The following is a 51693-nucleotide window of genomic DNA, read 5'->3' on the forward strand; positions in this document are numbered from 1 at the left end:
CAGTGATGCTAAATGTGGGGCAAACACACTAAAATGGGTGGTTGTCAAGGGTGGCATGATGTCAAGGGATTATAATCTTTTAACAGAGATCACTGTGGTCACACAGCTGATCGGATCTGCCGGGGTTTTTTCCTGTCTGGAGTTTTCTCTTACAAACACATAAAATAAATGAAACAAAATAACCCAAACAAGTTGATTTATGGTTCTCTGGAGTTTCTGTGTGACTGAAGTTCATCTGAGCTACCTCCAAAATATATTTCTTAAATTACATTTTGAAGGGAGAGTGTAATTTTGGATTTTCATAAGGTAAATCAGTCCTTCTGAAGTATGATCTCCCAGCCTCCAAAGTTATAGTCAAGGATTTGCTCAGAGTAGTTGAAGCCAAGCCAGAACATTTTGTCTTCTAGAGCTATTGCAGATAGAGTTTCTCTCTTTACTTTGTACAGTAGCTATTTTTCCCTTTTGATTTTAATGCAAAATCTAAATAAATGCTCATTAGTACAATGTATACAAACAAGTCTGTTGTTCACTGAAAGATGATAATGTTATTCATCATTTCTCTGTGATGCAAATGTGTAAAGAACATTGTAGTACAAAGTGATTTGGTACAGAAGAATTACCTATCTAAACTAAATTGAGAGAAGAGGAAGATGAGGAGGAAAAAAGAATATTTTACAGACTCACATGGAAATTTAATCCTGGTGCTGGATAGCACTGAAGATTTTTCCTGTTTAAAAGGAGAGATTATTTATAGCCTGTGGTGACAGTATGACTATTTAAGCTCTTAGTTTTATAAAATTACATCTCTAGCATGTCTATCTATAAAATTACCCACAAATCTCTGTTGGACTACCTAACTGGATCTTGTTGAAGACAGCTTGTGTTTTTCTTCAGAAAAGCTAACTGAAATAAGAAAAAAGCTACTGAGTAACAAACTCAACATTTGAACCTCACAAAGCACAGAAGCAGTGTAAGATTTTCATGCCACTTTCTGAATGAAACTTGCGTTACAAAGGAAGATTGTGCAAGATGAATTAGCAACTTAGTTCAGTACCTAATGCTGACAGTTTAATGCCCAGGTCCCAGATGGCATCCAAAACAGTGCTAAACTTCTCCTGAGGGTTACACATACTAGATTTACTTCTTGTTTAGCCTGTCCCCACAAATATTCTCACCTTGATTTCTAATACATGACTGTTCTGCAGCCATACCTCTGAGAAGGCTCTCGCCCACTCGCTATACTCATACTGAAAGTGGAGCCACGTGAATCCTTACCCCATGCCAGACTAATTGTGGAATCCTTTATATTGGTTGCTCTTTCAAAAAATTGTTTTGCCTAACTTGAACTTGTCTGAGTACACTCCTAGAGCTGAACACAAGGTATGAGTGAATAGCCATGACAAAATTTTTGGAGCAAATTCAAATAATGGATATTGTGATAGGTAATATTAAAATATGTATATCATTGTAATGGCTATCCTATGAAAACCATATACATGTTTGAAACTACAGCTCAAGTCAGAACTCAGCAATAAAAAGGGCATCCTGGGGTATGTTTAAAAGTACGCCTGCCATATGTTACAGTTAGGAAAAACCATGCTAATTATTTAGCAAAGATATAGAATTGTTTCAGACCTCTGGCTACATGAAATATCCTCTTTTTACAATAAAACAAGCTTTGCCAGATTTAGAAACTAAAATAGTTTCAGGTGTTCAATCTCACAGACTTGAAGTCAGAACAATACAACAAATAAGAGTTGAACCACCAAGTAATACAAACAAGATCAGTGCATGCCTCTGAATTTTAGAACTCAGTATTTAGGCCAAAGAACAACACATAAACCTTGGCAGCTGGAAAACGAAAAAGATGACACTGAAACAATTTGAAGTACCACCTGCCTAATCCTGTATTCACTGCTTTTTGGCAGTGAATATTTCAGAATTAATTTAATGTACACCTATGTAAAAATTACAGATTTACAGCCCTACTTTGTTAGCATGATTACTACTTCAGGACTTTCTTCTGACAGTGCACTAGAAGTCTCAGACTTTATGAGTTCACGTGCTATACAAATACACTGAAAACAATAATGGATGTCCTGACAATCTTAATTCAATTTGAAAAAACCTGTGAAGATAAGAGAAGAAGAAAGCAAGGGCTGTTTATTCCTACAGACAGAGGGGAAGTAGCAGTGTATATAGAAGCATCGGTATGTGGCTTCTGTTTTCACATGACCACAGTTTCCATGAAGAATGTACTTCTGCTTCTTGTAGTTAATTTCTTATGAGGAATGTATTTTTGACAGGTTTTGCTGAGGGTATTTGGTTGGTGGTTTTTGCAGGTTTTTTTTAAGCTGTGATGATTCTTTGAGTTCTTACTGATGTAATGTAATTGGTGTTAACGAGGTAAGTTACCTCCCTGCTTTCTCTGTCATACAAATGTACATTTCTAAATTTTTGTACACAAGGATAGCCTCCATTTTTGAGGGAAAGATAATGCAGCTTATTACAGTGGAGAGATATGCAGCCATTTTATGAATTCTTTTGTTTTCTTTTTAGGTCTTTTTTCTCTTAATTTAAAGGAAAATTAATTCAGACAGAATGTCTGTAGTTGATCTTTGGGTAAGGGAAAACATGATTATTATTCATGCAGCAGTGTTTATTTCCATCTGTCACCATAGCAGTTCTTTTAATAACTTATTATACAATTAGTTCAATAGCCTTTCTGCTCCTTTTCTGCCACTGCAACATGGAACTCTCTTAATACTAGTTTTTTTCACTCTCCCTGTTTTGATATCCATAAGTAAATGTATTTAAAATGTTTCAGTGGTATGCTGATTATATTCCCTGGGTAGTTTCTAAGTTGACTATCTTAAACACTTTTAGAAGCTACGCATATGAAACAGATACAAGGTGAATTCCAAGAGAAGAAATCAAGGACCATTTCTAGAATGTAATGGTTCTTACATCTCAAATAAAAAATAAATTTTACACCTACAAAACTTTTATGCATTTCTTCATGAGGATATGAAGGCTCCCATTTCATCTTAAAGGAGGTGATTGAGCTCCTTCAGATCAGCAGCTTTTGAAGGATTCACCAAGGAACAATCAAATGCATGGACTTTGTACTCATTCACAACCCCATGGGTTTAATAGGAAGTTTTATAGCAGAGAGAGAACATATATGATAATTTTATATTTATGAAACCAGCAGACAGTCCCTTACCAATAAATAAATAAATAAACCTGACTGAGATATTATGGGGAATGGAAGGGAGAAGTTCAGAGTGGAGTAGAGAAAAACAGGACATCAGCTAGCTACATAACATCTAAGCAAAACAGGACCTGAGAACATGGTGAGCAAGTTGAGCATGAGTCAGTAGTTGTGTATTTGTGGTAATGATGACTGTATTAGCAAGAGCATAGCTAGGAGGTTGAGAGAAGTGATGTAGTACTGGAACAGGCTGCTCAGAGAAGTTGTGGAGCTGTCCTGTTTTTTGAGACTGTTGAAATTCAGCTGAATGAGTTCCTCAGGAACTGGATCTAACTGCAAAGATGATCCAGCTTTGAGCATAAGGCTGGGCTAAGCGATCTTCAGAGGCCTCTTCCAACCTAAATTGCTCTGTGATTCCATGTATAATACTACAGAGGTGCACCCTTATCCTTCATCACATCTCATCTTTTTAGCTTCATTTGCTTGGTTAATATTCCTACCCCTAGAGGAGCAAATACAAACCTGAGAGTTGATTTGATCAGTTCTGTTCTTAATTTCCAGCCCATGTATCTCTAAAAATTTATTATCCAGAGGATACTTTTCTGGAAATCTATCCCACAGAATCACAGAGAAAAATGTATAAGAATGTATTAGTTAAGGAAATATGCTTTGTTTCTACTCATTTAAAATATTTATGGTTTTGATATAAATGTTTTTAATGATAACAGTAGGCCATGGGATCCATTAAAAAATCTGTATGAAATGTACAAATACAGAACAAGTGGATGAAAAAGCAGTTATGAATGCCATCTGGTAAAAAAAAAATAAAGAGGCCAAGGACATATATGGCCTGTGGAGATGCAGATGAACAAATTCAATGAATAGACAGTGATATTTCAATAGTTGTTATTTCAGTAAAAATATACAGAAACCTGTTAGTTACTGCTGTACTGCTGCTTATAATTTCTCATTGTAAGGCTAAAAAAGCACCCATCTGCCATTCTGTAACAGAGAACTGTCTAAACAATCTCTGAACAGGAAATTTAACTAAAAATTTTGTGTCAAATAGCATAAATGATAGCATCACAGCAACAAAGAAGACAAAGATTTACTGTTTTATGTCTCTAGTATGTTGTACATAGATGTCTGTGGTCCTGGAAGAATGAAGATGTATTACTATTATTCATTTTGTTAGATCCATTCTAGAAAAGTGAACAGGCTTCTAAGTGACTCTATGGATGCTCATGACTGAAAGTTCAGATAAGACCAACATTAGCAAGAAACAGCAAAAAACTTGCTAGATTTTTAAAGCTCTCATGGCTGCTTGAGACATGAAGTCTCATGACTTCGAAGTATTGTGCATATTCTAGTAGTATCCAGTATTCTCATCTCATGCCAATATTTCTGGTCACCCAGCTTTTCCTGGTCTTGCCCTGTTCTCAGACAGTGTTTGAGAAACATCCCTTAGCTGTCTCAGAAAAATGCTGTGGTATATGTATGACATTCTCCTCCTCTGTCAAATACATCAGAACAAAACATCTTAAGTTTCAGCATATTGCTGAAAAGATATTTATGTTTGCTTAGTTCAAAACAATTCAAAAATCATGACCTAAAATCTAAATATGTTAAGAAGTAAGAGAAAAACTCAAATAAAAACAGGCATGCTGATAGAATATATATATATATATATATATTTATAAATAATGCTTAACTAAAAAGGCTTTCTTCCTGATGTAAAATGAAGGCAACCAGTGTTTTATAGGCAGCTGGCAGCCCATATGCCAGATCTACCAGATATAAGTAGAGGAGCTTAGACTAATCTAGTAAGTGTTCTACGGGAGAAAAGTGAAAGATGCTGCAGCATTTATTGTGTCAAGTGAAATGCCAAGAAATGTAGCTCGTTTGACCTGAACACATCACTGAGAAATAAAGCACCCTGACCATAAGATACTTGGCTATCTCCAAACCACATATTTTTTTCTCTTCACTCCTTTTGTTGGACATAGAACATTTCTTTTTTCTTGTATCTTACAGGATCTTGGTTCTTTTTGCTCTGTTTGTTCTTTGGGTTTATTGGGTTTTTTTTATTCAGGATATTAGGGGATTTTCCATTTAAAGTAGAGAAACAAAGGTACTTTGAGATACACCGTTTCAGAATAAATAGCACAGCTTCCTATAAAAACCTATGGTTTATAACAGAACTTTTCTATATTAATTATTGCCTTTTGAAAATACATTTGCATTATAGGTTTTCTTTCTATCTCACCTCTTCCTGCAGAAGTTTCTTTCAGCGTATACCCACACATGTGACTTCCCATGGTAGTCACCCACCCTCTGCATTACTTGTCCTGTAAAAAGGCACTTCTGCAATGCTAGTAACATTCTTTCAAATACTGACTGCCCCTAAACCACACAGTGGTAGATTGAGAGGAAAAAATGAAACAAGAAGTGTTAAAAGTTAGTTTAGGTCTGTATTGTATCAATTAGCAATTTTGACACCTAAACTTTACTAGCCACTACAATCAAATCTGAAAGCTATCCTTAACCTTCCCAGAAAAATTTCAGATTTGGGACAAATTCAATAAATTACCTATCAACTGTTTCATTGAGGGTTAATCACAATGTAGTGTACAGTGAATGGTTCTTCTTATTTCCAGTTACAAAATAATACAGAAAGGCAACTTGAATCTCAAAAGTAATTGTCTAATAATACTTCTTCACTTAAAAAAAAAATGGAAATTGCTATGGCAAAGTAAGAGTCATGGAAGCAGCATCACTTCAAACAAGACAGGAGAAGTTCATTTTCTGAAATACTGATATGTCGGAGTTCCCTGAGTTAGAACATACAAATGTAAAACGTCCTTTGCAACTCTTCTAATAAAGAGGGTCCTAAAAACCCTTCAGTTCACTGAAGCTGAAGAAAATTTGGTACATAAAGTTTTAACACTACAAATACAATCCAATGAATGACAGATGAGGAAAGAATAGCGTATGTTTTGTGATCCATGTAGTTTTCTCTTTTAAAAGAAATATATGTGTACATTGCTCACAGCTTTATAAATATTGTATCCTTTCTTTACATTCAGATTAACCATATAAATAAGAATGACTCATCTGGGAAAATCACAGGATCAAGCATTTCAATAGAACTAGACTGTTTAATATTTTAATTAATGACACAATCCCTCTGGCTTCTAAAGAGTAGGTAGTGAAAATAACAGAGGTATCCAAGAGTGTGTCATGAATAATCAGTAAGAGCCCATTATAATGTGCACAGAAGTGTATTTGCAAGGAACAGCAAAGTTCTTAAATGTCAAAATATAAAAAGATATTATGAATTGCTGTATTGAGGAGAAATTTTAAATTGACATGTAGAATTTTCCATACCGTATAATTCATATTTAACAGGTGAATCCGAGGCTTGATGAGTGGAAAAATTTTAAAAACACTGTAATAAGTCAGCAAGAGATTGCACATAGCAAGCAAACTAATCTTAGAATCAATTTATAATACTATTATCACTTACCTTGTGAAGTCAATAATTCCATCTTGGACACTTATTTACAGCACTATTTTAAAGAGGATTCTTTTGAGAAGGCTTCACTTGTACAGGAGAAAAACACCTCAGCAAATCAGAAAGCCATTTACCTGAAGATGTCCCTGCTAGTATCAAAGGTGCAGGTCAGATGACAGTGATGATGGGGAAACTTGGTAAAAACTATCTGGTTTTGAGTGGGTCAAAAGGTCAAAGACCAATAGATAACAATACAATGTTCAAAATTCTTTATTGTCTTTTCTTTCATAGTGAGAAGCCAGAAATCGTCATCGAAGAACTGTTTGTTGGTTTTATTCATAAAATATTCAGTGAAAAGGACTTTGTATCACTTTACCAGAAAACCAAAGAACACCAAAATATTTGCAGTTCTTAATTAACTCATTCATAATAATGACCAATCATACAAGGACTCAAATCTGGCTCACTGCTTGGGCCAGGACTGCACCAGTTAAACCTTTTGGTAAGAACTACCTAGTTTTGAGAAGTCTAGAAAGAAACTATTATTTTAAGATGACATCAAGCTCAATAGCATGAAGTTTAATGAAGTTTACCATAAAGCACCTTAGCAAGCCCATGATTGTCTTAGCTCTGAAGAAAAAGCAGACAGACTGTTGCCAAAAGAAAGGGAAGCCAAGCTCAGATTGCAGATGCTGCTCTACCCATCCATGCTTTGTGTAAAAGAGGAATGCAAAAAAGGAGACAAAATAAACCAGGATCTATCCCTTCTAAAGTAGAATCTAAAATGTGACTCTTTTCAAACCAAAATAGAACCTGCTTTCTGTCCTTACTAGGTCTGCTCTGTAAATACTAAGACAAATTAAAAATAAAATTGCATAACTTAAAATTAGACAAGGCAAATGAGTTTCTGAACAATGCCAGGAGTTGAATCCATGAGCAAGTTACATGCAAGCTGATGCCCACATAGTCCTCAGTTTGTAGTCCCTGTCAATCAATATATGTGGAAAAGACTCAATGTGGAAGTCAGCTGTTGTGTAGAGACATTTTCAAATGAATTTTTGAAGGAAAAAGAATGAGAGAAAGCAAATCAAGAGCCCAAACCTATTTACTCAAATGCAATATAAAAATTGCTTAGTGCTTATAAGAATTGCAAATGTTTATAAAAATCTATGATTTATAACAAATCATCCTATCTCTTTAGAATTTATTTATATAAACATATCATTCCTATATTTTAGATAGGAATAAGGGCCTGTAGTTCACCAGATCCTCCTCCATGACTTTTCAGAAGACAGGCATAATGTTAATTTTTTTTAAGTCATCAGGAACTTTCCTAGCCATCACAACTTTTCCAAAGATTTCTAGAGAGGCCTTATACCAACAGCAACCAACCCCTTTAGCACCACCACAGAAATCCTATCTGTCCCATGGAGTTACATAGGTCCAGTTTACTCAAGCTGGTTCTGATTCAGTGGTCTACTGTGGACAGCAAATTTCACCACAGAACTTGGCTGCTAACAGGGAGAGACCTGCAAGGCCTGGGAACAACCTTGCCAATAAAGACAGAAACAAAGACAACACTGATGTCAGCCTTCATTCACATTGTGAGATTGCTTGTCCCATTCATCAGCATTTCCCCAGGTCTTCCTTCTGCTGACAGTCTACTCACACAAGTTCCTTTTTTTTTTTTTTTTTTGTTATTCACATCCCTCTCCATTTCATCTGTAGCTCGGCTCTGGTCTTCTTAATTCCACCCATCGAAGTCCAAGAAATGCTTCAATATTTCTCCTTGATAGTATGTCCATTCTCATACTTCCTATAAACTTTCTTTTTGGGCTTGAGTTGCCAAAAGGAAATTGTAGCGGGAGGAGCCATTCTTGCTCCTGAAGCTCGACGAGCTGCTGGTCTCTTCCAGGACTCCAGCCACCACACAGCGCTTCCAGGGTAGAAGTGTAGCGGGAAGAGCCTTTCTTGCTCCAGAGGCTCGACGAGCTGCTGGCCTCTCCATGCCTCACACCAGAGTGAGCTGAGCTTATTTTCTGTGGGTGTGTGTCCCACCTTTATTGGCCCCCTGGCCTTGCTCATGCCCAATAGGGGCCTGTCCTAATCAGGCACAGGTGGACTCACACCCACTCACTGGCAATTCGAGGCACCTGGTTGACAATGTCTCTCTACAGGAAATTATAGGATTGTGAATGGGGAGGGATGATATGTGAAACTGTGAATGGACAAGAGTTACAAGTTACAAGAATGTATTTATGCAAAATATAATTAGTTTGAGAATGCCTTCCACAAATAACAGTTACAGGGCTCCCTGTTATTTCTTATCATTAAATAACTCTGGGTCTCTTCTGGAAGTTCACCATTGCCTCAATTACCTGACATACAGCCTTGAAATCCATTAGGTAACTTAAGAGTGTTATTTGGAAAGCTACAAACCTGGAATTTTGTGTACAATCAAGGAGCACTTGTAATGTCTTGTTCAAAGTACATTATAAGAAAAATCTGTTGACATGAAATCTCTATTGTTTTGATATTCATAAACATATGGTGAACCCAAATGCCAAACTATGTATTTAATGACTCATGCTGTCTTATTATATGCATGTATAAAAAATATGAAAATGCAGGTCATAAGAGGATAGCATTTTTAGTAATTTCCCAATACACCTTTTGCATTTGACAGCATTTCATATCTTTTAGTGCTTTTTTCATTTTCCAGTAGCCTATTTTTATTCTTTGTATTAATTATATAGCTTCTAGATTAGACATCCTTACTAGCAATGTATGCATGCTCATCTTCAAGCACTAGCAACAGAAAAGTTAAAAATAATAGAGAAATGGTACCTATAGCACAGATGGAAAAATCCTGAAAGAGCTGGATAAACTTTAGGTAAATGCCATATTTTTAATTAGAAAAAAAAAAAAAAAAACAAACAAATTCAAGTTAGGTCTTGTTTTCTCAGAAGCAGTTCAATAGATCTTAGCCAAGCTGTTAGTTGATGGGTTTTTTTATCGTTCCCCTAATGCCAAACACAGTCAGATGTCAAAACGAAATTAGGGTGGGGATAAGGAAGACAAAGAAATCTTATAAAATAAATAAATCTGGTAATATAAACATTGTATATACATTATCCTTGCTGCCAGGCCGACATTTGTAGGGCCTTCAGACATCCAAAGACTTTAGATAGATGTTCACAAAGACTTTAGATAGATGTTTCAAACCCAATTTGGTTTGAAAACTTAGAGGTTTAAACAGTGAGAACAACAATTTTGTTAAAAACCTAGTCTAATATACTCTGAATACTGAGTGTATTCAATGATTCAGTGCGAACTTTGCCCTGAAGGTTGTGGAGTGTATGAGATCAGACAGTGAAAATTTTGCCTGACAGGGGAAAGCTAAGGAAAGCTGTATTTATAATGTAAGAGAACACTAGTACTATAGATTAAATAATTGGTGTCTGATATCTCAACCTTCTTCGCTATACTGCATACACATCTTACCCTCTAGTCAACTACTGCTTTTATCCTGTGGTGTGAGACATTATATTCCCATTTCTTTCAATATAAAAGAGGCAAAAGATTCATTATTGCTGTTTATTATCATTATTCCCAAGGAAATAATGAGGTATTACCCACGGCATTTTACTGTATGTCTTCTCAAGTAGATCGGGATTTGCAGCAAGATCCCGTTTCGACATTGAATGAACCCAAGTCATGTTTAGTAAGTCTTATGTTCTGTCAGAAAAAGCAGCACATTACTAATGATATGTATTATGTTATTCAATACCCAAATAAAACTGTATTTCTCACGTATGCATGCCTGGGGCACAAATCTGACAAACACTTAAGAAAGCAAAATGCTGTCCGAAGAGACAGTGATTAAGAAAGACCAGTTGGGAGGAGGTTGTTTCTGTATTCTTAAATATTGGCTTTGCTATACTTATTTCTTGGAGTTAATCCAGTCTGAGAGAACAGTGTAAGTATGCTAGGGAGAGCTTCAGGGAACCGAGAAATATTCACAGTGTCTCTGCCTACTGGCTTAAGTGCCAACACTATGTGGCTGTTTTTCTGGAAGGAAGATTTGCTCAGTTACTAACGCGATGCCTGGGCATCTTCAGTTTCTTTAGCTGGGGTTGGAGCATTAAAAAAAATAAAGATGAATGAGCACTACATTTTGCATTACATTTGCATAACATTTTAGCCTGGTTGCACACTATGGTCATGGCCTCTGCTTGAAAAGAATTGGTATCATTCAGTTAGCACAAAACACTTTTCACAAGCTATAATATGGAAGAGGAAACATAGTTGCTTTCATACTCTGTTGGGCTACTACTCATAACACCCAGTCTAAACAAGGAGCTCAGGCAGCTTTCTCACACTGTGGAGGTCACATCTGCAGAACAAATGTTTCTCAGTGCTAAGCCACAGTCACCTATTCTTGCCTTGCTTAATTTCACAGAGGTTCCTACATAAGAATGCCCTTATTGATTCAAAGGCTCCAACAGCAATCAGAAGTGGATGCCCAGGGATGAACGTTCTAGAACATTCTATGTGCAGAAGATTCTTTGAGTAGTTTACTTCAGCCTTCCTATTTCTGCTCCATTTTATTTAAAGTTCACCACAACACATCTTTCAGGTGGCCAGAAAACACAGAAAAGCCCACACCATAGAGGAGTACAGAATACAGCAGAAATATTTTGGGAGAAACAGTCACCTGCTGAAATCATAGGTAATATTTATTGTGAAATCACTTTAATGTAAAAGCAAAAATTCCCACAGAATTTTAGAGAAATGCATTTTTGTTATATATTCTATAGCAGTTACCAGAAAATTAACGAAGGTAGAAAAATACGACAATATCTATTACAGTATATGAATGAACAGAATATACTCCTATTGATTTTCTCTTCAGCAAATTCTATACAAATTGTCCATGAAGGTTTGTAACTCTGTATTTTTTCACTGTGTTTCCTAATTGCTTACAAACTATTCAAATATGTTTACATGTTCCAAATAGAGACATAGTTTAGCTTTCTACTTAAGACTGTCCTTGTTATTTATAATCAATATGATGGTATTGATTGATTAAAATATTTGCATTGATATTACAAGAATTGAAAGAATAAATTAATGAAACCACATAGCAATATTAAAATGGCTGGCATTCCACTTGGTACAATGGAAAAGAACCACAGTAATTATGTTGTTGCGACACAATTGATACATTCAGTAAATGGTTTATGATTAAATATATAATACATTGCCATTAAATGGCTTTATATTGGAAGAAGAGGTTTAAGGCTCAAGAAAGGGAATACAGGAATACTTGATCCAGTCTGATATTGCCCAGATATAAGAAGGAGCTGGCCTTTGGAATACTGAGCAGGGAAGCAGTCTGAGGAGAGGACAGATGACTGGGGAAAGATTAAGGAACAGGTTGTGTCTATTCGTGGTTTTTATTGTTCCCAAATAAATGAATGTTAATTGAGAAGTGCTGTTACATATTTTACGACACTCTGGATACATACTCTGAAATCCCATGGAATTGGATTTAAACCCAAGTTAAACCTAAAATACACTTAATTAGCATTGATGTAGTTGATTTTGCTTTTTCTGTTGTAAGGAAGAACATGATAGTTTGCAGTTTTGCTGTTTTCAAATGTTAAAATATATGATGGAGGTGAAGAGTGATTTGGTAGATGAATGACTTCCTGGCAGGAGAGAATCTGACAGGATGGCATTTTACTAATTAAGAGTGCTGGACTAACCAGATGGGAAAAATACATACTGGAACTTTTTTCTTTCATTCTTATTTTTTTTCCCAAGACAATGTAGAAATAAACAAGGACAATGAAGGGCATGCAAAGGACTAGTAGGTAAGGCAATCTCCGAGAATAAAATAAACAAATCACATCATAACCGAATAATCCTGCTTTAATCAGTACAAAAATTAGGCAGGAATCAGAACTGATACAAGCAAGACTCATTTCTAACATAAATGTACAGTGTGATTTCTGGCAAACACTGAGGATGGGATCTATACAGACATTTTAAGTGCCTAAATCCAGTAGGAAGACATCATTATGATCCTTGAAAAAACATATATCAAGGAGCTTAAGAGGTTTCCCATCTCCTTTAGATAGAAAACAGAGAAGATAACATAAACCACACCAATAGTAAGAACAAGAAATGTGCTTTAAAAAATCTTCACACACTAAATGACAGTGAGATTTTTTTAACTACCCTAAGATCACTCAAGTTTCTAACTTCCGTGCTCTGAGGTAACTGCTGAGGAGTGTAAAAGAGTAAAATAATAATAATAATAGAAAAAGATGTATTCTGGTAATACATTAGTAGCAAGATAAAATCAAAGAAAGATGTGCTAATCTGTGGAGAGAAGGGATGATTAGAAATGGTATTGAAATAGCTGATACTTTTTTTTCTTTTCTTCTCTAGAAGAAAAAACCTCAGTCAGCTGGCTAAAATAATTAGTTTCAGTGATAAGGTGAGAGAGTACAGACTAGAACAATGACTTTGATATAATATTTTTGGACCAGCTGGGCTTGAAGAAATTCTTCTCAGAATACTTAGAGAACAGATAAAAACATTTTGGAGCCATTAGCAGTTATCTTTGAGAACTTGTGGAGAACAGATGAGCTTCTAAAAGAATGAAAAAGACAGATGTCATGTTTATCTTTAAGCGGAAAGAACAGAAGAAACCAGAGAATTACATACTGTTCTGCTTTACTTTCATTCTGAGAAAAATACTCGATCAAATACTTGAGCAAATTTGTTGAGAAGTTTAAGGTTTTGTCCTGTCTTAAGGATATAAAACAGTCAGCATATGTTTGTTGAAAACTATAGTTAAAAGTCTCAGCTGAAGCATATTGTCCGGTTTGTTCATTGTACCTTGTGGAAAGTGTGGTTCAACTGAAGAATAATTAGAGATTTAGAAAAAAAATCTGTAAGAAAGAACAGAAGGTCCCTTGGGAGGCTGTGAAATCTTTACCACCAATATAGATCTTCAAAACAGGCAAACATATGTTAGAAAGGGTTTAGGTAAAGCTGATGCTGCCTTTGGCAAGGATGGGATCTTCAGAGGGCTGGTTCTAGGCACCAGTAAAATAGAAAGTCAGTCGGTAAAGCTGATGATTGTCAAGAGCAGCTAAGTGGGAATGACCTACTGCTTACTACTCTATAAAACATGCAAACATTGTTAGAATGGAGGCTGGACAAACATCTTTTTAGGTATGAGACTGAAGAATTATAATCTTTGTGATATGCCCTAAATAATCCATATAAAACTGAATTTTCATCTCCAGGAGACATGACTATTCAGGACTACAGAGTGTTACCCAGAGACAGCATCCCTACTTAAAACATTGGTTTTCAGCAAGCCCAATACTCTTTGTAGGAAAGAAGTTACATGCCAGAGACTGCAGCAGCCTTCATGAGGCTGCTGGTACCATAACCTTAAATTCCTTCTGTGATTCTTGTCTTTAGCTACCCTAGTACCTGTTAATAAAGTAGGACCAAATAGGTTGGAAGATACAAATGGACCAGGGTTGGACTGACAGAACACTCATTGACTCTGAAAAATTTGGAGAAGAAATTTAAGATCAGTTCTACAAGGTCCAAGCCATAGTATATATCAAATCATCTGAAAGAGGGCTTCAGAGACAGCTATCAATTTGCTTCACCTCAGAGTATGGATAGAAAGGTAAAGCTGAGCTCCAGGGAAGGAGGGCCTCTGCTAATTAAATTTCTTATTTCCAACTAAGCTTACATCTATCACTGTAATATTCTTGGGTTTCTTCCCATATTAGAAGTTCCCTTTCTTTAATGTCCTTTTTGCCTGATCTCTCTTTTGCTATCTAAAATGCAGTTATTACTCTCTGTTTCAGGGAAGGATTACTCAGTTCTTTGTTGAATTCTCCCATTTGATGTAATACATGACAAACTGATAGTGCAATGTAAGAGTGCTGGCAGGTATATTATAACACTATAGCAATGATCAAAATCTAGTCAAAGAAATGTATTTCCAAATGCCAGAGACAGAAAATAATGTGAGCAAAATGCCACTTAGAACATTTAATTCTAAGCCCTTGATGTCTATCTACTGAAAGGAATTGGTAATGAATACAGACAAATTAACATACAGTAGTTTTATGAGTGTGTCAGCTTTGAATTATCTCATGCTTATTCAAATCTCTGATACAAGCCAAAACTCTCTTACATCTTTTCCTTCCAGGAAGCCAACAATAAATGGACACAATGCTAGGAGAGCAGGTGTGTTCTCACGGAGAGGAAGCAGCTACAGATATGAAAATGACTTAGCAGCTGGTGAATAAGAAGACTGAAGCTGTGCCAGATGAAGTGAGTGTATGTGTGTGTGTGTGTGCCTTTGCCACTAATTATGCAAAAAGGCCCAAACCCATTGATCATGTGTTTCTCTCCCTACTTCACCAGAAAGAAATCTTAAAAGTGTGACAACTCTTTCAGTGATGTATTTTCTCTGTTAATACTGAAAATAGACAATGAATTGTCCTTTTTTTTTTCCCCTTCCCTCTTTTTGTACACATATTCCTGTTTGCAGCATGGTAAGAACAAACATCATCTGCAAGAAGCTAGCCTGCATTTTTGTTTATCATCCGGTCACCTTCACAGACAATGAGCCTTTATTCAACCAGTCACAGTGCCAACATGCTGTGAAGCCACAAAACCAGGACAAGCACATAGCTTCAAGCTTTCTCTGCTTCGACTTTGGAAAGGCACAGGTGCTCATTTATCATTGGTGCATTTTAGACCAAGAAATCTTAGTTAAAAGTGGAGCAGCCTGACTGCTCAATGACTGCTCAGATCTTCTTGGCTTACTTGGTATAGAATTTCACTGCAATGTAAATTGTAAGATTTACAGAACCAGTCATCTGAGCATCTTATTTTGTCTTACACACCCTAATTAGTCAAGCTTCGACCCACCAAACTCTATAGGATGACTATGAGTAAGAACCAAGAAAACACTCTGTTGAAGTCACAAAGCCATATTTCCATTTATAAAACAATTTTTAAATTAACATGAGGAGATGAAACAACTATATCAACAAGAAAAATACTGCAGAGATGAATCACTTCAAAATATTGTTTTCCCTGTGAAGAGAAACAGAACTCTTTATTTTCAAATTCCACTATAACATACAATCAAATGCTGTTGAAAGTATACCAACTCTGTGTGTCAGGGAAGTTAGATATATATTCAATTGCTCTATCATCTTGAGAAAATAATTAATGGGGATTTCTGTTTTCCTTAAAAAATAAAGCAGAAAAGAAGATTTTACTAGCAGTCCCTATAAATCTGACTTCAGGAGAAAACCTGAAAATTTTATTCCATTGTACGGTTTTTAACTAGGACAACACTAAGTGGCACATATGGGGATCCAATTCAAAACTTCTGCATTAAATAGTTAGATGCTGTCACTAGCTAAAGAATGGAAAAAATCTCTAACCGCTTCTTTTTTGAGGCCTTTTTCTCAAGATCTGTTTACAATCCACCAATCAGGAAGGTTGGCTAGCTGTATATTTACATAGACATACCTTTTGTTGAGCTTCATGTGCAGTTAGAATTACTACTAACAACAAAAGCTATCATATTATGTAGCTGATACATTGGTCATCACAATTTAACTTTAAACATAATCAAATTATATACAGTATCTTTTCAGAAGACATATAAAAATCACTTATTGTCTTTAATAAACCTGCTCAAAGGCTTTATCTTTCAAATGGATATTCTAAAATAATAAAAAATCATTCCGAATGGATGTTCCAAGATCTTTTGAACTTCATGCATTAGTTATGTTCCCTACTCTTCCACTGTATCCTGTCTTTTACAGAAGATTGTTTAAAGTGGAGAAATTCCTACACATTTTTATCAGCATGAAGTCATTAACATATGAACATATGCCACATTGGTTCAGACCCATCTTCTCTTCAGCAGTGGCTAGAAATCAATGCCCTAGGAAGAATAAGAACAGGGCAAGCATATGCAATACTTCCTCAGAGTCTTCTCCCAGCTGCCAGCTATTTTCAGGTCAGAGAACTTCCTGAGATTGATGCTGCCTGTCTCTTTGGTTTTCCTCAGTGAATCTCTCAAGTATTTACTTGTCCAATCTCCCCTTTAATGCATCCAAAATTTTCACATCCCGATCAGTTTTGACAAGAAGTTCCATAGGTAGAGTAACATAGGTCTATTAATGCAATGACTTTGCACCAACACCTCTCTCTTTCTCTTACCGAAATTTTGGAATTTTATGAGACTACAGAGACAAAAATAATCCCACAGAATTTGTGATCTTGCCGCACTACATGTGTCCCCTTGTTGCAGAAGAGGAAAAGAGCTCATAAGATCCCAGAAATCATGTTTTATTTCAAATGCATCTCTTCTTTGACTTCTTCTCCTCTTATTCCACAATGACAGCCTGAATAAAGGCTTGAGATCAAACAACATTCAACAAGTAGTGCAAACACTCCTTATATCTATCATGTTTTCTCAAATTAGATACTGAATGTAATATAAGTCTAGCTAAAACAGCAACCAAGATTACTGAATTTTAACAAAAAACAGAGGGAGAATACCTACGTAATATAGTTGTTATCAAAGTACCTTACTTCTTCACGGTGGCAGGTCTAAGGAATTAATGCTTATGTGCAAAATCTCCTGAATACTTGTCTCTGTGGCAAAAGGCACTGATGCTAGAGAAAAGAAATTTTCCAAGCTAAGATGTTTACCCTACATTGCTCTGCAAAAATGCAGTTTCCCTGTATACTAGTTTGGAGGGACAGGGGGTAAGACAAAATAAGTATAAGACTTAAACAGAGTTTGAAGTTCTGCATAATTAAGTTCCTTTGGAGATTAACTAAGAATCAATGGATTGGCTACTCTTCTGTAAGTATTTTGCCCTCCATCTTGTAGTTTCTCTATGTAACACAGGTCATGTTCTGTATGGATGAATTGCATTAGTTTTACAAAGCTGCTTCTACTTTCTATTGGTGTCATTATCATTGCTGCCTTTTTATTCATGACATGTTAAAAAGCATGTATTATATTTGGTGTAAGAGTTGCTATGTATGTTAACTGTTCCCAAGCACGTGGGGCTGCTTGTTCATGCGTTACTCCTTTTTCATGCAAGGTAACCTATTCCCAAGATAGGGAGGCTCCAGAAATCTTTGACAGCAGTTACAGAAATAAGGAACGTTGCACTGGCTCCAAAGCAGTTTGAGGGCTCTTTCTGCTGAAGTCTGATTCAGAGAATGCTTGCAGTGGCATTGAAGGAAGTTCTTCAGCTGGGTAATTCTCAGTGGAAGTTCCCAGCTAATATTAGTCATAAGCAGTACTCAAGTACTGAAATACAGTACAGAACTGCATTTCATAATCCTGTTGACACTCCTCCCAGGCAACATAAAAGTGAGACTGTTACTAAAGAGATGAGAAAAAGAAATCAAACCAAACCTTTGGTTTCTACCCTTTGTAAAGAAATGAGTAAATTACCACTTATTAACTTCAGCATTCAAATATGTCAATAAACTACAAAATGAGCTACAGACATTTTGTAATGGTACTAACACTGGTACGCTTGTAGCGTACCAGATCTGTATGTCTGTGCTTCGATTCTGTATTATTTTATTAGCTCCCGGAATCCAGGTTTTGTCTCTTACAACCTATAGGCAAAATATAAACCCTATTGGCATTGCATATTCTAAGGTTTCCACAACCTTACCAACTTCCTCTTGCTGTTGGGAAAAAAGTTAAAAAGATTCAGCCCCATCTTTCTTCTTACTAAGGAATGATTATATGTGGTCTAAATTAATACAAAATTCTAATTTTCTGACCATTTCAAGAGCAAAATACGCTTTTCACTTTGTTAAAGCAACAAGCTACTGACAGAACGGAGAAACCCTATAGAAGAGCACAGACCTACTCAGCACTGCACCAGCCAAACATTCTGTTGGGACCTCAGATCAAGAATTCCGGCAAAGGTTTAACCATTTGACGTGAGCCACCTAGTGTCTGAACGAACGGCTACATGAAGAAGTTGCAAGAAACATTTTAACCTCTTTGTGACAGCTGGTAGGAGCCAATTTGTATTTATAAGTGTAAAACTGTATAAAGGAATCAGATTTAAACCTTTATTAAAATACAGCATTCTGGCAACTGCTGCACCACAAGCCTACCTTAAGAGCAATCAATTCCTCTCAAGATTTCAGCACAGTTTAACCAACACTGTTAACACATTTTACTTTGTAAAGACTAAGTAAAATTCCTGTTAAAATACCATTTTGGAAGTAATGTCTAATAGTAAGCTACATACACATGATGTGACACATTTAAATGGACAGCTCAAGCCACTCAGGGCAAATTTTTGAATTTGTACTCTCAAAAGAATCAACTTGCTAATTCCCTTCCTCCACATTAAAAAAGTTTTTAACTGGTTTTAGTATTAGGAGATTCCTAAAATATAAAAAAATTACATAATTTTAACTATATTGATATACACTTGTTGTTCCCAGTTGAGACCTTCACAGCAAATTTACATTGAGTACATTTGTAGAATTTAATAAACTACTGTTTCCTAAAACAAGTAACATGCAATGTTAGTGTTTCAGAGACAGTATATATGCCATGCTTCTATTTAAATTCAGGTAGTCACAATCTTAGTCACTATTTTTATCATCAGGTAACAACTATTTGCACTTTTCTGCATATTATTCCTTTTTACATACAGCGTAAGTTAAACTATATTTACATATATTGATATGAATTTAACAACTGAAGGTTTTATTTCAGTTACTGAGATATACATCTAAGTGCAGAATGTTTTGGCAAGACTTAATAAAAATTTAAAATGTAGAAATTTTTTAAGACCAGGTTGAATGAAACCTTAACTTGGCTATCTCAAACACTCTATCTCTGAAAGATGAAACTGAATCCCCCTTTCTTGGAAACATGCTAACAGAGCAAAGCTTCTCTGAACCTTAATAGTTTGTTAGAATCTCACCTAACATTTTCAAAAGTGGCCAACCAGGAAGTATATTTATTGGCTCATTAAACTATCTGCCTGCCTTCTTAGTCTTAGTACAGGCCAAGACAGATCAAAAGGAGGGACAGGGAAAACCTCCATTCTATACTGGACATGGGTGGGAATATAGTTATCAAAGATTAAGAAAAGGCTGAGGTATTTAACAACTTCTTTGCCTCAGTTTTCAACAGTAAGACAGGTTGTCCTGAGGACAGCTGGCTTCTGGAGCGTGTAGAAAGAGACATGAATCTGAAGAGCCCCTCTGTAATCCAGAAGGAAACAGTGACCTACTGAGCTGCTTGGATCCCCACAAGTCTATGGGACCAGATGGGATCCACCCAAGGGTGATGAGGGAGCTGGCAGAAGAGCTCGCCAAGCCTCTCTCTATCATCTACCAACAGTCCTGGCTCACTGGGGACATCCCAGATGATTGGAAGCTGGCGAATGTCACGCTAATCCACAAAAAGGGACAGAAGGAGGACCCAGGAAACTACAGGCCCGTCAGCCTTACCTCAGTGCCTGGCAAGGTTATGGAGCAGATCATCCTCAGTGCAATCACACAGCACCTGCAGGATGGACAAGGGATTAGACACAGCCAGCACAGGGTTAGGAAGGGCAGGTCATGCCTGACCAACCTGATCTCCTTTTATGATCAGGTGACTCGACTGGTGGATGAGGGGAAGGCTGTGGATGTGGTCTACCTGGACTTCAGCAAGGCCTTTGACACTGTCTCCCACAGCATCCTCCTGACAAAGCTGTCAGCCCACAGCTTGGACAGGGGCACTCTGTGCTGGGTTAGGAACTGGCTGGAAGGCCGGGCCCAGAGTGTGATGCTGAACAGTTCTGCATCCAGTTGGTGGCCGGTCACTAGTGGTGTCCCCCAGGGATCAGTGCTGGGCCCATTTCTGTTTAATACCTTTATTGATGATTTAGATGAGGGGATTGAGTCCATCAGCAGCAGATTTCCAGATGACACTAAGCTGGAGGGGAGTGTTGATCAGATGGAAGGTAGGAGGGCTCTGCAGAGGGACCTGGACAGGTTGGAGAGTTGGGCTGATTTCAACGGGATGAGGTCCAACAAGGCCAAGTGCCGGGTCCTGCACTTTGGCCACAACAACCCCATGCAGCGCTACAGGCTGGGGACAGAATGGCTGGAGAGCAGCCAGGCAGAAAGGGACCTGGGAGTCTGGATTGACAGGAAACTGAGCATGAGCCAGCAGTATGCCCAGGTGGCCAAGAAGGCCAGTGGCATCCTGGCCTGTATCAGGAACAGCGTGGCCAGCAGGTCCAAGGAAGTGATTCTGCCCCTGTACTCAGCACTGGTGAGGCCACACCTTGAGTACTGTGTCCAGTTCTGAGCTCCTCAGTTCAGGAAGGAGATTGAGGTCCTGGAGCAGGTCCAAAGGAGGGCAACTAGGCTGGTGAAGGGCCTCCAGCACAAGTCCTGTGAGGTGAGGCTGAGGGAGCTGGGGCTGTTCAGCCTGGAGAAGAGGAGGCTCAGGGGAGACCTCATCGCTCTCTACAACTACCTGAAAGGAGGCTGTAGCCAGGGGGGGGTTGGTCTCTTTTCCCAGGCAACTCTCAGCAAGACAAGAGGGCATGGTCTAAAGTTGTGCCAGGAGAAGTTTAGGTTAGATATTAGAAAGAATTTCTTTACGGAGAGGGTGATCAGACATTGGAATGGGCTGCCCAGGGAAGTAGTGGATTCTCCATCCCTGGAGATACTTAAAAAGAGACTGGATGTGGCACTTAGTGCCATGGTCTAGTAACCACAGCGGTAGTGGATCAAGGGTTGGACTTGATGATTTCAGAGGACCCTTCCAACTCAGACGATTCTATGGTTCTATGAAAAGAGTTGTTAAAGACTTAGATGAAAAGGTAAGCTGTAGTAGAAATAACCTTCAAAAGAGTACAGAGAACACAAGGCAACAATTCCTGTGGTAATGTTTAAGATCAAGTCCTCAAGCTTCCAAGTGCACACACAAGAAGTTGTCAAAGTCCAAATGCTGGTTCTGATCTGTGTGTGAGCAGGCAAAAGGTGAAGTTCTGCTCTAACAAAAGAAACACCAGCTGTGAGCCCAGCTGCGTGGATATATTCACTAGGGTTCAAAGACAGTAGACGCCAAGTCAAAACACGTAATGCTTCTCTGCTGCCAGCTTTGTGACTGCACACTATGCAAGGATGTAAGAAACCCCCCGTTTCCTCCCAACAACTCCCACCCTGCTACACACCTTCAGGAAAAGGCTGTACTCATCCATGTGACCCAAAGAGAAGGGCATGCAGCAGCAGCAAAACTAGAACTGTGTTTCCATTACATTATTACCTATAATCCACTGCCTGCAGGAATTAAAAGGGGGGAGGGGAGGAGGAATGTCACCTTAGCAACCTAGCAAAGTAAGAGACCCTTTAGACAACAAGCACTCAGGGTACGAAAAGTATAATTATGTTACAAATATATGTACTGTTATTTGCAAAACACGATGAAACACGGAAAGACTGAAATAGGAACGGGCCTGTGGAAGTCAGGAGCAGCACAGGTCCTGCTTGAGGGGGGCGCCGGGCTGCAGCGGGGTAGAAAGGGCACTGCGAGAGAGAGAGTGAAGACGCTCATCCTTGCGCGAGCCCAGCGCCGATACGTGGTGGCGAAGGCGCCGTGCCCGGGGGAACAGACCCGCCGCTGCCCCCGCCTGGTAGCGGCGCCCGGCGGCTCCGGCGACCGCTGCCTCGACCCGAGCTGCAGGGGTTACGCCGTGGCGCCCCGTCACTGGGCGGGGAGAGGCACAACAGGAAGTCAGTTCTGGTTCCTGGGTTAAGGCGCTCGGCCAGGGGGGAGCGCCCTGCGCCGGGAGCTGCCGTGGGCTCCGCGAGGAGCTCGTAAGTCTGAGTCGCTTTTAGACTCTCATCCGCGCCCTTCCGCGGGGAGCGCTGGGCCCTCGGCCCTGGGGCTGGGGTGCAGACCGCGGCGCCTGGCGGTGGGATCCCCGGCCGCCTCGGCCCTTCCGCACTTCCGCCATCCGCTCGTCGGGACGCCGGTTCTCCCCGCAGAGCTGCTGTGCCTGGCTTCGGGAGCTGAGCTGAGCGGAGAGCGCGTTGTTTGCGCGCGGAGATGCTTAGCTCCCGCGGAAGGGTGGGGGCGGGTGCCACTGTCTCCGCCGCGCCGGGATGGCCGCAGGGGCAGCGGCGAGTGGAGGGAAGCGAAACGTCGGACAGTGACAGAGCGGGGGGTGGGGGTTAAGCCCATGAGCGCGGGGGGCTGGCTGCGCTCTGAGGGGATACTGCTGGTGTGCCGTGAGGGGCTGCTGCTGGGTTTCTAACTCTTCCCGTAGTCGAACAAAGCAGGAATTTTGTCCATTAAACAAGGGGGGGGGAGGGAAGCAAAACAACCCCCAAAACAAAACAAACAAAAAAACCCCACACAAAAGCTCAGTGAGCTCTCCATCTCTCACAAATCATTATATCAACAGGTTTGCAGTTCCCAAGATCATGGCAGTGTAACTTAGAAAAAAATTTCCACTGAAGATGTTTTGAAAGCAGAAATACATAGAGAAGTACTTGCTGCTGGATGGCATCAGTGTTCTAATACGAACCCGTGAGAGGTAGGCATGTGTATTATAAATGAATGTGTATATACGCAGGATTAGCTAGCACCTTATTTTTTTTGTAATTTAAGGTGTTTTCTGAGACACTGTGAAAACTCAAAATGTGTCTTTGGTGATCTGTGGAGATGAGATTTCAGAATGCACACAGCACTGTGTTGCTAGGTGTGTTGGGGGATTTTGGGCATTTGACTCTCAGTAAATTCATATTCCAACTTTTTTTTCTACCACCTATATCAGCAAATTGTTTTGCTTTTGGAGTAAGTATTTTAAGAGCATCTGTAGGTTTTATTTGGTTTGTGTTCTTAAAATTTTGTCTTGCAACATTTGCTGTACCTAGTTGTGTTCCAGTGTTCAAAATTTTACTCAAAGATTAAATTCTAGTTCTCATTGCCAGAATCTCAGCAACGTACCACTCACAGGTACTCACATTTGCAGGCCTCATCAGAAAAACACTGGAAATAAATTCTCTAATTCTGTCCCTTTTAGAATAAATGCAGCATTTTGTATTGTTGCATCTGTTCTGACTACATAGTGTTGTTAATTGTTAAAGTCTTTACTATCCAGTAACTATTTAGAATGTCAGTTGCTCAAGATTAGGGTTATCAAACTTAGGTAGAATATGTTGCAGATTCTGTGTGCATGAAGCTTAACTAAGAGATTAATTAAGGTAGTGAGAATATTTGTTTCAGGGGTTTTTTGTGGGTTTTTTAGCATTGGTTGGTTTTTTTCTTTTCCTTCTAACTGGATGTAGGGAAAAGAGTAAATGACAAGAACAGTTGGCAAATTCCCTGATAAATATTGATGCCTATAGAGGAGAAGCAGGAAAAGGAGCCAGTTTTTCTGACTGCAGGGAGTTCTGGATATGAGAGAGAGAGAGAGAGAGAGAGAGAGAGAGAGCATAAAAAGCAGTTATTCCAGCAGCAAGCAGTTCAGGGTGTGACTACAGAATAGTTTAATCCAACCTACATGTAGACTGCTGCAGTCTTGCCCACAGCTCCTCTCATGTTCTCACTGCTTCCCTGTGTTGGTAGCAATGCTCCAGCAGCCTCACAGTGAGCTATCTCCAGTTTTAATTTTGGGGTTGTTTTTTTAGGGGTTTTATTGTTACTTTTTTGAGGAAGTAAGAGCTACTTTGGAATACTGTGTGTAGTATAGAAATGCTAGTACCAGTACAAGTGGCAAAACTAAGTGTCAGGAGATGGGAGAAGGCAGGAGTATCCTTTTCCGTGGCAGTGCAGGCTTACATCACTGTTACATAATTATGATTTCATGTTACAATTTCTAAGCCAGTGCTGCCATTCTTACTGCATGGACTCTGAATTTTAGGGGGCTGCCAATAAATTAGCTACTATTCTCATTTTTCCCTACTAAGTAGAAAATCATGTGGAATGTTACAATTCCACCTGTTGCAGAAATTACCTTTGGTACCAGTAGTCCAGATGAGAGAACTTTTTACTCTCACTCTCAAACAATCAGAAAGTAAAAGGCTGGAAGTGATATCTAACTTTAAATACTGTTTTTCAAATTGACATTTGAATTTGTGTGAATGAACTTAATGCCTTCATTTTCTATGAACTATGAGTCATATGGACCAGAACCCTTTTATATGTACAGGACATTACCATTTACTAGGTAAATTGTTACAAGTGTTTTTGGAGAAATCCAGAAAAGTACAAAATCAATATCTGCAAACTGCAAGCTTTTAAAGACTCAGAGAACACACTTTTAGTTACTTTCAGCTATAGCAATACCCTTCTGCAGCTTAGTACCAACCACTGCAGTCAGCTGTAATATATCCGATTTTATTCATGGAACTGCATAAAACAGTCATTTATTTGAAGCTGAAAAAAATCCTGTCCATTTATTTTAAGATGTGCCTCAGCTATTCGAATGAATATTCCAGTTACTAGAGTGATACTCTGTGTGAGGAAGGAGGTGGATGAAGTAGCCTCTGTTACTAGCAGTGCTTTATTACACTATGCATGGACCTGAGAATATAAACTACCCACCACCTTTCGTATGAAACCATGTAGGAGTGTTACACAAAACATACTAACTTGTATTTCAGTAATACTTGTTATGTCCAAGGATCCCTAGATGATTCCAAGCTGTTGAAGGATTCACTTTTTCACTAATGAAGTATAGCCATGACATCCATACAGTAGTCTGTTGCACTTTCTAGGAAAATCACATTTCCGTATTCAAGATCTATGATATGGAAGATATTCAAGAGCAGGAAAATATGAACAAAACCTTCAAGCTGAAGTCCTTGTTATTTTGACCAAGGTGCAAGACAAGTTATCCTCATGCACTTCTTGCTTGGCTTATCTTCTTCAAACTGTACCACTTTCACTAATAGTATCTGTGGCTTATGCATAATCCCAGAAGATAGAGACGATAGTGGCCGTCCATATGGTATACTGTGAGATAACCGTGTTTTAAATGTGAGGAGAGGAAATGTGAAATTTTGGGGGTTTGAGTTTTTTGAGACTTCACTAACCTGTCCTCTGTTGTCATATATGTCTAAATATCATATATTACTACAGAAGCAAAGGACATGTATTTGTGAAGTTCACCCTGTCTTTAAATTTAAATCTGTGACATTTAATAGTATTGTAGTCACATGTGTCCATGAGCTGTACTTTTAAGAGTTGTTATTGAAATTGTTCATGAAGTGTAAAAAGTTGATAGTATTGTCTGAACAATTCCTAATTCTTACTGGTTGGTATTACTGACTTTTAGATGAAAGATGTTTTAATTCACTTTGTAGTGTTGTTTATGTTGCCATCTTCAAACATGGCACAGAAAGTAGCTCCATGTCATCTAATGTTATTGAGCTTTTATCTTTTTATTGCTTAATGGCAAAAGCTGAGTCTTGTTTTGTTTTCTAATGATGTTGTTTCACAACAGAGTAAACACTGAGCTTTTGGAAATGCCATAGAATCAGGTAACTGGTGATCTGCATCAATTTTAAGTCTCAAACCTAAAACACTGTAATTAAACATGCATTTACACATTCTGCATATGCAGAATTAAAGTCAAAGTTATACTGCTTTTATTTGGCTTTTGTTTAAACCCATCTCTGGACATAAATTCTGAGGTGAGCAGAGCTCAAACTGTTTTGCGAGTTAATGCTCAAACATATTGGACATATTACTTGAATTTGATATTAATGCAAGTCATGTTATATATGTTTTTAGTTACATAGTTCTGCTTATCATTCTCTCTTTTTCCTTCTAGTTACTTTTCAGGTCTATTAACTTGACCAGCTTTTCAGTAATGAAACAATACTGGGAATGATGGACAAAAACATTGGAGAGCAGCTTAACAAAGCTTATGAAGCCTATCGACAAGCATGCATGGATAGGGACCATGCTGTGAAAGAACTACAGCAAAAAGTATGTGTTGGGTTCTGAACTGTATTTTTAAAGCTATCTTTTCCATGGAGGACTGCAGTACATGTAGATTTCACTTTCATTTTAACTGTGTGCACTTTAGTACATCTGTTAAAGCTGGATGAAACCAGGCCAGCACACTGCCAAGTAAATCATTCAGCTGTGAATATAGCAGGTGTGTAGCAAGACGAACCTCTCTTAGGGCACGGCGCTCCAAGGTCCAACAGGTTCTCCAGCAGAGGTGCACGAAAAGTGCCCTGAGTCTGTTGCCTCAGGATTGGTTAGCCTGGCTCAGTGGTACTGCTCCAGAAGCAACTGACCTCTCTGCTGGCTTGCTCAGGAATGAGCTGAGCTTGTGTTTGGAAGCCTCAACTTTTATTGGCCCCCTAATCCTGCTCATGTGCAGCTGGGGCCCATCCCAATCAGGCACAGGTGGGCTTGACACAAGCTCATGCCCACTACCTGGTAATTAGTGGCACCTGGTTGCCTCATTTCACTACACAGGTGGATTTCAGAGTTTCTACCTTTTTTTTTTTTTTTTTTTTTTTTGTATTTTTAAAGATGAAAAAAGTGTTGTCTGTTTTGGAGGACTAATGAGGTGTTTTAAAGTAAGTGGCAAAGATGTATATAAAATGTACCTGGCTTTAATGAAGTTCTTGAAATTTAATTTGCTTTATTTAAAAATTACTTTAAAAATATTAATGAAAATAGCTTTTATTATTTTTTTATTAGTGGGAAGGTAGGTTATATGAATTATGTATACATCAAAGACTAATGTGTTAAGTGCTGTGCAGGTTACCAGGATAACGTAGATTTTGTGTTGAAACATTTAGAGTCAACTTGTATTAAAATTATTAGAATAAGTACTGATATTTTTAATAATCATCTGTACAATTATTCTATAGTTTTAAAGTCATAGAACAATATGGGAAGCGTTGTGGCCACTAAGGAGCACCTATGAGCTTGTACTTTGTTGTAGAATGCATTACTTCAGCCAAAACTCTTCTAGGGCCTCTCATCATGAATGTCAGCATATTGCAAAGCTATCAGTTTGGGGCTTTGTCATACTGATTTTATCATGGGTATTTTGCCCAGCAATGGAACCTCTGTTGCAGGAAGGCTCGAGTGTTTTTGATGCTGGATGAATTTCTGATACTCCCATAAAACTGGTAGGCTGGAACTTTGTTTAGGGGCAGATGAACCATGCTTGGCGTCAAGTTATGGAAACAGTAGCAGAACTGGGAGCAGGGAGAGTTCTACTAGAGAATATCCTGATAGCTGGGCACAATCTTACTGTCTCCTTGCAAAATAAACTATCCAAGGCACTGCAGAACAGGTATCAAGTCAGTCATGAGCAGTCATCCACTGTGCTATCCATTCAGAGACTGCAGGGGTGCTGGTGCAAATATTTAGCAAATCTTAATGAATACAAGCAGTTTGTTGCTGAAATTGCAACTAACTTAACAAAAGGCAGCACATTTTAAAATATTTGGGAGTCTTTTAAATGCTGTCTTTTATGGTGAGCACTTAACTAATAGGACTTGTTTTCTTTTGAAAATTAATACTCCTGGGTCATCTCACAGTCCATAAAAGAAACTTCTGCCCAAGAAACGTGTCATCAAGTAGAAAAGGTCAGATAGCCCTTCTGAAGTCGTGAAAGAAAGCCAGAGAAGTGTGTGAGATGATCAAAGTGAACTAAATGCTTGCAAAATTTCTCTCCTCATTTTCTCTGGTTCAGAAATAAAAATGAAAGCCTTTCACATGAAGGATTACTACTTATTTAAATCTTTGTCCTAATCACATCCTCCGTAGCTGGATTTCATTATTTCAAAAGTATTTTTTCAAGAATAGAACTCAACTATAATGAGTTGGGGGGGTGCTTGTTTGTGTTATTTTTCCAGTTTTTTAGCCAATCTCCTGGTTTTTGAATGACCTTTGTACATTGCTTTACCCTAGTAACTTCCTCTGTTCTTTGTGTGGCCTTCACACATTGTTGGATTGTCCACCATTCTGTTGTTAACAGTTTACTACTTAAGTTACCAATAGGCCACTTGTTTTGCCAGTCTCTAGAGCTGGGAGCCATGTCAAGCACACAGAAGCCAGAGTCATCTCGGCCAGATGGTGTTTGATACAGATGGATGGTTGGTTGTCATGCAGATCTTCTAGTTGGTAACTTGTTGCTGCCATCTGACTCAAGGAATAATTTGTGCACACTGGCTGTCAAAAGCATCTTCTCTTCTGTCTGTTTTAGCTGTCATGTCTGTGCTCTGTACAGAAGTGTTGACAAGACATTGCTGTTGTACATTTTCAATTTGGTTCTCAGTGATTTTTCTGCTTCATGAGGTCTCTTATAGCTGCTGGAGTGTATTGATCTTTGATCACTAATTTTTTTTTTTTTTTTTTTGAACTCTCATAATAAAAATAATACCTGGCCTTTTAAAATAAATTTTACTTGTAGATTTTTTTTTCTGCCTGCTTTACAATCACCTTTAGGAGTAGGGGGTTGTGGAATTTAAGTGTGACTGAGATTTGAGAATTTGATATCAGTATGGATAAACTACAAATAGACATGAAAACAATGCCCAGCCTTGTTCTAGGTCTTGACCTGTTCAGTAACAGATATATTCTTAATTTCAGAAAAATCAAGAATTTCCAAAAATTCATTCCTGTAAGTCTCCTTGTTGGGACTTCTCAAATTGTCTGGGGTTTTTTTAGCACTATTGTAACTGCAATATTAGGCATGTGCTAATGAAATAATAGTTTTTTTAATATTAGCATCTTCTGACACCTGACCATTTGTTCAATTGATTGGCTGTCTAACAATATTTATACACTTTGGTGAAATGTGAGTGGTCTTACTAGGCTCTGTGTGGCCTGTTTTTAGCATGGGATGGAGTATAGCTAGATGAAAAATGGGGCTGTTTCCTTGCTTCTGCCCTCCCCCTCCCCATTTTCTAGGTTAGAAAAACAAGTCTACTGCATTCAAAGGAGCAGACAAAACTCTCTTCATTGGCAATTAAAGTTTTTTATAAAATATCTGCTGTGTGGAATAAGCAATGTGTTATTTTCCATTTAAAATCTTTTTGAAAGTCTATTCGTATAATTCACCTGTTAGAAAATATGAGGGAAGAAAATTGCATCTCTCTATAGATAAACTAACTGACCAACATGCTGAAATATAGTGAAATTCTAATTTTAAATGTGATGTATTCTATGACTACAAATTAATAATCATATACTTAAAAATTACCTTATCCTTTACACCTTGCCACGCTTGAAACACTGAAAATCAATATTTTTTTCCTATAGTAACTTTTCTAATCAGGGCAGCCCCAAAAATATGGACTTGACATAGGTGACTGTAGTTGGGTTTTCACACTAAGGTCTCAACTACAATTATCTTTAAAAGTCAGAGTTGCTTTCTATATGCCAAATAGGAGACCTGTAGTCAAAATAGAGTAAGATTAATGCTAATTAAATTATATTTGCAGACAGAAAACTACATGCAGCAAATACATGAACAGCAGGAAAAGATAGAGCTTCAAAATAGCGTTATTGCAAAGCTGAAATCACAGTTAGCTGCTCTGAATGCTAATAGAGGTATGTACTCCAGTTTGCACATTACTTCTTTTTATGCTCTGTTGCAATGATGAATAGTTCTGACTTTGTTGCTTCAGTTTTTACCATATACATCTCTCAAAGCAGTAGCAGAGTTTTCTGTGAATGTGAATTAACACAAATGTGCAATTTATAACTCTATTTATAAAATGCAACACTTCTGAGGGCTCCCTTTATCCTCTTCAAAATATGGTGACATTTTCTTTAAACGTAGAACCTGCTACACTGAGGCCAATGAAAGTATGAAAATACGGGTTCAAAAAATTTAAAAAATAATTGTTGCATATAAATTTTACAATTATCTGTTAAGAAGTTTAGCTCAGGTTGTTCTAGATGTGAATGTTATGTGTCTTTTATGTTAAATAAGTCTTGTGATGCTACTCTTATCGGATAACCCAAGCTTTATAAGCAAGTAATACTCTTTTAAATCAAATCATCATTGATGGATATATTTCCACTGTTTGACTGTATTACACAAATAAGAGAAAAGAGTCAAAGTAACCATGTGTTAATCTGCTGTGCTCATGAAATATTTATTCACACTAGCCTAACACTCCTAATTTTCATAAATACTAGTGAAATGGTTGGCTTGTATTTTTAAGTGTACATGTACATTCTTATTGCTGGTTTAGTATTGCATTGTCTCTAAGTACAGAATTGGGCTTCTCTTGCTTGTTTAATAAGAAGCTTGCCCAAAGAAAATAAAGAAGATAATATAAGCCTAGCTTCTTTTCATCTTGCTTGTACTTAAAAGCCAGCTGGTGAAAAACGCAGTGGCAATCAGCTGCTTTTGTTTATTTGTTTGTTTTTTAAGGTAATGTGCACCCCTGTGCTCTGATGCATGAAGACAACGAAGCCTCTAACTTGTCTTTCAGCCAGCTCTCTGAAAAACTCAACATAGCAAAGCAAAGAGAAAAACTCTTAAAGGTATGGGCACTTATGTATAACATAAGATCACATTTGTGCTGTGATTTTACTATGAGAACCTAAGGAGACAAGTGACATTTTTACTGGTGCCTTTGAATGGCACTTCTAATACAAGATCCTCACCTGAAGTGCATGAGCACTGTGACAGTGCAGTTTGCTTAGGTGAACTAAGCATCTGTCTTTGATCCTCCTCAGTGCAATTGCTGTCTGACCAGCGAGCTCCCTAAAATAGTTGTGAGCATAAAGCAGAAATTTACTTGCTTATCTCTTCCTTAATCTGCCTAAACTAATGGTCACATTGCAACCAGTCTGTATTTTTGAAAGAAATGGAGAATCTGCACTCAAAAATTATGAGAAAAAAGTGAACTAAGCTCTGGAAATGCTTATGATTTGGTTGGTTTTCTAAATTGCCAGTTTTAATATGATGTCTTCTCTGCCCCTCTTCACTGAAGACTGAGATTTTTACTACAGCCTGTTGAGCAACAGAAATGAGTAAAGCAGAATATATCTGGGAAATACCTTGAATGGATTTTGCAAAGACAGTGACAAAGATGCACAAGGTTGCATTGTTTGTTGTTACCAATTGTTGTTACCAAACTTTTTAATACACTCCTTTTTTATTTAAAAAGTTTTTATAGTAATTTTTCTACATTAGAATCTCTGATCACAGGGTGTCATTTCTTTCCTAACCTTTGCATTTATTTGGAGTACAACACAGCTGAAGGGTTAATTCTTTGATGGAACCTCTTTCCATATTTTTACATTTCTCTGTCTTGAGTTGGATAAAAATTATGTCGTAGAGTTTCATATGGAGACCTGCCCAAGACTGATATTTCATCCTCTTGTTTCTGAATGCTTTCCAAGGGCAGTAGTTTTGAGTAACTTAGTCATACAATGCGTAGGAGAAAGGAAGCTGTGCTGCTCTTCTCTTGTGGAAAAATGAGTAATTGTGTGATCTGTACAGATGATTACAGGAAATGCATGAGAAGCTGGAATCATTATTTCAGGGTCTATTTTCTTAATGAAATTTAAGTTATTTCATAGAATCATAGAATGATTTGGGTTAGAAGGGACCTTGAAGATCATCTTAATTCCAACCACCCTGCAATGGGCAGGGAAAACTCCCAATAGACCCAGTTGCTCAGAGCCTCATGCAAACCTATTAGTCTTTATCTGCATTTCTTTGTGGAGTCATTTATCACAGTTACCTCTCAGCTAGGTATAAGTAGTAGAATAGGTAGTTGACCTAAATTTTGCTTCATCTGTACCATGAACATAAATATGTCTGGTGTAAGTCCATGCAGAATTAACTATTAACTATACAGTTTGTATACATTTAAACCCAGGCACAGTGCTATACAAATAAGATCTTTTCAGTAGAGATCTAAACCCATGCAAAGCCAGGCTGACCCGGCCTCCTCTGTGTTCCTGTTACTGGGAATATGGTAGCTCTTTTATTCAAAATGTTGAGAGCATGGACCTCGAGGATAACATGTTTAACAGGACCAGGGCTAGTTTTTGCATAGACCCGTGGATGTCTTTGCACCATACTTCCCAGATAAGAAAGACCCTGAAGTTTGGTGTTGTAACCTTCCTCCAACCTGATGAGAGTGGTAAAAAGATGTCCAGACAGCACAGCTGAGGTATGCACACTTCTGTTAGCTCTGGCTGTGTCTTCGCCATGCCATTCACAGGGTGGCTGTGAGTGAAGATACAACGAGTCTCTGTACGCAGGTCCTCATCTTATTGAATAACTAAGCTTGGGGATGGAGAACCATGCAACACCAAATTCCTGTTGAAGGTGATGGAAAATTAATTGTATTGTGATAAATGCTTTATATGCTCTCATGGTTTAGGCCCAGCCCATACCAACCAGACCTCTGCTTGCTCACCCCCTGCTGTGGGACAGGAAGGAGAAAATCCACCTTAAGGCTCATTAATCGAGACAAGGATGGTGAGGTTTTCATTCCTCAGTTCAATTAACAGGCAAAAACCAGACAGGTTCAACTTGGGAAGAAGAAAACCCTAATTTAATCTACAAGAAGAAAGAGTAAACATGTCCAGATTGTAATACCTTCCCTCCAACCCTCCCACAGGGGACGGGCAGTGGAGGTTTAGGGTCAGTTCCCCACACAGTATTTCTGCCACTTTCTTCCTCAGGGGAAGGACTCCTCACATTCTTCCCCCACTCCAATGCAAGGTCCTTCTCATGGGAGAGAGTTCTTCCAAAACCCTCCAACATGGGTCCCTCTGACCAGGTGCAGTCCCTCAGGAACTGCTCCATCCTTGGCTGCCCACAGAGTCACAGCTGCTTTGGAAGCAGTCACCTCCTCTGGCATGGGGTCCTCTGTGGCTGCAGACCCACATCTGCCCCTCTCTGTAATTCTGCACAGGCTTCTTCTTTGCACCACTACACTAACCCAAGACAATGCTTTTATGGCAGCTGCCAATTTTTGTGCATTTTGAATGTAGAATTTTTATGTGCGATAGATAAAAAGCTGAACTGCATGAAATGAATGTGTGGAACAAGCTAGGGAAAATAAACAGTAAAACATCACCAGGACCATGGCTGGAGTTTCCTGGGAGTTGCCTGGAGTTGCCTATTCAATACCTATTGAAACTGTCTTTTGCTAAGTCCAATGGGATTTCTCAATGGACTCTATACTGTCCCCTATAAAAGTTAATGGAAATCCAGGTGCATGGTTAGATCTTAAATTTAAGAGGTTTAAAATGAGGAAAGAGTTAGGTTTCCTGTGTTTTCTAGTAGGTGGTCATACTTGTATATTTTACCTGCTGTTGTTAATTTCTGTTGCCAGTGTGTGATAAAATGTATTGGCTTTTTGTTTGTTTGTTTGTTTGGTGGTGGTGGTTTTCATTTTATTCACATTTATTTTCAGGGAAAGAGGTGAGCGTACCACATTTGCTTGGCAGTCAATACCAAGCCTTATACAAGATTAGCAGATTTTTTGAGTCCTGCTTAAGTAGACCAAATAAACCTAAATTGCTGTCTTTTTTGAGTACAGCCTGGCTTAACTTTATTAACTAGGAAGAATGTGGATCCAGTTAGTGTTTCAGAGCCAAAGCTGCTCAGCAAACAGAGAACCTTAGTAAAAGAAATTAGGCAATATCCAGCAAAGCTGCTTCAGCATTTTTAGCACAGAATCAGACATCAGAATCCTTGTAAACTCCGTAACACATGAAGCTAAAGTCAATACCTGTGACAAGAAAACATGCTCATGTTCATATTTTCCTGGGTCAGGAACCTTATTATAAATACAGTATGGAGTATGATCAGAATTTGTTACACCATGAAAAAGAGAAGGAAACTTTATATCAGGAATGACTGATGCCTATGGTATACGAAACTGTTCATCCTGCAACAAATGTTCAGGTCATGTTGTTTTGTGGGTATTTGTTTGTTTGATTGTTTTTTTGTTTTTGTGCAGGACATAAGCAGAGAAATGGCAGATGTATGGTTGTTAACTTTGTGTTCAAAATCATGGTGTTAAAATGTTTTATATAACTAAGAGCAGCTACTGCAGTCCTGTAGAGCTGTGTGTGCCAGTCAATGCCAGCTTCTCTAGTGTCACTTTGTTTCCTGTCTTTGACACAAAGAAAGCTATACTCAAGATTTTATGCTAGCTAAATTGTATACATTTAGCTGTTCTTTGCTGCTTGTATAATGTATGCAGTATGATCAATTAGGCCTTGCTACCTGATTTAAGAAATCTTGGTATTGACAGCCTTTTTTTCTTATTATTTCATCTGTTTAAGCTATCTCTACGCAATGCTAAAGAAGAGTTTGTGGACAAACTATTTAAAGTTACAGTTAATATTCCCTGGTAGTAGTTCATCAGTTCCTTGAAACCATCTGACTGTTTATTCTAGGAAGCCACTGAAACAGGGTGTTATAGAACACTTCAGGGAAAAATAAAAGGACCTGCCTTTGCAGCAATGCAGCCTGGGGACTGACTGGCCATGAAGCAGCTCTGCCAGAAAGTAACTGGTCTCTTGTGAGACAGCAAGCTGAACATGAGCCAGCAGTACATCCTGGCAGAAAAGAAAGGCAACACCTTCCTGGGCTATATTAAGAGGATTACAGCAAGCACACCAAGGAAGCAAGTATCTTCTTCTATTCAGAATTCATTTGACTGTATTTAGAATACTGCATCCCTGCCATGCAGTGGGGTTGGAATTAGATGATCTTGAAGGTCCTTTCCAACCAAAACCATTCTATGATTCTGTCCTCCAGTACAGGAAAGACATTGATAAACTAGAGTGAGTTCAGCAAAGGCCCCACTAAGATTGATGGGGACTTGAGTACATATCTCGTGAGAAGAAGCTGTATAAATTGGGCTTCCCTGATCTGGATATGTCTTCAGGACAAGCTAATACCTTTCCGGTACCAGCACTGTGGTTATCAGGCAGATGGAGCCAGGCTCTTAACTGTGGTGCATGTCAAGAGGATGGTCTGTAAACCCAACCATAGAATATCACTGCCTTCCCATCCCCAGCAAAAAGCAGTTCCCCAAACCATAGCTACTGTGACATTGTATTCATTAAAGAAGATGGGAAAGGTATATAGTTATAAAATTATGTTCAGCATCTGGCCCTGCTATAACTTTCTTCAAGTTATTTTCAGATCTGTTATGAATACTTATATGTGTATCTCCATATCCTCATAATAAGAATGTTATTTTTTTTCCCACCTCAGTAGATATTATTGTCTTTATTCATTCAGCAGACACTTCCTTAACTTGCTTTGAACTTTCTGTGCCACATAGTACTGTAGTTCTTCCTAGTGTTCTTGTTGTGCCATTTGAGAATATTAAATCTAGCTGCTGCTGCATCAGCTCTAGAAGATGTTGTATGGGTTCTTTAGCCTAAGATCTTCAGTCTTCTTGTTTTGTTGGGTTTTTTCCCAGAACTATATAAAAAAAAATCTGCTTCACCGGATACTTGTCTGCCATTATGTATACAGATTCTACACTGTAAGAGTATGGAAAGTGTCTCGTGGTTTGTCCTAGAACAGTATATATATTTCCTACACCACCTGCCAGAAATGCAAAACATGGAAGGAGAGCAACCCCACAGAAAAAGCTCTGGGAGTTCAGATTGATGGCAAGTTGAATATGAGGCAAGTGTGCCCTGGCAGCCAGCTTTTCACAGGAAAGGGACTGCCCTGCTCTACACTGCACTGGTGCAGTCCAGCCTTCAGTACTATGTGCAGTTTTGGGAATCTCAATATAAGGACATCAGACTCTTAGAATCTGTCCAGAGGAAGGCAATTAAGATAGTGTAAGGCTTTGAGGGCAATATTTACCAGGAGTGGCTGAGGTCACTTATTTTGTTCAGCTTGGAGAAGAGAAGGCTGAGGTGTGAACTCATCGCAGTCTACAGCTTCCTCAGGGGGGGTAGTGGTGGGGGAGGTTCTGCTCTTCTCCTCTGGTGACCATTAACAGGACATGAGGACATCGAATGCAGCTGTGTCAGGGAAGTTCAAATTGGACATTAGGAAAAGGTTCTTCACGGACAGGATGGTCAATTACTGGAACAGCTTCCCAAGGGAAATGGTCACATCACTAAGCCTCTCAAGAGCATAAGGAGCATCTGGATAACACTTAGCCATATAGTCTAACACTTAGCCATATAGTCTAGGTAGTCCTATGGGGAGCAGGGAGTTAAACTCAATGATCCTTACTAGTCTCTTCCAATTTGACATATTCATAGCATCATGGGATCATAGAATGGTTTGGGTTAGAAGTGACTGTAAAAATCATCTAGTTCCAAATTCCCTGTCTTGGGCAGGAACACCTTCACTGGACCAGGTTGCTCAAAACATCATCCAATCTGGCCTTGAACACATCCAATGATGGGGCATCCACAACTTCTCTGGGCAACCTGTTCCACTGTCTCACCACCCTCACAGAAAATAATTTCTTTCTAATATCCAATCTAAAATCTATCCTCTTTTGAAATAAAAGTTACACCTTGTCCTATCACTATGTGCCCTTGTAAAAAGTCCCTCTGCAGCTTTTTTTAGGCTTCCTTCAAGTACTGGAAGGCTACTATAGTGTCTTTCTGAGCCTTCTCAAGGCTGAACAACCGAAATCCTCTCAGCCTATCTTCATACAATAGGTGCTCCAAACCTCTGATTACCTTTTCGGCACTTCTGTGGACTTGCTCCAGGAGGTCCATGACCATCTTATTTTGGGGCCCTAGAACTGGACACAGTCCTCCAGATGGGGTCTCATAAGAGCAGAGGGCAAGAGTCACCTCCCTCATCCTGCTGGCCACTCTTAATTTGTTGGAGCCCAGGGTACGGTTGGCTTTCAGGGCTGTGAGTGCACATTGCCATCTCTTGTTAAGCTCTTCATCAACCAACTCCCCCAAGTCTTCCTCAGGGCTGCTCTCAGTCTGTGATTCTGTGATTCTCTTTTGGGTCTGCTTGAAAATGAAAGCACTGCATAATATGACTGTCTTCAAAATTGTTTAAGATTGATGGAAATCAATGAAACCCTAATTTATTTATTGTACATACCAAATACTGTACATAAAATGTTAATGTACATGATTTAGTAAGTGAACTAAGAGAGTATCTATATTTTTTATAAACACTAATATGACTTTCATAAATTGAGAACAGAGTTATTTTGAGTAATCATCCATGATGAGTTACATATTTGTGTATGGTAGAAATTATTTACCACCAGTTTAAGATTAATAATGTAGTTAATAAGAATGACCATTACTTATGCTACAAAAGATTAATTTAGCTTATTCCAGACTGCTGAGTAGAGATATTCCACAAGCCTCAATTCTACTAATTGTACTGCTGTTTCTAAAATTATTTTTTAGGAACAGTTAGAAAGTGAGAGCATGAAGTTGAAGCAACTTGAGGACAAAAACAGTCAAAAGGAAAGGAAGCTTATGTCTATCATTTCCAATCAAGAAGATGAAATAAGAACTCTGAAAAGCAAATTGAAAGAATTAAATGAAGCTCAAAAGGGTATACATATGCCAACATATAAAACAAAGGTAAGATAAGCAACCAAATAGAGATAAAATGAAAAAAACCCAAACATCTGTAAATTATTACTTCTTGCAAACTTCTTTGTACTAATTACCCTAAGAAATTTATTTTATATTTCAGCTTTATATGGTTACTAGGAAATAGTTAAAGTATCTACAGTACACAGGGAACACCGAACTAAATACATATTGGTTAAATACATATTGGTTAGTTTGTGTGTTAATTATTTTATGCTATGTCATTAACATTTTAGTATTTGTGAAAACTCCAGATTAGCATTTCTGTATTATAATCTTCAGCTGGAAGTTTTCACTAAGGCTGAGTTGATTTTTTCGCTTTTATTCACCCTACTTTTTTTATAGAATAACAGAATAACAGAATATAGAATAACAGAATCCAGAGTGCTATTCTATCCTTGTGGGGTAGCTAGAGAGCAGTCATCAATGTGAATTGAACCATGAAACATGTTTTAGCTACTTAATTTAAAGTGAATATAGGTAAGGGTAGTAGCACAGCAAAACATAACCTAGTGCTGTTACACCTCCCAAATTGCTTAACTTACTGTGACAAGCGTTTGTAACCCATGTTGCTAGGTATAAGGCAGCTCAAATAGGTTTATAAGAGCTGCTGTTGCATTTTTAGTACAAGGTTAGACAAACCTATAGATTATGGGTCTGTGATTATGAACAATACATCTTTGAAAACAGCTGACTTGGCAGGCATTTGATAAAGTTCTGTGTCTGATTTAGAGCACATAGGAACTAGGTAATGTGATAATTAGATATAATTGAACTGATGCTAAATGACCGATTATTATAAAAACTTTTCTTAATGCTTGGCATATTTAAAACTATGTAATACTAGAGCTAACCACAAGGTGGTAGTCAAAGTTAATAACTTACTTAAAAAGCTTTTAGGGCTCATGACAGATTAGCTTGTGATGTGTTCACTGAAGATTTCAATAAATAAATAATTTTTAAGAGCTAAAATATCTGGATACCTCACTAAAAAGCTTATAAACAATACATAATCTTACTTTATACATAGCTGAAACAGAATTACAGTCAAAAAATATTCTTAGAAACAGCCTCCTTCCAAGGGAGTATAAGCAGAGGAATGCCACATTGAGATGCTAAGTTAAACTAAAAATTAAAATTCACACAAACAGTAAAAAAACTATTTTTATAATTTTTTGAATATTTTAAGAGCTTCCAGAAGGACTAGGTGAAGGATCCCATTATATTTTTATTTGTGTTAGGGTGAAGGGCAAAATTAATATGCTACTCTGTGATCAATATTTTTATATTTGACTTCAAGGCAAAAAGTAAGAAAGTTGTTCCAGATGAATGTGATTTATGTCTAGGGATCCCTGGTATTTCTCCTATGCCTGACAGGTAAGTACTTTCACAGCATTATTAAAATGGCTTTTAATTGTATTTTCTGCTATTAAATAAGACCAGCTATTTCCCTCTTTTCTACACGGTAGCTTAAAAAATGGATGGGGGGACAGCAGAGGTCAGAAAGATGGTGTGATAAGGTAATAAAGCCAGCAGCTACATGAAGGCATAGCTGTGGTTTGCAGGTATGAAGGGATAAGTTGAGAGCAAGAAAATTAGCCATTTGTTTCAGCAGGAGATTGGACTCTGTGGGAAATGGCAGTGGATGTTAATGCTGGGTTTTGGGTAAGCATTAACTCCCTCAGATTAACTCTTCAGAACAGGAATGTACAACCGTAATAGATTAACTGATGGCAGTATTGCAGAGGAGCCTGCAGTACTGACAGGAGGAGGTCTGATAGTCAGCATGGAAAAATAATTTTTGGCCTGATCCATCTTAAATGAGAGAGTATGAGACCAGGTTTATCTGCAAGCTGAAGCCAGCCAGCCCTTGCTATGTCCAAGGGACTAAATCCATATTTCTTAAGCAAGTATTCCCTCGTCTGTCAGTGTTTTGAGAGAAATATTGACCAAAGACTTACGTAAGCACTTTTCATGGAATAGACATTTTACAGTGTTGCTGAGGTCAAGTAGAAGATTCTCTACAGTGAGGCTAGGAGAGTATTAGGCAAAAGTATCATAAATTCTTTGTGTCTTACCTAGGCATTTACTTTTGGCCACTCACAGACATAGGCTAGGTGAACTGCATGAAACTTTAGTCTGACTCACTACTACTTTATGATAAAAGAGAGAAGAAATAAGATTGTGATGTGATGAAGACTTTCTTGTCTTTCCTGATTTATATCTAAAAAATGAAAAAACTTTACCTGTCTTCTGTCTCCTCTCAAATAGCTCCCTTACTTTACTGTTTTCTTGGAAAGAGGTATGTGACTGATAAGATTACTGGTAATCTTACATTAGTAAGATTATAGTATCTCAAATGTCTAGCAAATTAAGATTGATTCATCTAGTCATATGTAGATTTAAAAGCTCCAACTAGAAACTTGTGTTAAGGGCCTTTTAAAATCTATTACTTATCAAAACACCTGAAAATGGTCAGAATGTGTTAACAGGATAAACTTTAACTCCTTCAGTAGGATTTTTTTCAAATGAGAAACAAATAAACATTTGCATCTTCAAAAACAGAAGCACAGCAGAAGTAGAAGCACAGCTTGTGACACTCCTGATTGGTATACAAATAAGCAATAAAAAGGAAAACAATTCACTGGATTAAAGCAAAATCTTTTTGAGCTCTTTTGATACGAAAATGCAAAAGAGAACACACATCCAGTTTGTCACCAACTTCGATTTTTCATCCTTGAAGTTAATTTTATTAAACCCATGATATTGTGCTTAGAAACATAAATTACTCAGCAAGTTCACCATAATTTCACAATGGAATTTTATGGATGCATCAGTAACTGAAAATTTTAGTGCCTTTGGGCAAATAAAACACGCAAGCACAAATAACTGTTTTTACCATTCTCAGTGCAGATAACTAAATATGAGATGTCTATATGATACTCTGGAAAAGATAGGATTTTTTAAATCCCTCAAAATAAAAGGAAAAAATGTGTGATATTGTATAAAACAGAAAAACAAAGAGTTCACAAACGACTCTCCAAAATATCAAGTAGACAGAGAAAGAAGGGGCAGTAATATTGCATTGTGTGCAATGTGTTCCTTTTGCAAAGTTTGAAGTGAACAGAAAACAATGGAAAACAATTAATGTTCACAGCAGCAGCATCTTGTTTTCCTTAGAATGAGATAAACACAGTACCCTTGTGAAATGTAAGTTGTTCCAAAAAATACCTGAGGGAAATGAAAGAAATGTAAAAGCTTCAGTTTTTTGGGGGGGAAGGTCCTTGCAGGATCAGGCTCTAAGCTCAAATGTATGATAGAACTAGGCAGTTCTTTGACATTTTCTTTTTCCTTTCTCTTGCTTTTACTGAGATCGAAACGATGTGTACATATGTTGAGGAGCATTGTATCCAAGAAAAGTAGCTTACACTATTGTTTTGTAGCGTTTTGTTTGTGAGTATGACAAGATTAAAGGTCTCAACAAGCTGAATTGGTTGACTCTTTAATTTACAATTTTGATCTTCCAGAGAGAATCTGGAGACTATTTTCCAGGACATAAAAGAAGAGTGTCATCGAATATGTATGCTAGCCACAAAACAAACAGACCAACTGAGTAAATTTAAGATAAAGCCAGAACCTGAAAGTGGTAATATCATACTTAAGCTCTTATTGTGATTCAACTGTTTGAAAGCTTTGCTTTATATTTGAAAATACTGTAAATTACACATACATAGAAGTACTTCCACTGTTTACCATCTGCCTTTTTCAAGTCTGTTCACATGGTGCTCAGTATTTCACCAAGAAAATGCACCGCCAGTTTTGGCATTCTATGAGGAGTGCTCCAAATCACATGCTATAAAAGACAGTCATCACATCAATGGCTCTTGTAATTGTTTTGTCCCTTGGAGTGAGAGGCAAGCACTTACTACATGTGATATCCCATCATAGTGTGTGAATGACAGCACTTGCTTGCTTTTAATTTAGCTGTCAGTTCAAAATATGTCTGTTATGAATGTCTCCAGCCCCATATATGTTAAAAGAAAACTGCTGGACTGAGGGGACTTATTTTCCAGACTTCCTTGTACATACTGTTTTGTGACATGGGGCAAGAGCTTAATGAAACACTTCCTGAAAGCAAAAGAATGACTTGATTTTTGTTGCAACTGGAAGAGATCCTGAAAGTCCCATTCTGCTAACTCTTACATTTAATACAACATAAGCTACTATGACTCTTCCTTCCTAACTTTTCTTGAGGATCAGACTCTAAAGTGATTTCAAAAAACTCCTGCCAAACTTAGGCAGTTGAAGCAAAAGAGGCTGATTTCAGACCTTGTTTCTAATTTAGGTTATACCATTAACTGGAGTTTTGGTACATGAAGTGCTTCTGTGTAGCTTGTGGTTTCAAATGGCTATGTCTGAACTGCATTCTTAATGTACACCACTAAATTTTATTATTGAGGGTGGGAACTTGGGGGGGGGTGACTGCTTGGCAACTTATTCCAGAATGCATTTGTTTTCCTTAAATAAGCACCTAACTCAACTGTGTGAAAAGTTATATATGATATGGATTTAATCTGCTTGATTTCTGTTATTTCTGTGGCCCACTGCTATATCTGAGTGATGTCAAAAGGCTGCTGTGTGAAGCACAAATGTGTACTGAAGTTATTCTCTCACCTGACTTGGAGCAACCTTGTATATTGTTACCAATTCTGGTAATAAAGTGACAAAAATTAAGACAGAATTCTCAAAACAAAGGGAAAATATGTTCCCTCTTCTGAATAGTTATTCAGTTTAAATATTTACCTAATCTGAAAACCACTGAGAGTTTGTTACCTGAATACCTTCTAAAATCATGCTCACGGAGCCTAGCATGTTCTTGGCACTGTGTGAGATGGGTTTGGTTCCAGCTTCTATTTCTGCCAGAACACTTCAGTAAATATATGTAAGTATGTGTTAAGAGTATGGGACAACATAATTTGCAGTAAAATTAAAGTGGTTTTAGCCATAAATCAGTGGGAAATAGAGTTATTAGAACATAATAATTTCTTTTTATTTTTTTTCTGATAGTTTTTGTGTCACTTAATGTTTGTGAAAGAGAACTACACCTCAAACTAATTTCAAAGAGAAAAAAAAATTAAAAAGGCAAGAAAGAAAATAGAAAACCTCTCACAAAAAATATCCCAACACCACACCTTTAATAACTGTACTTTAGTGGACTATTTAATGTTTTCTTCATTCTTTCTTCACAGAAATACAGTTTTCCATGCCAATACAGTGTACTGATAAAACTGATGAACAAGCAGAAGAGCTTTTTAAGCCTCGGGTTATAAAGGATATAAATAGAGGTGCATCATGCATCACATCTATCACACCAAGAGGAGTGGGCCAAGATGAGGACAACAACTCTGTAGAATCACTTTCTAAATTTAATGTCAAGTTTCCACCTACAGACAATGACTCTGCTTTCTTGCAGAGCACTCAGGAAAAACCAACCATTCCTTGTACTGGTATAGCTGAAAACATGCTTCAAGATCATCATTTTAACCTGGAGCACAGAGATCGTGCTGTTAACCTCAGTAAATTGGAACCTAATTCATTTGAAGCTCATGGAGTTGATCTCATTACCTCAGCTTTACAAAACTTAACTACTGTTGACAAAACAAACCCCCAAAATCATGCAAACAAACCCATAGAAAATACCTGTGACAAAACATGTTTCAAAACAACAGACACTGATTTCACATTGGCACATAAGCACACAAGCCAGAGTGTACCTGAAGCAATTTTTTCTTCTTTAGAAGCTGCTGGAACAACCGTCAGAGGTCCTCATCAGGTATCTTTCTATAAATACTGTACATTTAAAAAAAATCGTAAAGATTCAGACAGCCACTTGGCAAAGATCTTTGAGACGGGATTAATATATTCTATGAAGCATCTCATCAGTCTTTTTTTAAGGCAATACCTCTTGTCAGTTCCTCTTCCTGATCCTGAAGTATGTGTACAAGACACTTTTCCACTCAAAGGTCTAGAATTTAAGTACTGGATATGCTTTCACATATTTCAGTTCATTTAGATAGTAATTGCTTCTATATCTATTTCAAAGCTGTCATTAACCTTAAGTTCCCCCTAAATTGCTTTCTTTCCACCCTTGATCTCAGCTGAATAGGGCACATAATTGTTTTCATTGTTTTTAGTTTGCAGCAGAGAATATGACAAATGGACTAATTAAAAGGCTGAACAGATAAATACTTCACTGTGGAAAAATTGTCTACTTTTTGCTTCGATGTGAGATGTAAGCAGCCTCCCCTCTAAGAAAACTTGAAATTTTTGCTTCATAGTTGAAGCAGTCAAGGAGGAAAGCATATTTATTTTTTCAAATTAAAGGGAAGTTCACTGAAATAATTTGTATTAGGTTTATGTAGGTACTTTGGGCTTAAATTCCAGTTACAGCTACTTGAAGTCCATGGGAGCTTCTGAAGGTAAGGCCCAGTTGCTGTAATGCAGAAAAACATTTGGCAGGTTGACAATCACATCCAAATACTTCTCTTCGTGTAACATACTGTCTCAACTGAAATTGCTAGGAAAATTATTACAGACCTTTATAAACTGTTTGGGGGGTTTTTTTACATTTCTATGGCTTTTCCCACACCTTGTAAGAGTAGGGTTTTTCAAAAATAAACAGATAGTGACATTCAGGAATTCTTTGAGGGTTGAACTGGCATATTTTTTACTGTTTACATTGATGTGGTTTTGTGGTCTATGTTAATGACAAGATACATGCAGCAGAAGATCTTTGCCTCTTAATTTGGCCACTGCATGATATGCAGAACTAGCATCTGCAAAAAACAACTGTGGCATATGTTAGCTTTGATTCTTTCTTCTAAAACATGCCTAGTCAAGCTTAACTTTCTATTGTGAACCAGTTTTGGATGAAAAGTTTAAAACCTGGCAAGTTTGCTGTTCTTCATAATTTTATTTTAAACTATAAGCCTGATTTTTCAAAATATATTTTAAATACCTACATGTAATGTAGGAGATCTCAATTCTATACCAGCTAACTAATGACAGTTTTTATTGAGCTTTATTTTTCATTGGATCTTCAGTTAAAGTTGTGACTGAATTAAACGAATTAAACCCTTTATTTTATCACTGGTAGAATTCCTGTGGAGCTGTGAAGTGTTCACTCCATTGCCTGTTACTATCCTTTTTCTGTATTCCCCCTCCAGTTTGTTCTTTTACTAGTTATTCTGTCTATTCATTTCTCAATAGATGGCACCCTGCATTGTGCAGTACAGCAAGTGAAACAGCTGGTATGTGATTATAAATTAGTAGATGAGTATGCAGCTTAAAAAGTAGAGAATTGCAGTTGTATAGCAATAAGCCTTTGCTTTGATCATTGGTATTTCAGCAAAATATGAAATTAATTTGGAATTATTTGGAAAATAATAAAATTAATAAATTTTAAATTTAAAATATCTACTTGGTGAAGAAAATGTAATAATGCTAACAGAAAGAAAGGCAATGGTGAACTGTTTCCACATTTGTAAGTCATACCTAAAATAGCACAGTAGGACGTAAAGAGCATTGATGAATACATTACATCTTATCCAGAAGCTTGTTTGAAACAAGCCAATATTACATTAGAATACATTAAATGTACATATGTGTATATGAATAATATCACCTTTATTCTGTCTTCAAGTTTTTAAGTATTTTTCCCAGTGAACTGGACTCAACTTTAGAGTTTTTTCTGACTATTAATTGTGCTAAAGATTTGATTCACAGATAATACATATGTAAATTAACATACTAATTTTTTTTCAAGTTACTTGCATACATGCCCTTTTGACTGCATTAACCATATTATTAACTTGCTCAATATTTTTACCACCTTTCTAATGGGTTGTTAGACTTCTTACAGCTCCTATTATCCCTGCCACTGGTGAAGCTCAAGTGAGGAGGAATTACATACCTGACTTTTTTTTCCTGATGTAGCTAAAACTTCCAAGTATTTACTACGTATGTTAACTTACAAAATGGAAAACCCCATAAATGCAATAGATTTGGCAACAGTAAGTTCTTGGAACTGCTCTCAGTTTCTGTAATAAATTTAGCTCTTTCCTCCAATGTGGATCCTAAATCTGAAAATTCAGTACTGTTTTCTTAAGTTGTAACTTTTTAAAAACATGTGACTGAAAAGAGCAGCAGATTAAAATAAATATAGGTATTAGTGGATCTAGGATTTTACAGACTACATTTAACTGAGGCTTGCATATAGATAGATGCATGTGTTTATTGGTATTCACAATTTGAGGGTTTGTGTCCACCAAAAATATTTGTGAGAATGTTCATGATTTTAAAAGCAAATTGATAGCTTATTTATCTTGATCTGAATATTACTGGCCATTAAGGGGAACATCTCCTTAAATATATTCCTATTCTGAACAGCATATTGAGCACATGCTTAAACATTCATAGAAAGTGGAAATGAAGTACCTGCCTCAGTGGGTTGCTGGATGAGTACCTCCCCTTGTGCTTCCAAGAGCAGAAATCTTACCATGTCCTTTGTAGTGTTTTTACAATACTATTTTGTCTTTTTTAAAATTATGCTTTACGTGATAAGACATTAGAAACAAGTAATTCTAGACACATTTCTGTAAGGATGTATAAGTGTATCGATGTCCAGATAGATTTAATATGCAATTTACACAAGCAACATACAGTAAGTAGACTCTTTGAGCTGAAAAAAGTGGTGTGATTGCACTTAATTACTAATTAGTCGATTTCGTTATATGGATTGCTGACCATAATGAAAGACAGTAAGTCTGCTATTGCTGTCTGATAAGCTGAACACTGTTTAAATAGGGTAAGGACAGGAAATTGACTCCAAGAAGTTTTGCTGTTTAAAAACAAGGTTTCACCACTGTGAAAGCCAGGTTAGTTCTACAGTGAGTTACCATAGGAGGAATAAACAATAGCTTCTAACTATTTGGCATAATAAAATCTGAATAATAGCTGACAATTAAAATGCTTGCATTAAGCATCAGCAGCAAGATATTTAAAACTTCTAAAGAAACTGCTTTCTAAAGTATTCTTTTTTTCCTTTCCATGTGTCAGTGAAGCAAGAGTGAAGAAAACAGAGCCAAAAAAAATGTGGGGTGCTCTTCTCTTCTAGGTCCCATCCCCACATAGAGCTCATACCAGCTTGCTGCCATTCTGTCTACTTTGCAGCCACAGCAATATGCATTTAGTTTTCAGTTTACTCAAAATCTAATCATCCTGTCCATATAAAATAACAATGTGGTTTATCTTGTGTTGCTCATACTTAAGTAATGAAACTTAATTTTTAACTTTACTTTGAAAACTGATAGAAGACTTGTACTCTCTGACTTACAGTGTGTATCAGGATGAGGTCCATTTAACTCCAATATGAGGTAGACTTGCTGGCTTTGAATTAAACAACTCAGGGACCAAAAGTAGTACAGCTGCTCAGCCAGAGCTAGTATAGTGTATAGAATTGCCTGAATGCATTGATAGATAACTCAGTCCCACTGAGTTTGAAGCTGTCACAGCAAAAGGAATCCCAAAACACATTTACAGGACATCTATGCTAAAAGGCAGTCTGAGCAAATATGTAACTTAAGCCATATGACATTGCTCTGATAGTTTTAAAAATAAACTGGAAATTAGTTATGTGTCAATAGAAATACAAATAAAATAGGATTTGTGTTAACTCTGTATGAGAAACAATTCTAAAGTAAAAATGTGTTTTCTCATTTCTGTTAAACATTGTTATGCACTATGGCTTCTACAGTGAAATACTGGAATGCAAAGTTACAGAAAAGCCTTAATATTTTTCCGACTGATACTACAGATTTTTACTCCTACCAGTATTTATCATTAATAGATACCAAGGCATTCTAAGTATTTGCAAGGATAGTATATTTATAGAACTTTGAAAAGATAAGAGTCCTATCTTTTCTTAAATAAGAACTCTCTGGTTAATGTCTCTGGCCAGGCAGGTGTAAAGGACATTAGTTTAAAGAGGCAGATATTTTTTATATATAAACATAAACTGCAGCATAATGTAAACCACAGCAATAATAATTTTCTGTTTCTTTCAGCTCATTTGGCAGCCTCAAGACAATGATTTGCTGGCACAAGTTTATACAGACTCTGAACTGAATCAGTGTGGAGTATGTGAATTCTGTCGAGAAGTTTTCCCACCATCTTTAACATCTAAGGATGATTTTCTTCGGCATCTGAATTCCCACTTTGAAGTACAGTCTTAATATATGAAAATTCAATTGATCATGAAATGTTTTTGCCTACATTTAAGGTTTTGTTTTTTTCAATAGACATGCTAAGAATTCAAGAATTAAGACTTCTTATAACAAGAACTTGTGACTGAAATTGTCAGATAAGCACATTTTTAGTTGACGTTTGACAAGGCAAAATAAAAATGTAAGTCACTCAGTACTATAGTTCACATCTTTGCTTGTTATGCTTAAATATTAGCTTTGAGAATGATGTTAAACACCTAAACACCTTTTCTTTGATAGGGTTTTTTTTTGGGTTAATAATTGCCTGAATAAGCCCAAAGTCATTATTGTGTTTATAAGTGTAGACTTGCAAACGTGCAGTATTAACACCTTAATCAGGCTGGAGAAACTGGTGTGCTGCTAGGATTTTTTTATATATATATCCAGTGATGTGATTACATTCTCTTTGAAGTAAACAGTAGCAGAAATAGGCTCTTATTTTTCATTTCTATTACACTATTTCCAAATTTATTTTACAATAGTGAGCTTCTTAATTCAGATTCTTGTAAAATCATCACAGTAACAGAATGCCACATGTGCCAGAATTAGGATGGGCTTGTTCACTAGTAACATAGATGAATGGTTGACTTCCCCAGGTGTATTGTTTACTAGAGAGAGTAATCAAACACAGCACATAAATGACCCTTTTGCCAAAATGTAACAGTAGCAATTTTATGGATATCTGATACATTTTATTTAAAAATAGTATTTTTGTTCATATACCTTTCTGGCATTAATAATTCGTAAAAATGTTCTGTGAAAGAAGGTTATATTAGTATGAAGGGTAGAGTGAGAAAAAGTTAAACTTTCCCTAAAACTAAGACTAAGAAAGGTTATTTACCATTCCTTCTACTCTGCTATGGAGGATTGCTCAAGTCAAGAGTCAGTAAAGGAAATGGGAATACCTAATTCCCATCACCCAAATCTCAGTGACTTCATTTTTAACCAGAATATACTTAGTGGCTTTCTCAGTGTTTAACACATTTCATTCTGAGAAAGTCTGCATATTTTCTGCATCTGTTTGGATCAAATCAAAAAGTGCTGGGTTTTACTAAGTAATTTAGTAACCTGATAGAAGGTGACTTTGAGTTTTTTGCATTGGAACCAAATAAAGGATTTAGTCCTGATATTTGATAATAAGCATTAATTTTCATAGCAGCAAAGCACAATTTTTCTTCTCCAAGGTTTGTTTGCAGGTGACCAGTTTCTTCTTCCAGTTGCTGGAATTCTTCTTCCAGTTTCTGGAAGAATCAACACCTGCATAATTTTTAGATACTTATTTTCCTGCAATTATTGTCACTATTTTAAACATATCATGTTTGTGACTGGCAGTCAACAGAATGTACTGTAATAAACAGTGCTGTACAGTGCATATTTGCTACACGACCTGGAGAAAGAGTTTGTTACTATTAACAGCTCTCAACCCCTGCCGATGCCCAGCACGCTCAACCCTAGACTCGCCATGAAGCGTGTGAAGTACCTCCCCAGAGAGCACGGCTGGGGGTGGTTCCCAGGAGAGGCAGAAGTTCCAGGATTGGGAGGAGAGAAGGGGTTCACACATCTCCAACCAGCCCCACACATAACCGAATTCGCCTCTCAACTGTGAAATCCGAGCTCAGGAACTTGCATTAGTAAGAGCTGAAAACACTGCAAATCACCTTTAAAGAAAATAGTCACCCATTCCTCCCCTCCACGCATGGGTGCATTTTCCCCATAGAGTTCTGCTGGCAGAAAAGGGAGCCCTGCACCCAAGTAGAGCCCCCTCTCTGGGCCACCGGTTGCTTGTTGCTGGAGGCAGCCTGGCAGCCCCTCTCTGACTGCGGGATGGCGGCCTCCCGGGCAGCCAGGGCAAGGCAGGGGAGAGGGAGAAAGTGAGGGGACACGGTTGTCCAAAGCCTCATCCAGGGTGGGCTGGGAGAGATACGATTGTGCAAAGCCTCATGAGTAAATATATAAACAAATAAATGATAAGCATTTGTGAGGGAAAGGGCAAAGGGGAGAAAGGAGAGGAGAGGAGAGGAGAGGAGAGGAGAGGAGAGGAGAGGAGAGGAGAGGAAAGGAGAGGAGAGGAGAGGAGAGGAGAGGAGAGGAGAGGAGAGGAGAGGAGAGGAGAGGAGAGGAGAGGAGAGGAGAGGAGAGGAGAGGAGAGGAGAAAGGAAAGGAGAGGAGAGGAGAGGAGAGGAGAGGAGAGGAGAGAAAAGATAAAAAAGGAAAGGAAAAGGAAAAGGAGAATGGCTAAACAGTTGTGAGCAACTTAAGTGAGGGTGAGTGCAGTCCCTGAGGAGGCCCACACACACAATACAGTTTGCCTGGAGAAGGCTGCTGTTGCCAGCGGGGACGTCTGCTTTGTTACACTCACCAGAGGAGGCTCAGTATTCCTCCACTCCCCCTTCCATACAAGCTCAACTCAGAATCCAAGTGGGAAGTGGGATTTCAATAATAATAATGATAATGATAATGATAATGATAATAATAATAATAATAATAATAATAATAATAATAATAATAATAATAATAATAAAGCATCTGGGGGACGGAAATGAAATTTCAGAAGGAAGAAAAAAAAGCAAGCTCATGCCAAGGTGTAGTACCGAACTGTCCCTCTCACAGGGCTAAGGCAGTGCCAGCTGGGGTTGCCCCGCGGCGGAAGCTGCTTTCAAGGTTCCCGTAGCTATCGGTGTGCGAAGCATGAACCCCCGTGCTGACAGCTTGTGTTTGCGGGGACTCCAGTTCTGTCCTAAAAGCAAGGAAGCAAACCGTTCTTCTTCTGTTTGGGAGGCTTCTAAGGGGCATGCTGTGGCCTCACGGCTGCCTCAGCCTAGTGCAAGGGCCCAGTGCCGGCAGTCGGGTAGAACACATGTAGCTCCTCTGTCTCCCCGGCTAACTCGACAGCTGCTCGTAGCTCCAGTAATTAGACTGTCAGTGCCTGTTAGAGGAGAGGAAAATGCTTCTATGACAGATTCCACGAGTCCTCTGG

General features: G+C 37.8%; 1 protein-coding gene across 2 annotated transcripts; it reads left to right on the top strand.

Moving 5' to 3' along the window:
* Positions 1 to 22581: 22581 nt before the first annotated feature.
* Positions 22582 to 49146, top strand: TANK (TRAF family member associated NFKB activator). Of its 2 annotated transcripts, none has more exons than XM_030454597.1 (10): positions 22582 to 22679; positions 23270 to 23401; positions 26645 to 26802; positions 30291 to 30399; positions 31232 to 31344; positions 38203 to 38382; positions 39695 to 39771; positions 41922 to 42040; positions 43644 to 44227; positions 48519 to 49146. In XM_030454597.1, exons 3-10 carry the CDS (start codon positions 26701 to 26703, stop codon positions 48684 to 48686), a joined length of 1452 nt encoding a protein of 483 aa, XP_030310457.1. In that variant the 5' UTR covers positions 22582 to 22679; positions 23270 to 23401; positions 26645 to 26700; the 3' UTR covers positions 48687 to 49146. The 2 variants fall into 2 exon arrangements, with proteins under 2 accessions (XP_030310457.1, XP_030310458.1); XM_030454598.1 differs by lacking the exon at positions 22582 to 22679 and adding an exon at positions 45664 to 45704 and having other exon boundaries at positions 23389 to 23401; positions 48519 to 48580.
* Positions 49147 to 51693: the final 2547 nt, after the last annotated feature.

Source organism: Calypte anna, chromosome 7 (genome assembly GCF_003957555.1).
Source record: "Calypte anna isolate BGI_N300 chromosome 7, bCalAnn1_v1.p, whole genome shotgun sequence".
Lineage (NCBI taxonomy): Eukaryota > Metazoa > Chordata > Aves > Apodiformes > Trochilidae > Calypte > Calypte anna.

Coding starts and splice junctions, on each gene's coding strand:
- TANK (XM_030454597.1), top strand. CDS start 26,701: ATGATGGACAAAAACATTGGAGAGCAGCTTAACAAAGCTTATGAAGCC. Junction 38,383..39,694: donor TGCCAACATATAAAACAAAG/GTAAGATAAGCA, acceptor TTTGACTTCAAG/GCAAAAAGTAAGAAAGTTGT. Junction 39,772..41,921: donor ATTTCTCCTATGCCTGACAG/GTAAGTACTTTC, acceptor TTGATCTTCCAG/AGAGAATCTGGAGACTATTT.